Source organism: Panicum virgatum, chromosome 9N (assembly GCF_016808335.1).
Source record: "Panicum virgatum strain AP13 chromosome 9N, P.virgatum_v5, whole genome shotgun sequence".
In the NCBI taxonomy this organism is placed as follows: Eukaryota; Viridiplantae; Streptophyta; class Magnoliopsida; order Poales; family Poaceae; genus Panicum; species Panicum virgatum.
In genome coordinates this window covers 30678478-30750194 of record NC_053153.1, presented here as the reverse complement: position 1 = coordinate 30750194, position 71717 = coordinate 30678478, and the positions used below count along the sequence as shown (strand labels likewise).

Below are 71717 nucleotides of genomic sequence, written 5' to 3'. Positions count from 1 at the left end.
CCTCAACCGCGATGTCGTAAACCAGGACGGTTGTAGTAAGCCACAGGCTCGCATTCGCGGAGCAGTGCGAAGACAGGCCTGCTGGTGCATGGGTAGCCATAGCCTCTGGGCTGTAAGGCTCCCAGACAACATCCTCGGGCGTCAGCATGTCGAGCTCCGAAACAAACTCAGGATATGCGCGTCTAACCTGCGCATGCGCCCAGGACCTCTGCAATCCGAATAAGTAAAACAAAAGTGTGCTAATGCAACGTGTAACAATGAATAACAAAATTAGATTTGTTGCGAACGTACCTGAAGCCAGATCCAGAGAGTTCCCATAGCGGGCCTGTCGTCCTCCTCGTCGCCGTACATGGCCTCGTGGTAAGGCTCGTGGCTGACGATGGGCCGACCAACGGCTAGCCTCTCGTACGACCAAAGTTGCAGCAGTAGTGGGCACCCCGCCAGGATAGCGTTCCCATGTGTCTTCCTGCAGCCATCGCAGAGTCCACGGTAAGTGGTTGCAAGTACCGCCTCACCCCAGCTGTAGGGCGGTACGTCCTCGTCCCCATCCGCAATCTCCCGTGCATACGAAAGGAGAATCCTATCGACCGATTTGCCATGAGTGTTGTTGAACATGATGTAACCAAACAACCAAAGCATGTACGCCTCCAGCGATCTAGTCACACTGTACTCGTCGGCATCTGCAGGCAACAGGGTAGGCTGCATAAACAATTAAGATTAATGGTTTCAACTGATAATGCAACATGTGAATTGTAACAATTAAACTTAAATATGCAATGAATACGTACTGTAAACTGTAGGAACCAGGTCTTCGAAGGACCTGCTGCTCGCAGGTGCGGGTTGATCGGACCTGCTTCTTCCACGCGGTCAACCAAGGCAAAACGGGCCTCCAGGTCATCATTCCACGAGGCCGCCACCACACGCGGACCTACAGCCTCCCCGACGATAGGGAGGCCGAGGAGGTAGGCCACATCTTGCAGTGTAGGAGTCATCTCCCCAACGGGAGGTGGAACGTGTGTGTCTCCGGCCTCCATCTGTCAAGGAGCGCCGTCAGGAGGGATCGGTCGAGCTGAATTGTCCCACCCTCGACAAGACGGCCCAGAGTCAGTAGACCGGACTCACGTAACCTGCAATAAACAAAATTATCGAAACAAAGGAATACCGACGAATACATAAGTGATAAACAATAATATTTCATTACATACCTGTCAACCCAATCGTGGTGTATAGAGATCGCCTCCCCAGGTGGACGAGGACGTAGCACCTCTAGGGCTCGGTGCTCAACTGCTGCAAAGAAAGACCTGTGGCTCGAGTCGATAACTGGGTCTAGCAAGGAGTCCATCTCCATACATGCATTCAAAAATATATGAGAACACATAGGTACATATATGTTCCATACAAACTGGACGCATGATATTTATACATTACAGATAGGTTCGATACAAACTGGACGCACGATTACTACATATTACAGATAGGTTTGATACAAACTGGACGCACGATATTTATACATTATAGATATGTTCCATACAAACTGGACGCACGATTACTACATATTATAGATATGTTCGATACAAACTCCACGCATGATTAGTATATAGGTACAAACTGCACAATGGTGGATCATGACACCGAGTGCCTTCCACGAGCAATTCTCGCCGATAGTCGTTTGAACGTAGGAGGAGCTCCATCTCTGTGATTTCCGGAAGGACCGACGTCAGCAGCATCGTGAAGTGCATTCTGAGGACACTTCTTGTAGTTGTGACCCAATGCTCCACATTGGCTGCAATGCTTTTGTGCCTTGCTTGCTTCAGACTCGTCCATACCATTCCGAATACGACGTGTCTGACGGTGGCCTTTGCCTTTCTTAGTGGCTGGATCAGGAATAAATATCTTATCCTCATTATCCTGAATGAAAGGTCCCACTATTCCAATCTCGTATACCTCATGTCCCCAGGTGGATACAGCTGCTTCCTTGCTGAAGTATGGTGAAACGAATACTCCTGGCTGCAACCCAGACTCTGCACATGCCGCAATGAGATGCGAGCATGGCAAATGCAATAACTTAGGCTTCATGCACGAGCAGAAGGCTTTACCATCTACTGTAATCAAACTCTCCTGTACCACCCTATCTCTACGGATACCACGACCAGTTCTATTCTTGCATAGAACCTCAAATCTATGCTCCATTGTACTTGTGGATATGACGCGGTGCAGTTTGGCATTTTCAATCTTCCGTTGCATATATTGTGTCACTCTTGTGCAAAACTGGATTTGGGGGTTGCTGATGTTTATGCTTGCAGCCATGTAACGCTCTCTGAAATACTTTATGCACCCATACACGATGAACTCAACAATTCCCACAAGAGGAAAGGCACGACAAGAACGCATAACCATATTGAAACACTCTGCATGGTTCGTTGTCTGAATACCATACCGTATTCCGTTGGTATCATAAAGGAATGACCATTTCTCCTTAGGTACACCTCGAATCCTGTGTGAAAATGGCTTCTCAATTGAATCCCTAGCCTCTGCAGCCTGACTCGTGCTTGTTCCTGATGCCCTTACCTTCACTAGCTCTGTAGTCAACTGATCAAGCATCTGCCATAATGCATTGAATTTTCTCTGTTGATTTTGGGTGCACAGCCTCTTAAGCATGTTCTTAAGATCCATGTTCTTGAAGTGGTCATAGAAGTTTGCACCCATATGCCTAATGCACCACCCGTTTTGGACATCGGGCCACAATGGAGGCGTTGTCGCAGTTCCATGTTGCAATTTCAGTATTGATTGTAGCAGACCTGCATGCCTATCACTAATAAGGCACACATCTGGACGTGCAGCAACAACATGAACCTTCACTCGTTCAAGGAACCAATACCAACTGTCTAAGTTCTTATTCTCAACAAATGCAAATGCGAGCGGAACTATTTGGTTGTTGCAATCTACCCCGATTGCGGTGAGTATCTGACCTTTATACCTTCCAGTCAGAAATGTGCCATCAATGCAGATCACCAGAAGACAACACTGAAATGCCCTAACACAGGCACCTAGGCAAAAGAAGGATCATTGCAGAATGCTTTGCCCCCTAGTCACGGCTGGTACGAGGTATGTGTCATAAACGCTTCCAGGATTTCTAGCAGCAACCTAGGATAACATACGAGGTAGGTTATCATATGATGCCTCGTATGTGCTGAACCGCATCTCGAACACCATTTGTTTAGCCCGCCATGCCTTCAAATAACTAATGGTGTACTGGTAAGTCTGCTCAATGTGTCGAACAATCATTTTTGACTCATAATTTAGGTTGTCCATAATCAACCCATATATTTGCTTTGCAATAAAGTCGCATGATATATTGCGATGCGAGGAAAGAACTTCTGACAGCAAACAAGTGTGCTCTGTCACAATGGAACATTTCCAGTTCGACTTCCATTTTCCCTTGAATGCATGTACTCGCCATGGACATCCATCATTCACACACTTCACCTCATATTCTTTACTGCCAGACTTTACAACTCTAAATTCTCGTTTCAATGATATTGTCCATAGTCTCACAACATCTTTTATGGCTTCAATATTTGGATATGTTGCACCTTGCACTACCTCATTCCCTCTGTACTCCCACTCCTGATTTCGTATGTCTTCTATGACATGATTGCCAAAACCATGCTCCTTCCACTCTTTTGGCAATGAGTACTGCTCGTCATCAGATGAGCCCTCATATTCTTCCATCTCCATTGCGGTTTGGTCTTCTGCCTCCATCTCGTCCACAATGCTATGTATCCTCTCTCCCTCATCAGCAAGGCCCTGTGGTCTGATGTTTTGGTTCTCTATCTCTTCTGACTCATCTTGCTCAACATAGTTGGTCTCTCTTCGAATACTCGGAGTTGCTTGATTTGCACCATGTTGGATTTCATTTTGTGTCTTCTCCCGGGTTTGAACAAGAATGGCCAGAGGCCACCCACGCTCTAGAGCTGCTTGCATGTACTTCTGCCAGTCATCAGTGTTGTGTATCATCATCAATTCCCATAAATCACTTTCTACCTCCCAATTAACAAGAGACTGGACGGTCATCACATGTGTCTCTGGATCAACACGGAACCCACACTACAGCCACTTATATATGGAACCAAAACTCCTCTCCAGAGGTTTATCTATGGCACTAGATGTGCACTTAAAGGCAGAAAGGTCTACTCCATTTGGCCCATACAAAATATTGTAGTCACCAAAAAATACTTGAAACTGCATCTTGCACGACATATCTGTATATCACAGAATACTTATTGAGTTATACTCTTTACTTCACTACCTTATTCAATAATCTGTAAAAACTAAGTATGGATTTCAACTACAACATATAATTATTCATAACTACGTGATGACACTCAAATTCTATACTGCATATGCAAAATTCTATTCTAAATCGTAATTAATTTATAAACACGTCTCTAATAGTACTGCAATTGTAGTAATAAACGCGTAGTACTAATTTTCTAAACTAATTTATTACTACGTAACTAAAGTATCATTAAACTCCTAATTAAATGGATCTACTATAGCACTAATTAAATTAAATTACTCAACAATACCAATGGAAAAATACATAAGTTAAATGTACTTACCTGCAGATCACAAGTGTGCAATCCGGCAGGGCTTCGCCATTTCCCTTCTCTTCACCCCTCTCTTTTTTTCTGGATTTTTGGTGGAATTTTTGGGCTCAAATGAGAAGGGAATGGGAGTCAAGGGCTTATATAGGAGGGGAAGAGCCGGTCGCCCGAGGGGGGGGGCGACAGGCCCCCCGTGTCGCCTGTGGGCGGGGCCCCCCAGTCGCCCGAGGGGGGGCGACAGGCCCCCCTTGCCCCCACGCGCCCCCGGCCAGGGACCTCTTTGCAAATTAGAAGAAAAAAATTACAAACAGGTCCTGTCGCCCCCCCCCCCAACGGGCGACAGGGGTATATTTTCGAAATTTTTCGAAACGGACATATATTTTTGAAATTTTGATTTTTTTTTTAATATAAAAAAGAAAAAATCGCGAAATTGACGTACCAAAGGCAAAAAGTGACACCAGCTGGAGAAGGGCTGCACGCGGTGTCGTTGTGGGTCGAAGTGGGATGGAGCCATGCCGAAGCCTGGTGGCGTCGCCTGGGGCAGGCCGCACGCTGTGTCGTTGTGGGCCGAGGAGGGGGTCCCTGGCCGCGCATCGCACCATGGGCCGATGGGCGTTCAGCCAATGAAGTCGTCTGGCCGAAGGGGGGAGCATTTGCCACTGGACGAAGGTTGTCTTGGTCGCAGGCCGTGCCTTTGGATTGGGCCATAGCCTGCATCACCCCATGGGCTGAAAGGGCATTCAGCCGACGAAGTTGCTGGATCGAAGGGATTGCAGAGCTGAAGAGGAGCCGGTGGTCATTTCTGGGCCCAAGTAGCCGCTCGTCGTATCGAAGGGATGCGCGCGTAATGGGAGCCGATATCTTCGCCTTAGACGAAGATGGATGATGCCTGTCGTGCCATGGGCCGAAGGGGGCGCAATCTGGGATTGGGCCAATAAGGTGCGCATATGCCTCGGCCGAAGGGGCGTGGGGGCCTTCGCCTTGGGCCGAAGGTGAGAAACTCGACGAAGCTTGCTCCGTTTGCTGGGTCAAAGCTGGCAGGCTTCATGATGTGGTAATCGTGGGCTTTAATTTCGTGCCAAACACGCGGTGGGTGTCAAACTGTTGGGGAGGTGAATCCACCAAGACAGCCGAGAGAAGAGGAAACTAGAGAGGGAGTAAGAAATGCTCAAGAAGGAGAGAGAGAGAGAGAGTCCCCTTGACCCCTAGGGTCATCTATATATATAGGAGGGTGAAAGGATCACCGGGGTGTCCGACCCTAGAGGGGGAGGGGGTGAATAGGGTCGCTAATCGCTTTTTAACCTAGGGCTCAATATAATTGCATAAGATAAACCTAACACGTCCTACACATGCTAGTTATGACTGAGGTTTATCTATGCTACCCTCCACTTACCCCAAAAGACATGCAACCTATAGCCAATCATAATCAAACTAACTAGGAAAGAAAAGGTAAGCAAGAAAGAGTAAATGCGGAAACGTAATGCGGTAAGTAAAGCGGTAAGGGAGAGGATATGCAAACTCCCATGAAGACACCAAGACACACGATTTAACGTGGTTCGGTTATGACACCAAAGTCCCTCCCTACGTCCACGGCCACTTGTCCAGCACGAACAAGTGTGATGCCGAGTCTCTTCACTTGATCACCGTCTTGCCATGCCTCCAAGGCTCCCGACAAGCAAAGGCTAAGTGACGCCAAGTCACAAAGACGAGGTCACTGCCACCGTCTATCTCGAAGCGTCACCACGGCACCGTCTTCACTATCTTGGAGCTTTAACACCAAGTAGGGGCCTCCTTCCCCGCACAAAGTGTCGTTGCCACTCCACACCAAGTCGGAGGGTCACACGACGAGTACACAAGGTGCTTGCCGCAGCAAGGCTTTCTCTCAAGCTAGTTCTCTCAAGAACTAAGCCTAAACAAGCACTAAGCACTCTCACAAGTGTGCTTAAGCCTATATGATGTACAATGAAGCTCTATGGTGGTTGGAGATGATCTTTAGCTCTTGTATACTTCCTTGAACTCCAGCAACCTCAAATGACCCGGCCTTGGGGGTATATATAGGCAGCCCAAGCAAATATAGCCGTTGGAGAAAAGCTGCCAGAAAAACACTTAACGCCGGTTAATCTGACGTACCTCCAAAGCCATCGTCGGTTTAACCGGTGATACTAAAACTGCCTGCCTCAAAAACTAGCCGTTACATGTACAGGCAATCAACCGATGCTACGTCGGTTTAACCGGTGAATGTAGTTGCCATTTGAACTCTAAAAACCAACTCTCTAGACAACCGCACCGACGTTCACCAAGACCCAATCGTCGGTTCATCCGGTGTATAGAATTTCCTTTGTCTTCATCTGTCAATGCACCGACGTATACAAATTTCCTAACGTCGATTCAACCGGTGAAACCAAACTTCCAGACGTGCTCCAAGTCAATGCACCGACGGGTGTAAAATACCCAATGCCGGTTAATCCGGTGCCAAACCCTAGCTCGCTAGCGGAACCCCCGTAGGGGTGGCCCTTCGGGCCTAGCTACGCCTATCTTCTCTTTGTCATCACTTGAACCTAAAAGCCTGAGAATGGTTTTCTTAACAATCATATTAGTCCAAGTGTTGTGTTGTCTATATCAATCACCAAAACATTATATTGAAATATGGCATGAGAGGCCATTTTTGCTACAGAGGGGGAGGCGGTAATTTGCTCCTAGCCCCTTGTAAGTATAAGAGTTACAGATAGACCTTTGGGCCATCACATGAGGCCCATTTACAACATGGGCTGGGTCATTCCCCCACCAAGCGACATGAGCAGAAATCAGAGAAATCTTAGGCCAGCTGTTGACGGCTCCTAAATACCAATTTTAGGCCATCAAATCCTACATAAATGCTTAAAAGGTGAACATCAACCTAGTGGTAGGGGTTTATTACTGACCATTTCTAGAAGTGTTGGTAAATTGTGTATGCAGGTTAACTAAGGCAGAAAACACACCCAAAGGAGCAAGAAAACACGCACCTCAATCCAAGGAAAAGGGTGTCGACCAATCAGAGCGTGCCATTCAACCTCACATGGATTCATGGGCTCACCTGAGCAAGTTACTGACATAGGTTAGCGGGGACTCAGGAAAAACTGACCTTAGGGTCCACCTAGCAATCACCCAGCCGAGTATGAGCCCAATCGGGGCCAGAACTCGATCGGCCGACCGACTGTTTTGGCCACCGACCTTCCCCTTTGATGTGGAGCTTTCCTATTGGCTCCTAACATCGGTTCCAGGTGATAGAATTGCTTATCCTCAACTGAACACCCCATGGCTCCCTCTTATAAATAGTAGAGGGGGGCATCCTCAGGCTGTTCCGGCACCACGGACTCCCGGTCTACTCACACATTCAGACTAAGCATAAACTACCAAGGCGGTGTGAGGACTCCCACTCCTCGCACCTCAACTGCTATCCATGCAGGCAAATGGACTAGAGAGAGGTAGAAATCAAGTAACACTACTCTAGTTAGTGAAGCCGGATAAAGAGTTGTACATGACCGAGTACGCGGCTATATGTATAGTTTTACACCCTGCAGGGATTATACACCTGGACCCACACGCCCGAGGCCATCTGATCCATGGACCGACTGACTGACTCTGATGCACCGGTCTACTGCAACGAAACTAACGACTACGACCACCATTCTTCTTTCCTGGTTTAGGTACGATCTCCTGCGAGAGACCATCTCGGGACTGTGAAGCCTCTCCCTGTTGTATCGGGCCTCGTGAAGACCAATACCCCTTCATGCTAATACTAGACCTCCCCCTGCACTGATCTCTATCCTCCTGCAGGCTTGGTGACATGCTAGCTAGCTCGGACCGGATCCCTCCTCATAAAGGATAAGTGGTGTGCACACTGACATAGTTCCTTCACCAGGTTCAGCTAACTCGGTCCTTAATTGCCGAAACTAGCATCTTCGTCAAAAGTGTGTCTCTGCCGCAACGGTCCGTGAATGGCACCCATTATAGGTATCACCCCTCATACGCCTCATTGATACTACCATGGATCCCGAAGGATCAGTTCCCCACAGGGAACACTAGTACTCGCCACAGGTACTTGCAAGGCGTGCCCAACACATGCTCCAAGCTATCGATCAAATGACCAAGTTAACTCTCTCGCTCCCGCTGGATAATCCTAATCACCAACTCCTCATATGTGGATCTCCGCTCACGCCAAGACTATTATCACAAGATCCCACACATACACATATACACAACAAGGCAAGATCTCTCGACCATTCATAAATGGTAGAGTAGGTGATCAAGGGATAGGCAATCAAATAGGCTATGTAGTTTCAATATAATAGTAAGTAAAGCGATAGCGTAACTAGCATGTGATGCCTAATAGGTTTCCAAAATCAGAGATGGGCATGAACCTGGCAACTCTTCGTAGTCTTCCTGAGCTTCCGGCGCTTCTGGTCATCCAGGACGTCGTTCTAGATCTCCTTGGCGTCGGGGAAGTCCTCCTGAGTCCTCTGGGCGTCTAGGGCATCGATCAGTTCCTTCTCATAGGGGGGCTAATCGGAATTACGCATAAAGATATGGTCCAAAGTGCAAAAATGCACAAAACTGCTCAAATAAGATCCAACTCAAAACATAACCTACTCTAATGGGTGGATCATGAATTTATAAGAATTATTAAACTTGTTTCCAAATTTTTGAACGTTCGGTTAATTTATTATAGTTTACCCAATTTTTCTAAAATTGATAAGTGGTTATCGAAAAAAGAAAATAACACAGTTAGCCATGTGGCAGCCTCTGGGCTTGCCATGTGTCATGCTAACATTAGCATGATGTCAGCATTTTGTTGATGTCATCATGGTTGTTAATGGCGTCAGCGTTGAATTGGTCTAGAATGACCAAGTCAACGGTCAACAAGCTAACGTCCAGGTCTGCGGGGTCCATGGTTCAGTGGCCCCACCTGTCAGCCTCCGCCAGAGGCTGACGCGTGGGACCCATGGGTCAAATCTAGTTAAAGAAAAAGAAGAGAAACAACGGCTTGAGTTATTGGGCCGAAAGTAGATGGTCGGCTTGGTCAACCCGCATCTCTTCGACTCGGCTCAGCAGTACGGGCCGCCTCAGATTTCATCCCACCACATCTTCTTTCTCTTCCTCTTTTCTTCTCCTCCTTTTCCTCACTGACGGACTGGGTGTTGGAAATATGCCCAAGAGGCAATCATATATTTCCTTGTATTCATGATTAATAAAGTGTTTCTTGAATATCCATGGATGACAACTTGTATTGATTAATGCTTATGTGAAGTATTTGTGAAACTCTTTACTTGCATGGATATTCTGAAATGTTCCTAGTCGGAGTTCATGTGAGGACACACATGAATATTAGACAAGCACATGTGTTAGTTGATTGACTATGTTTCACAAGTCATGGACATGGGGATGTCAAACTAATAATGTGGGCTCATATGAGACATGAGACTGAACTGACCCAACACGAGATGATGACTTCTCATTACATAATATGTACGCTGTGTCCTAAGACCTGAGATCGTCATATGTACTCAAGATGTGAACCGACTTACTTAGGAGACATCAAATGCTACACCGTAACTGGGTAGTTATAAAGGTGGCTTTCGGGTCTGTCAAGAAGCATGCTGTGAGACATAGTCGGTCAAGATGGGATTTGCCCCTCTTTGCTAGAGAGAGATATCTCTGGGCCCCTCGAGTGATTCAGATCAGGAAATGCATGGCCATGCTGGGGTTAAGAGTTAACCAAGGATTCCGAATCACAGGATCGAGAAAGAGTGGTCGGCTTCAAGCTAGACCAAATATCATGAGGCAAAGGGAACATCATGTATAAGATTGTGACGGCTCGACAGATATGATTCGCACGCGCATAGGAGTTGACATGTCTTGCTAGAGACCACTACCAACTATTGGCGAGTAGGAGTACTCAGCCATGTCAATTCACGCGAGAGCCCATAGGGTCACACACTTAAGGGCCAGAAGCCTCATGAGGATGAGATCCTAATTAGACTGGGCTTTGATGCACTAATGGGCCTCGACAAGTCCATAGGGTTGGACCCTTGGTTGGGCCCAGGGTAGTCCACCTAGGGGGCGCCCAACGTGGGGGCCAAGGCAGCCCACCTAGGGCGCCCAAGGTGGGGCACACTAGGGCCCATCTAGGGGTGCCCACCAGGACTATAAAAGTTGGGGAGAAGGGGGCACCCAACCAGGTGAAACCCTAGCCGCCCCTCTGCAGTTGGCGCCCCCCTCTCCTTCCTGTACCTCCTCATCGTGCATCAAGCTCTAGTTGATCTTGCGGATCAAGTAGTCCAGAGTGCGACACTTCTTCCCATACGTGTACACTTCGTGGAGGTGCTGCGCTTGCTGCACAAGGACGAGCCGTTCGTGAGGTGGTTCACGCAACTGCACTGTCGGCTTCCATCTGCACTACAACGACGCGCTACAGAAGTTCCGCAACCGCGCGTCTAGTGGTAATCCCGTGATCTATAACTGCAGCAATCCTGGTTTATACGGTAGAAAATTTTGTTTTTGCTACCCCATATTCCTACACTAGGCCCGCGTGGCAGCGCCCTTCTCCTCCTCTCTCTAACATCCTGGTCACACTTATCATTCACAGAGTAGATCCGGTGTGGCCTGGGGGCAATCCCACATGGCTCGATGCGCGGGTGGGCGGTCATGTGTGCTAGCCAATCTGTGGGCATCTGCTGCGAGGTACTTGGCAAAATGCCGGCGAGGCGCCGGTGCGCGCCATGCCATGACGTTGCGCAGCGAGCAAGGCCGGGACCAAAGCGAGGCGGCGGCAGAGACGGGTCCAGGTGGCAACCAAAGGGCATGACTTGATGGCGACACTACAGAGTGGATGCGAGGTCGTGGTTATTACGCCCGCGGCGAGAAGGCAAGGCCGAAGCTTGGTCTTGCGGCCGGCCAAAAAGGTGGGCGCGTGTACGGCCCTCAGCATGACTGAGGCCGTGACATAGACACGGCACGCGCGATGCACCCCGGCGAGGTCAGACTGCGGCGATGCTGGGCCGTAGAGGCAAGGCACGTGTGGAGCCATGGCGAGGCAACAGCTCGGGAATGCACACACAACACGATGGCGGAGGAATGGCTATGCAACGGGGCTAGGCATGGATGAGGGGAGCGACACGACATGGTAACAAGGCCATCGCTGTGCAGCATCCATAGGTGCTAACGCTGAGGAACCTGGTTCAAGTTCATCACGTACTCAGCACTCGGAACACAAGCACACGTCTTGGCCTCAGGCTTACTAGCTTCTTGCATGGAATTGTACCAACGGGTTGTGAAGGTGGCGATCGAAATGAGCTCCATGATGTTCCAGTACTCCAGTGCTGTGTGCTTGCTGCATGGGCATGTGCAGGCTTGCGCTTGTGGTGTCCAGCATCAGCTGGTTCGCGGTGACTTGGATTCTGTTCGGGGTGTACGAGGATGGCAGCAAGCACGATGTCTTCCAGCAGCGTACATGTGCATGGTGTTGACGCAGAATTGGTCAACACACAAGCGCTAGAATGCGCGGATCGCAGACTATCGCTTCACCAGCGATGATCACCAGGGACCGATCAGACCGGTCACGCCAACCGGTCACGCCGTAGAGACGAGCAAAGAATTGCACGAGGTTGGAAAAGCTAGGGTTTGAAGAAAATAATAGACTGGTTGATTCGATTGGGCCGAAAAACCTCAATCGGCGGTGGTCTTTATATTTATAGGCTGGGGAGGACCTACCCCTTTCAAATTGGGTTACAAAAGGACTCTAAATCCGGTCGGCCTCGGCAGTTGCCAAATTTGGCTGCCAACATATGCCCCCTGTCTTTTTGGTGAGCTTTGCAAGCCAAAAAGCAAGTACCAGAAGCTAGCCTAAATACATGATCTACACAAAAAATACAAGGCTAAAAATAATGCTAAGGGCGATATTCTTATACCGGCCGTCTTCGTCATCAAGCATCTTGCCATACGTTGGGGTAGAATTTCTTCAAGTATCTTCCATTAAGAGCCCTTGGAAGACTTTCCCTTTTTTTGAACTGAAACTGTGGGGGAGTTCCTCACAGCATAGATATATTAAAAGAGAATTGTTACAAGAGATTTACAGGGATACTTACAAAGAAATAGAAGGTGGGGAAAGAGGGGGGGTGTATGGTTACAAGATTGTATTAAGCCATTGTACAACTGTTGATCTGTGATCCTCACTAACCCTATGAAGTTGGAGGATAACCTGTGCTTTGAACCTCACGGTCCATAGCTGGATGTTCACTGGGTTCCCTTCAAAGATCCTTCCATTCCTGATGTTCCATAGTTCCCAGGCTGCAATGATGAAAATTTCAATGTAATAGGGCAAATTCAAGATATTGTGTCCCTGTTCAAGTCGACTATGAATGTTCAGATTGGTGTCCCATTTGATCCCCAATTTCTGCTAGCATATTGTGGAGAAAGGACACTCAAAGAAGAGATGATTTACATCTTCCATCACTCGGTCATTGCAAAGCACACAGAAGTTGTTTGGTTGAACATGGAAATTTCTCCTTTGTAGCATGTCTCTAGTGTTTAATCGGTCCATCAGGACAAGCCAGGCAAAAAATTTCAGTCTTGGTGTGCACTTTGAATTCTAGACCCATTTGAAAGTCTTAGGTACCTGAAGATATTTGAAAGCTAGTTTATAGAATCGGCTTGATGTATATTGGTTGTTTCCCCAAAGGAAAGTCCAAACATCATTAGAGCCTACATCATAGTTTACTTGCTGGATGTCATGCTGCATTGACAATAGCTCTTCCATGGCCTGTTCAGAAAGTGGGAGAGTGAAAATTTCTGGAATGTCTTCTGTTTGCGTAATTTTCTGAACTGAGATTCTTTGCTCCTTAGCAAAAGAATATAGTCTTGGGTATTTGAAAGAGAGGATATCATTGGTCCAGAGGTCATCCCAAAATGTAACAGTGGAACCATCACCAATAGTGTATCGAGCAATGCCTCTATAGATGGTGCTAAGCCTCAGTATATCTTTCCACCAGAAGGATCCAACCTCTCTTATGTCATGTGGTACCTTGTGCTGGTAATACTTCCACCAAATCAGTTTGCACCATGGGATGTTTGAATTCATATAGAACTTGTGCAACTGTTTTAATAGAAGAGCATCATTCTGCAGTTTAAGGTTTACAATTCCTAAGCCACCTTTGGCCTTAGGTTTTTGAACTTTCTGCCATGCAACTAAATTCCCACCTCTGTTAGATTGATTATTGCCTCTCCACAGGCATTGCTTTCTTGCTCTATCAATGTTTTCTATAACCCCTGCTGGGAGCTTGATTGTGCACATAGCATAAGTAGTGACTGGTGTAATGACAGAGTTTATCATTTGTAATCTGCCTGTGTAAGACAAGAGGGAAGAGCAAGTGATAGTCTCATTTCTACTCTATCCATCATTGGTGTCAGATCTGTCATTCTTGACTTGGTCGTACCCGATGGAAGTCCAAGATATGTAAAAGGCAATGATCCAACTTGACATCCCAAGATAGCAGCAAGTTGTTCTATTCTAGCATCAGAAACGTTAAGGGGAATCATTGGTGATTTACTAAAGTTCACTTTCAGGCCAGTGGATAGAGCAAAATCATCAATAATTCCTTTTAAATGATACAATTGAGCTTCTTCAGCTTGCATTAACATCAAAGTGTCATCAGTGTATTGGATTATGGGGAAATCTGTAGAAGGTTGTGGGAGGGGTAGTTGCAGGTGTCCTTGTTGACAGGCATCATTGATCACATATTGTAGAAGCTCTGCCGCTAGTACAAAAAGCAAAGGGGATAAAGGGTCACCCTGTCTCACACCTATTTTGCAATGGAACTGTTTTCCTGGGACACCATTAAGTAGGATGGAAGAAAAGCCAGAGGAGAAGATCACTCTCATCCAATTCAACCATAAGTCTGGGAAGCCTAGCTGGGCCATCATGCTTAACATGGTAGAGTGTTCTACTGTATCAAAAGCTTTGGCAAAATCCAACTTTAGGATGATAATTTGTCTCTTGCTCTGATGGCACTGATGAATGAATTCAAAAATCCAAGCCAAACAGTCCTGTATGGTCCTACATTTAATGAAGCAATATTGGTTTGCATGTAAGAACTCCAATTGTTGATGCAAAATCTACACACCAAGCTTGAGAGCACCGTTTGCCAAGCCCAGACTGCAATTTCCTCGAACCAAGGCGTGCCAGTCAGTTTGACAATTCAACTGACAAGGTCAAAGGGGATGGGCCCATCAGGCCGATTTGATCCTGGCGCCAGCAGCGATAGCAGCACAGTAGAATAAAGCGAGATAAATAAATAACAGGCAATAAGGCCGATTCTAGCATCCTGATAAGCATAAGCGGCTCATCGACTATCTGAACTAGATCTATGCAATTAATGGCAGTACGGCTCGAAAGCTATCGGCTAGAAAGCCGATAGAAAACAGGACATCGTTGATCTCTTGATCCACCATGAATGGAACCAATAGCCAATGAAGCTTCAACTAACTTTACCATCAGTATTTTCTAGATGAAACGACAGTGATACGCCCGGAAGTTGCAATCTAGAAATACTGCCAGCAAAAGATTAATCTAAACTTCGTCAGCTGATAGATCTAATCACGGCAGAACTTGATTTCAATCGGCACTTGAGAGGTAGCCAAGATCAAGACACAACAAGCTTATTAAATAATCAATCGTCTATTCAACATGATAAAATCTAATTAAAGCAAATCAAATAGCAAAACGATGGATTATAGAAATATTATCCGATGCAAACTTAATCAAGGCAGGATAAATGTGATTCTACCACATCTAGCTGATCAGACGATGCAGCTTTGCAAGATATGATAAAAATTGATAACTGGTAGGTAAACTAGACAAAATTACATCGATGCGCCGGTAATTAAAGCCTAGCAGACATGATAACTTGTAGGTGAATCTAGACGAAACCACAGCGATGCGCCCGGTGGTTAAAGCCTAGAACTCCTGGTAGACGAAGACCGCGGCGAACTGGAGATAGAGGCGATGCAGTCCAGCTTGCTGAAGAACTCATCGAAAAAGCTACATTACTGCTACTCCTAGGGTAGAAAGGTAAAGGTACTTGAAAAGTTAGATGTGTTTGTTGATCATGTGATAAAAATTATAATGACCGTCATCCCTTCATATTTATAGGGGCGGCTTGGATCTCAAGCAGGAGACTTGCATAAACCAACTATGATTTGACTACCTTAATTAATACCTAAACAATAGAAATATTAAGATACATGGACTCCGAACCCCCATGTGCAGAGTCCTCATTGATGAAGCTTCTCTATCTGACTTGCCCGTGAAGAAGCAATCTTGCTTACGTAATCAATTTGGACTAGTCTTTCTCATGCGGCAACTCACCCTTATTTTATTTAATTATCTTGCCATGCACGTGCTACCCCTGGCCTTCTTACATGTGAACCCTCTTTTGCCGTGACTTACCTCCTTAATCAATAATCGAGATAAAACCACATACGTGCATGCAAGTACTATTAGCTTTCACATTTTCATATGTGAACTCCATATACTTTCACGCTCCAGGCTCTGTCGGCAACTTCAAAACCATATCGGCTTCCAAATTGGTACTCTGCCCAAGTACACCAACAACCAATTGCTTCACGATTCAGATTAACATCGGATTTACCAAAATCCGGTGTCAACACCAGTATTACAGTTTGCAGCTTTTAGCCAAGATTGTTATGAGGAGTTTGATGCTGCAATTCAGAAGAGAGATGGGCCTAAAATCATTAACTGTCTCAGGATTGTTGATTTTTGGTACCAAAGTGATGAAAGAACTGCTGATGCTTTCTAAAATCAGATTGCCATTGTAAAAGTCATTGCAGAGGTCATAGAATGTTTCCTTGATGATAAGCCAGCATTTTTTAAGAAAGCAACCACTGAAGCCATCAGGGCCAGGTGCCTTATCAGAAGGCATCAACTTAACAATTCTGTCAATCTCCTCATTGGAAATTGGCAAAATCAGGCTAGAAAAATCAAAGTTCACTTGAATCAGTCGCTCAAGATCAAATCTCATTTCTGGGCTTAGAGTAACTCCCATCCTGTTTCTATATGCTGTCCAAAGTAGTGCTGCTTTCCCCTCATGATTAGAGATCATTACACCATTCTCATTTTGTAGCTGTGAAATGGAGTTTTTTCTCCAAAACATATTCTGTTAACTGTATATCTTTTCTTCACATAAATATTCTTAGAATGAAGAAGCTTAGCAAGCTGGTCCTTGATCACATTTTCTGAAGCTGAATTCCATTGCAAAAAGTGATCTTATTTCTTCCAGAGTATCCAAGAACAGAATCACCTTGTTGCAGTTGGCTATTAAAATGTTTAGATTTGATATACCTCTACTCCAGACCTTAAGCTCATGTCTTACATTTTTCAATTTTCCAGTCAGCATTGTTGCTGAATCTCTTGAATTACGAACATGCATGTTCCAGCCTCTCTGCACTGCATCATAGAAACCTGGATGGTCAGGCCAATAATTTTCAAATCTGAAGATGCTTGCCTTTGGGATAGCAGTGCTAATTGTCACTTTGCAGGGGATATGATCTGATGTTATTTTTGCTAGAGGGATGACCATAGTGTTGGGGTAACACAGAGTTCAATTAATAGAAGTCAAGAACCAATCAAGTTGCTCGAGCAATGGCTCATTTTGCATGTTACTCCAAGTATATGCTCGGCCTTTAAGAGGGAGTTTAGCCAGACCTAAATGCCCAATTACATCGTTAAAGATGAGGGCATCTTGTAGGTTTCCACCAGGTCGGTTTCTATCATTCAAGGATTGATAGAAATTAAAATCTCCAAGGAATAACCAATTTTCATCATCCTGTATAATATGGTTTCTAAGCCAGATCGAGAATTGAGATCTTAAAGGTTGTTGGCAAGGCCCATAAACTGTGGTAAGCTTCCATTTTTGTAGATTTTGCATAGATATGAATTTCAAAGTAATACCAAACGTTTTAGAGTCAATAAGGTTGCCAGTGAAAAGACTGCCATTCCAAGCTACTAAAATGCCACCAGAGGCACCAATGAAGGGCACAAATTCATATTTGTCCAGGCGTTTAGATATAAGCTGACTTATGAAAGGGGTATCAAAATGTTCCCGTTTTGTTTCTTGTAAGCAGACAATTGAGCATCCACTTTCGTTGATCTTGTCTCTTATTGCATCCCATTTTTTGTGCCCATTAATCCCCCTAATGTTCCAACAAAGTATATTCCAACTGTGTGTACTCATTAAAAATACCAACGGGAAGCAAAGTACCAGGATGCCAGATGACTAGACCCAGCAGGGACACGAAGCAAGGCTTAAAACTTAGAACCCTCCAGAAAATATTCATCAGGAAAAGCCACAAGAAGGACCAAATGCTGGCAGGCCCACAGCTGGATATAACAGAATATAAAGGGGAGGAGAGATAGAGAGTGTAACATAACAACTGATAGTGTTTCATAACAAAGTCTGAGACTGGATCCAAACAGTTTTGGCACACATTGACAGAGATAAGAGAACCAGCAAAATATTTAGATTTCAACAAACTACAGAACCACCAATAACAGAAAGAAGGGTAGAGGTCTTGGAGGGGCTTGCTTCTGGAGAGATTAGTTTTCATCATTGTTTGGATCCTGGAGGAGAGCTTCTTTGGTGATCACCTCAGGTGTCACACCACATTCAATGCCCCAGCCCTGAAGGACCTGCAGAGGTATTGGTACTGGATCCTGGCCTTGGAGATCTGGCATATATTCAATGGAGTTTGACTGCTCGCTACTGGACACACCCAGGGACTTGTTTATTTTCCTTGGTGCATATTGGCAATGCTGGTAACCATCCAGTTTGTTTAGCCTTGGGCTCCTTCTGACTGAGCTTGTCACAAGAGGTGTGACACTATCCAGAGCCGGGGTGGAAGTAGGGAGGCTTACCACCCTTTTAGGAGGTCGTGGTGGGAGGTTGGACTTTCTGGTCTGGGAGGTCCCTACCACATCAAAGGCCGAGAGCAGGTTCTTTTTTGCAAGAGGCTCTGTGCTATCAACAGAGTCAACAAACAACTCTGAGACAGTTTCTCCTTCAGAATGATGAGCATTTTGATTCTGTACATCACATGTTCTCCAAGCTTGCTTATTCGAGTTCACAAAAACTGGTTGGCTAGAGTCATCAAACTAAGCTAGCATCTCAACATTAAAAGCCCAAACATACAGAATAATGGCATGAAAAATAGGCTTCACAGGGACAATGGCTTTGCTAGTATCCTCAACTACAGAACTTTGCACCTGGCCTTTTCCAAAAGAAAGAAAAGCCTTGTCCCATGACCCTTTTAGATTAGGTGCCAGAACTGACTGGATAGGCACTAAGAGGTAAAGATTTCCTTCTGTTAAATCAGGAATCCGCACTGGAATGAGATCCAATTGAAGATCTGTCGGCTGTGAATCAACTTCATCAGATGTACCTGAAGAGGAAGTAGTATTGTTCTGTAAAATTTGTTCCACTGAGAGACAAACTGCAAGACCAGAACCTCTGTAGAATGAAGCAGTGGATCCAGAAAGGTCAAAGCTGTTCTGAGGATGATTAGGGTGCTGCATTGGTCCATCCTGCTCAGCTTGTGGCATGTCAATGTCCATGTTAGCTACATTGTCTGTTGCTTCCTCCCAAGCATTCCACCCATTGATCTGAATGTCCTGCTGAATATTCTGCCGATCATTGGGATGGAGTTCTTGCATAGCCTCATTCACTTGTCCTTGACCAATTCCTGCATCACCAATTCGCATTTCACCACCACCAGCTAGGTCATGGACCTACTGCATAGGAACATTGGGGTTCGCATGTGCTGCATGTCCTTGTGGGGGATGTGGTATGCCATTAAGTGGAACCGGCTCCTCTTCAGGAGGGAAAGCATCGGGAAATTGTCCACCAATGATGAAAACGGGTGCAGTCCAAGAACGACCATTCCCACCAAGAACTGAGCCCTAAGAAACAACAAAGCTGTGTGGCACTCTTTCAAGGCTTAGGACTAGGCAATCTAAGAAAGTTTTTGTTTTGTTGGCCCCCTCATGCCAAACCAATAATCTACCAAAAGGTGCAATAGCAGCCTTGAGGAACTCCATTGTTTGGTAATCTAAAGGGAAGCAAAGCACCATCAGCCGACAGAATCTGATGTAGGGACATGCTCTGAGATTGGATGCTTCATCATATTTAACAACCCTAATAATAGACTGATCACCAAAAGCTATGGGGGACATGTCGATCAGCAGCTAACGCTGCGTAACAGATTGAAATTGCACTAGCCCAAGTCCAAGAGGATTGCGGAAAAAAGATTGAACCCTTACTGGATAATCTTGTTCAAAAAGGTCGACCACATCGCGCAGGAGGTCCATCACCTCATCTTCATTAGGCTGCGGCTCCAAGACTACAATAGCATACTCTTCATGCCGACGCGGAGGTTCACCACCCAATGTGATCCTGGAGCGAGCAGGGCGGTACCAACCGTGCTCGACGTGGGCTCCTTGAGGTAAGTACGGCTGAGGATTGCAGGCAAAGTTCACCATGGCCAGCGATGAGGTGGGGTTTTTGGTCGGTTCTGTAGCTTCGGCAGAGGAGGGACTATTCCCGAGAGGCGATGAATCCGGGGAATTGTTACTGTGTATGGAAGGCGAAGAGTCCGAGGAATGAGCACTGTTGTCAGGATTGATGGGCGGAGATCCAGCTTCCATTGTTGAGGTATTGGGCCGCCAAAACTTTTTGGGACTGGCCAAGCTATGGCATAGTTTTGCAATATGCCCAAAGACAAAACAATTTTTGCAACAAACCTCACCAGAGCAGGCCCAGGAAGAATGGCCAAGGCCCAGACAACGAGAACAGGCAAAGAAAGGAGCAACCAATTCTGGGCCTGAAGGATTTGAAACTTTTTGAACCCAGGTTTTTGAATGCGGCATCATCGGCGCCGCTTTTCCTGGCTCATGAACAACAACCGAAGAACAAGGACGCTGATCAAGACTCTGTTTGAGAGATCCAAAAACTCTTTTCAAAGGAATCTGCATAGAATCCACCGGGACATAGAAAGAGCAAAAAAGAATGCTGGAGACCTTGTTGTCTTGGACCAGGGGTTTAACAAAGCATACCTTTTTAATCGGTCTATTGGGAACACGTTGACGTTTGGCACGCTTTTCTCTTTTGGATAAGACTTTGATCCATTCTTGTTCTTGCTCTTGCTCCCAAAGACGTTTCTCGCGTTGCCGATGGGCAGTGCCATTGTTCCACAAATGGAAGTAGACATCAAAAGAGATCCCAATGAAACATCTAAGGGCATAGATATGAAATCCAACTTTCTTGCAAGAGACTGAGAAGCGAAAGTGCCTTACCTAAGAAACTGAACATGAAAACTAGTAGGAGATCCTCCAAGGCAGGAGGCCAAAGCATGGCTGACTAAAGATTCTGTCAACCGGAAGGTGTAACGACGGAAAGTCGCTAGAAGGAAGAAAGAACCAGAGGGAGAAGAGGAGGGATGGTTAACCAAGGTGCCAAAACGACATAGAACTTCATTTGGAAAGCGCGATCCATGGGAGAAATCCAACTTGCCAATCAAATCGTCAGGGAGATCCATCTGAACAGGGGAGTGGAGACAAACCTAAATCCTTGGTTGGAGATGGAGGCCATCTTCAGAGATCTCTCAAGATCGCCCATGCATCAACCAAGGAGAGAGACGAGAGAGGAGCCATCAGCCGTTTGACGATGATGAATCAACAATAGATGGTCCTTGGAAGACCTTCCCCTTGCAGCGTCTCCACCATATAAGAATTACTAAATATAACCTTGACAATCTTGTATGGTCCTTCCCAACTAGGAGACCACTTGCTGAACTTATTACTCTTCGTCCCAAGAGGTAATATTGTCTTCCAAACCAGCTCACCAACCTGAAAAGATTTTGCTCTCACCTTCTTGTTGTAAGCCTTAGCCACCCGAAGCTTGTCTCACTCAATTTCCTTCAAAGCTTGCAACCGCTTGTCACTTACTTCATCAATTTATGCATCATCAAATCATAATAGTCAACAGCGGTAAGATCATTTTGTTTAGCCAATCCATAAGCGTCCAGATTCACCTCAAAAGGCAAAACAGCCGCTTGACCATACACAAGCTCAAAAGGAGTAACTTTACCATGTCTTGATATACGATGAGCCCACAATGCTTCGGATAAAACCTCATGCCACCTTCTGGGATTTTCTTCTATCTTTTTCTTGATGAGCTTTATCAAGATCTTGTTACTAGACTCGGACTGACCATTGGCCTAAGCATAATATGGAGATAAATTGAGTATTTTAATGTTGTAAGATTCGGCAAATTCACACACCTCCTTTGAAATGAACGATAAACCTTGATCTGCTGTCAAAGTTTGTGGAATACCAAATCTATGAATAATATGCTCTGTAATGAACTCAACCACCTCTCTATGTGTCATATTCTTCAAAGGAACTGCTTCGGTCCATTTAATAAAGTAATCCGTAGCAACCAACACGAAGAGATGCCCCTTTGAAGAAGAATGATTAATTTTTCCAATAAAGTCCAACCCCTAACCTCTGAATGGCCATGGTTTGATAATAGGATGTAATAACACAGCGGACTCCAATTGTATATCACCAAACCACTGACATTCTTCATAACCTTTATAATATCTGAAACAATCTGCCATCATATTTGGCTAATAAAAACCGGCTCTCCTAAGTAACCACTTCATCTTGGGAGCCGTTTGATGTGTACCACAGATGCTATCATGAACTTCCCCCATAGCAACACGGGCCTGATCAGAATCTAAACACCTGAGAAGTACATCTTCGATGGTTCAACGATAAAGCTCACCGTCGATCAAAATATACTTAAATGCTAAACGCCGAATATTCCTCTCCGCTCCATGACTAGGGTCTGTTGGCATTTCTTAACGTCACCACCAGGAGGGGTTAGTTCCCGGTAATGGCGCCAGAAACGTGTGTTGACTTTCCTTGGCATAATCACTAAGAACGGGGGTGTTAAGCCCATCCCTAGGAATTGCACCAAGGACTGCCACTCTCGGTGGTATACTCTATACGATTACAGATGGGATCCGCAAGCGCACGGATATACCTCAGAGAAGCACTTTGATAAACTAATTTGATCTTTACCGACTCAATTAAGGTATTAGTGTTTGTTCTATTAGACAAAAAAAGATCGCATTTTTTGCACTTCGTTCAAATAAGAGTTGTACCTGTACGGAATTATCCTCTTTCTCAGTATGATCTCTATCAACATCTCTATTCCCTTTATCAATTTTCCTATCCTACCTAGGTCTATGAATTTCTCTATCAATTCCATTACCTTATCCTTACCCATGAGGTTCCTACATTTGATCCTTAATTGACCTAGGAGTTGTTCCCGGGCATACTCAAAAAATGGGTTATTATACACCCCAACCCCATCCCTTGAAAAAAAAAGTAGCACCGAAGAAAGGAAAGAGCGAGATGGTGGTTTTTGTTGTTCTCGCGAAGCGAAGATCATTCGCTTGGCGAATGAAGTGGATCAGCCTCTTTTTGGCTCAGGCCAAACACTTTTTCTCGCTGGTCGAGCTTTCTACAAAAAAAAGCAATGCGAGAACATATTCTCTTATCTAAGCTTCCTCCCTTCGCTCCCCCCATCATAGATGGTTCAGCCACACCCGGTGCCACGAAATGATTAAGAACTACGATGGGGTCGAAATGAATTTTGTTCTTTATATTAAAAAAGTATTGCATGACTGAATAATTCAAGGAGGGGCGCACAACGGGGAGGGTCCTTTTTAGTAGATGACTCGTCGGGCAGTCAGAGCGGGACTTCTTTGGTAAAAACCCGGAGAGTAAGGGTATCATTATTTATATTTTCCCAAAGGATGGCAGTGGCAAAGGTACTGTACTTAACATTAATCATGACATCATTCCTCAAGTAATAGGCAAGACTCTAGCAGGGGTAAGCCATGATAAAAGAGATAAAGCAGGGTAATGTCACACGATCACACATTCACCACCCAAGGAAGAAAGAGAGAAAAGAACAAAAGAACAAAAGAACAAAAGAACGAACTAAACTATCCTATGTTAAGTTAGCTGGAGCTTAGGCTAGGTTAGGTGTCCTATTGTATCTATTCAAAGCAAAGGTTATGTTAGAACATGGTTTAGATTGCAGACATCAGGAAAAAGATAAGGGGAGAAGGTCCCGCACTGGAGAACATCCAGTCCCGTTACCTCTTTATGTACCGCCTACACCGAACCCGAACGTCGGGGACTTCGCTAAACGCAACAATTGCTGTTACGCTGGACGGACATGGCTGTCACCTCATGCCGTCTACCCCTTTCACACCCTGGAGCACAGGAATATCCACTAGATCCAGCATACCCGAGCACCACGCTCGTGTATGAGGTCACTACTCTAATGCCCCTAGGGCTCCCACCCGTCGGATGGCCAAGCAAAGCACTAGAGCAAGCCCGAAAGCACAATGAACCATTATCCAACCCCCAAACATCTAGCCGAACCATACTCATCACACAACTCATGATAAACATAAACATGGATTGATAAACTATCAAGATAGCATAGCAACCATGAACGAACTCTATATTATGAATAGAGTACTGATAGAAAGAATACAAAGCCATACCGAGAGTCGAGGATCGCTCAACGACTCTGAGGACGACTTGATTCGCTAAAGAAAAACTAGCCTAGCTCCACTATCCTACACTAAGAGCAAGAGAGAGAGAGAGAGAGCCTTGAGAGAGAGAGGGTGTGAAATGGTGTGTGTGTTGAGGGTGGGAGAGAGGCCCTATTTATAGTCTTGGAGGTCGGTTCCCGCCATCTGCACGTATGGAAGGTGATAAGGAGGAGTAGGGGGACACACCACGTCGAAGTGCACCTGGACGGGATGCCGTCCAGGTGCGCCCGACCCTAGGGGTCGGCCGGCCCCACATGGCAGCCGGTCGTCCTCATCCTTCTCCGAGATAATGCACATGGCCCCTGATCTTATCCACAGGGTGCATATGCCTTGGCACGCCCATTTTCTCTAATTTGTGGGCCCTCCTTGTAAGTGAGTGACGCCGATTGCGATCTTCTATGTAGTTGTGATGGCGTCGTCGTCGTGTTTTCTTCTTATTTCACTCTTGCTCTTCTGAAATCATACAAACTCAAAATAACTATGGAACTATGTTAGTATAATATAAATGTGAGTAAGGTGTATAGTTTTTCCTTTATTATTGAGTCTAGTTAACGGTCAGAAATGGTACTAAACGACCATCAACAACTCCCCCAAGATAGCCCTTTGCTCGTCCCGAGCAAAGTTTTAGACTTAGGTTGTTGATCAGGAGTTGCTACAATGTCGCATTCCTGACGGATACCCAAGGCACAACCAAATGCTTCTTACCTTGATTTTGAATAAGTTGGCCTTGTTCTTACCCTTCACCTTACTCCTATGGGGCTTACAGCATCACCTAGCCTTTGGCGGTTGAGGGCTAGAACAGTCTTGTGGAGTGCTACTTTCTTACCCCTTTTGTTCAACCGTCAATCCGGACGTTTTATAAAAATTTTGAAAAGAAAATGTGTAGTTCCTCAATGATCTCTCGAATCACTCATTTATGCATCATTCCTCACCAAGACCTATTTTTGTGCCTTTCTTTTTCATCCTACTTTTTGGTGCAGCCGTAGGTATGGAGGGTAAAAAGGCAAACTTGCTTCTCATATTTTGCTAAGTCAAAAATCGGATCCAAAGGAGAAACAAGTCATAAACCTTGATCAAGATGTGCAAGTGTGTGGATATATGTATTTTTGGTGGATGGTGGATGGTGGATGAACTCCTTGTATGAATCATCTCTCTCTTTTTCTTTTTCTTTTTCTTTTTCTTTTTCTTTTTCTTTTTCTTTTTCTTTTTCTTTGGATAGGGGCTATCTCTCTCTCTCTTTGTGGGCATGTGGCATACCTTCTTTGGGTATGCATCTTTTTATTTTCTGACATGCCGAAGCATGTGGCATATCTTCTTTGGGTATGCATCTTTTATTTCTTTTTTGCATAGCCCCATATCCTTTTTCTAACTTTATGAGAGAGAGATGTCATTTGGTGACACGGAGTTCTTATTTGGTGGATGCATGAATGGATATGTTGCTAACTTCCAGTGTACAAGTATAGCATGTGGTAGTGGACGTGTACGTGATCTTGATCATGGGAGTATGAAATGAATCTCACTAAGGGTCACAACAATTTGACAAAGCTCAATGAGTGAACAAGTTGCATATCTGGAAAGGCTTTTCAAACTTGTAACTCATATGGCATTGGATGGGAATTTCATATCATTGAGGAACTTTATTTTATTTTTGTGTTTTTGAAAACAAATACCCCGGATATCAAGCATCACGTAGGAGAAAATCATAGCAACTCTACTTAACCATATCATAGCTCACAACAACCTAGACTTGGTTTTGCTTTTTGCTACCCACAAGTATCAAGCATAAGGTTTGAACATTAGCCACCAAACTCAAAAATAGGTAGAGCATAAGATTGTAACTAGACATACGAAAAGAATTGACAGAGCAACTATTCATCAACTCAACATGGAAAACTACACATGCTTACTACACATATTAAAAGCAAGTAAATATTTTTTTTGGGTTTTCTAAGTTTTGCAAATTTTTATTTGATTTTGGTTATGCAAATTTCCATGGATTTTCTAGGTTTTGCAAATTTTTATTTTGTTTCATGCAAGTTTATGAAAGCGGTAAAGATAGAGTTTGATACAAGTTACCTCTCGTGGGGGTCCTCCTCCAAGCTAGCTTCAGGCTCACTGCTGTTGGTTGGGATTAAACCTAACCCAACGGTAGTAAGCCCTCTGCTCCTCCTGTAGCCGCAACTGTCGCTGCTCCATGTTGTGGATCCTCTCGCCTGTGTGTTGCTGCCAGTCCTGAGTGGACTGGATGTGCTGGCCCAGCGACTCGTCGATGTTGTTGGTGCGGACGTTCAGCTCACCCAGCTGTCGAATAAGAGAGCTGAAACCTCTGGACGAAGCTGAACGTCGGGCGGTGGGTGGAATTGTAACACCCGGTTTATAAAAGGACATAAACCGAGCAATCATATACGTGCCAGGATCAAGTCACACGTATATACAACAGAATGAACAATATATCACAGCACATATCACGTAAAAAGATATAATAAGGTGAATACGAATGTTATTTATTACATAAATGACCAAATGTCTGATACAGCGGAAGCGTAGAATACATATACGAAGAACTCTCGGAAGTAGGGCGCCACAGGGACGTCGACTGGGAGACGAATGCCTAGAAGTCCTCGTACTCCTGGTAGCTCCGGGTGAACTCCCTCGCGTCGACAGGAACTGAGCAGCAGTAGAGTATCCCCAAGAGGAAAAAGAGTAGAGTAAGCAAGAGTGAGTACACAACTTGTACTCAACAAGTATAACACAAACTATGAGGCTCTAAGGTTGGCTGACTCAATTGCATTAGCTTTTAATCTTGGCAAAATTTTATTAAAGCTATTTACTACAAGTGGATGAATTACCATAAACCCAGTTCCATAATAATTAATCAAAATTAATCATGATACTACTGAGAACCAAACCACAACCATACCAAAACCCCGAGAGGCACCCCCCTCGTCGGAAGGAGATAACCCCACTAATCAAAAGGAGGATCTGGGCCGCTCATGACCGTGAGCACGGCTAGTATACCAGTTTTACACTCTGCAGAGGTTGCACATCTTTACCCATAAGTCGTGAGCTACGCTAGTTGTTCATCACACTTTCTTAGGTGAGATGACTAGCAAACTCACTACGAGGCCGTTACAAACGATACGTTGGTAAGGTGTAACCGCTAAGGATTCAGGCAATGCAACGATGGTACCCACCTCGAGGGGTACGCAGACCAAGCCTCGTAGCCTGGGGACCATTGAAGCTCGACCCCCCTCGTGCCCCGTCGGTAAGTTACTCCCGAACCAAAATGACCTAATTAGTAAGCCAAGACCGTCCCATTCCAGTCTTGTGGTAGCGCTGTTGTCCCAGGTTGTCGCTCTATGAACCGGTCCTTATGGAGAGTGGCCAACCAGGCAGTAAGCACCGTGCTGGCCCCCTAAACCATGTTTCTAACAAAACCAATTTTAACGAGACGTGAGCCACTCAAACGGGCCACTCCCAGAATTAAGTTGCATATACCATTAATCAAATTAATTAAAAAGGACCATGTGTGTTATAGCGCGGCACCTAGCACAACTAACCAAAATGCAACCCATGGGATATATATATATATATATATATATATATATATATATAAAGGATATAAAGTGGCTAGGAAAGTCCTTATAGGCATACAGTATTAAAATGCAGTATGAAATTGTATTTAAAAGTGATAGGTTGTTCATGTTATACTTGCCTTCCTCAAACTGTTCCTGCTGCTCAAACTGCTCAGAAGATGGATCCTGGTACTGGTACCGAGGCTCCTCCGGTAGCTCAACGTCTACTCACGATCGCAACGCCAAAACAAGTCCAGCACATACACATACATGCAAATAAAGGCAAACACTAAGAAACAGTACAACAATACATGAAAACAGCAAACAAAACCAAGCTAGAACTATTCTACGCGTTACAACGATCGCGTGGACATAAAGAACGCCTAAAACAGAGCTAAAACGCAAAATCTAGGCCAAAAACAAGTTCTAGGGACCTATTTGTACGAAAATTGGAGTTCCAGGGGGTTTTTGGGCAAAACCGAGGACTAAAACGTAATTAAGGATTAGATCTGGGGTCTAACGCGCGAAAGAACAGGGGCTGGATGGCGGGTTCGAAATCTAAAAAGCTCAGTGTTCAAAACGATAAATTCTGGGCTTATCTGGAAATACTTTTACACTATTGTGGACTGCGGGTTGATATTGACAAAACCGGGGTCTCTTTAGAAAAAGAGCCAGGCCGAACCGGTATCCTTGGATCCAGGCCGTTGGATCTCGATCTGGTGGCCCAGATTTGTTCAGCTCGGGTTCTAATCGTGGGCGTCCATGCGGGATCTGACGGCTCAGGAGAGATGGGCCGCTGGGCGGCGGCGCTGGGTCACCATAGGTGGCTTCCTGCGGCGGCGTCGCACTGGAGCTCGCCAGAGTTGGCAAAATCCGGCACTCCGGGGGTGCTTTCGGGCGGAGCTTGGCCTGGGAGGGAGTACGCGGCATGCGTAATCCACCTGGGCCTCGTGCGCGGGGCGGGGACGCTCGGGGCGACGTGTGCCAAGGCGGTGGTGGGCCTACACAGCGGAGCTCGCCGGCGTGGTGAGTTCGGGCGGTTCTGGTGTGGAAACCTAGGCGCAAAAGCCTCGTGGAGCACCTGCGAAGTGAAGGCAAGCCGGTGCGGGTCTTGCGCGGGGCTGCGAAGCGCTGCAGCGAGTTCGCCACGGCGAACTGCGGCGCCAGCGGCGGCGGAGTGGCGGCGTGCGCCGTTCCGGCCTCTGCGGTGGTCTACTAGCCCTAGGATCTAGCGCAACAGGGAGAGAAAGCCGGGCTGGTGCTCACCGTGCAAGGAATTGGACGGAGAGGTGTCGCAGGGAGGCCGGCGACGAGGTTGCGCGGCGGCGTTTGGGGCAGAGCTCGGGGACAAGTCGGAGCAGGGCTTCTCTGGGCCTGCTGGTGCATCGAGGATGTCCGTGCGGGCACTGCAAAGGCATTTCGGGGTTCAGATCGGCTCAAGGCCCAACGGCGGCGGGAGAATCGCGGAGGCGGGCCGACTTACTCGCGGCGGCGTCAGGCGCAAATCCGGCCGCTGCAGGTGATGTAGCCGATGTTGGTGGCCGCGGTGTCGCTCCTGGCGCTCAGGCGGAGCTCCTGCGGGGGTTTTCCGGGGCTGTGGCGTGGCCGGGCTGCTAGACCGCGGCGGCGCAGAGCTCTGCTCCGGGCGGAGCAATGGAGGGCAGCGGCTAGGGTTTGTTGGGGGGGCGCTAGCGCGTAGGATAGGGAGCAGGGGGTCCGTGGGGGCTAATTAAAGGCCGGAACCGGGGTCTGGGCGTGCGTGCCCGAGATGGAAGGGCGCGGAGATCTCGGCGAGGTCAGCGGCTTCTGTTAGCGCGCGGAGGAAGGAGGAAGGGGATGACCGGTGGGCCAGGCTGGTCAGTGAGCGACGGGCTGTCAGCGTAACGGGCATGCGGCGCTGGCTGGGCTGCGGAACGGGTGCTGGGCCGCGCGTGGAGAGCGGGGGCGTGTGCTGGGCCGCGCGCGGGAGAGTGGGCCCAGGGAAATGAGGCCGAGCGCTGGACCGTGGCTAGGTGAGGGAGCGGGCCGGCTAAAGGTGGACTGGGCCGGACGCTGGAAGAAAGAAAGGGAGCTGGGCTCGGGCTGGTTTGTTGGGTTTTGGGCTGGGTTCCTTTCTATTTCTTTCCCTTTCTATTTCTATTTTCCTATTTCAAACACTACTCAAACTAAAGCCCTTTGAATTCAAATTCAAATTTGAATTCAGCTCTAGCACTCAAACAAATAAAACAATGCACCAACATGAATGCAACAACAAATTTTAAACTTAGACAATATTTTAATTACTTGTAGAACAAAAATTAGAATAAATGCGAGCCTAAACACAATAAACCTTAGAAATTTAAATAAAGCCAATTAAAACTATTATTAAATGCTGAAATTTAAATTAGGGTGTTACAGGAATCTCACTGGAGCTGGAACTGGTGGACCGGCGCCCTGGGGCCTGCCGTGCCCACTCACTGTTGCTCGCACTTTGCCACGTCGAACCACCAGCCTCATGTTGATGTGAAGGTTGTGGTTGTGGCTGCTGCATTTCTTCCCTTCTGGCCCAGCTTCTCGTAATCCTGCCAGGTAAACTAGAAACACTATGCCAACAGGCTACCTCTTGTGGAATAAGAGGTGTGGTTAGCGAACGGCAGTTATACAAATGATACTTCGTGTTTGGCAACGGAATTTCATTTGAATAACCTAAGGAAAATAAAATCAAGGAATCATTCGGGCATTTCTTGAGTATGTGGCCTTGAACCAAATAAAACTCATCGATCAAGACACGGTCATCCTCAATGAAAGGAACAGGGTTCCCCTCTAAAATGACCATGTTTGATACGATGCGTGTAACCAAAGAAGTGCACTCAATAGGACCCATCATCCTGAAATTTGTAAGCCATTGCTTAACCATTGCTCTTGCGGGGGAGACTCGGATCTTGTTGACCATGGCATATAATATTTTTCAACTCATCATTCCACACTGGTCGTGGATCATCTCTTGGAAAGAGAGTGATGGCCACCCACTTGTACATTAAATGAAGAGTTGGATTTTGAATGTCATTGCACCGAGGTGCAAATTTTCCATGAACAACTTGACCCGAAATCAATCCCCAAAACTAGTATCGATCAAAACTGCGGCAAGATTTGTCAAGGGAAACTGGCAAACGGTCACTAAAACCAAGGAGGTGGCTGAAATCTCGCCAAGTATAATAGTATTCTTTCCAAAAGAATCGGAAACGAACACCATTAGCCTCCTCCCATACTGTGCAAAGAAACTGAATGGTGAGGAGACGAGAACCATTCTCCTCAACGGGCAAAAAGTCATCCCATCCAACCGCATGCCAAACATTAGCGAATTCAATGTCCACTTGTTTTCTCGAGGAGGTCCGGGTCGAAGGCTCTGGTATGACCAAAGCTCCGACACTTGATCATGGTGTAGGTTTGACATTTGCGATCATTTCGCAAGTCGAGGTACGGCACATCTTCATCATCAATCTCCATGTCCTCGGCTTGCGGTTCTGCAGCTTGCTCCTCCATTGATTCGTCTTGTTCATCTTGCTCATAGTCCATTGTTGTCGGTGTTGGTGTAGGTTCGAGAGAATGACAGGAGCTCGACCCACCCCATGAACGGGATGAGCTTGACCCCGTCATCTTCTTGAAAGTTCCGGAAATCTTCCGTACTACACCCTTCATGTTTGCAACAAGAACGAACGAGAATGAACCAAGAACAACTCGGTTCGGGTTACGTTAGCAAAACAAAAATGAAGCTCTTACCCGAAAGTTGTGCCTCCAAGTGTGTGGTTGTTCTTGCAGCAAAGAAATGAGAAAGGGAGACTTCTTGAAATCAAACTTGAGCCAAAATCCAATGAAAACCCAAGCAAGAATTTGTGAGAGGGAGTGAGAGTGAGAGAATGAGCATGAGAGCTTCACACGTCCATCTCGGCCTCTATTTAAAGGAAATCTGCAGCATGCACCCATGGGAGACAAAGCCTCAATGGCTAAGTAGTCGTTGGAGAAAGTGGGTCCCAGGGACCGTTACCCCTGGGTCGACCGACCTGTGGGGCCAGCCAGCCCCAGGGCGGGCCCACTGACTCCCCTCTTTGACCAGGTGCTCCTCCAACGGTCATAGGATTTGAAATTTTGATGCATGTCCAAAACTTTGCTCGAAAAGATGTTCAAATTAATTTTTCAATGGATTTTGAAACTCGAAAATATTTTTGGTATTTTTTTGTAAAAGGGGAAAAGTGCAAGAAAAATTCCAGCATGCATAAAAATATTTTTGTGCTTTTTTTAAATCATGCAATGGAGAAAATTCAAAAAGGTGGAAAAACCAAATGGTGGAAAAAGTTAAATATGAGATAAGTACCATTTACCTGTGGCGAGGACGCGTCGTTTAGAGTCCGACGTGCAAGACTCTTCTCCGGCGTTGTTTACCAACGTTCGGCTTGTCCTGGAGAATTGGACGAAGCCGTACATTAAACCCTCCGCCACACCTTCTTCTTTGATCTTCTTCTTCTTCTGGATGTGGTCGGTTGTGGTTCCGGCTGGGGGAGTGGTTCACCCCAGAGTGCTTGCCCTTCGCTGTCCTGGTGGATCAGGAAACGCTGCTCTTCCCTATGTTTGAACTTGAAGAACATGTCCTCCTTACCAACACGGAATCAGATTTCTCCTTTTCCGACATCAATCTTTGCCTTGGCGGCCCTTAGGAATGGTCGCTCAAGTATGAGGTCGACTCTAAGGTCGCCCTCTATATCCATAACCACGAAGTTGGTAAGGACGAAGAAGTCTCATACTCGCACCAAGATGTTTTCAACTATCCCTTCGGGATATCGAATCGTAGAATCTGCGAGATGCATAGCCATGTATGTTGGGGAAAGAGCAGGGTATTGAAGTTCTTCGTAAATTACCGTGGGCATGATGTTTACAGTCGCCCCCAGATCACAAAGACACTGCTCGTAGTATTTGTCGTAGATCGAGCAGCTGATCATGAGGACCTCTGGATCCTCTTGCACTGTTGCCACCAGGCCATCCCAGGAACCGTTCTTTGGGGGATTGCGCCTACCTGCATGGTTAGTTTGTGATGATCGCCGAGACATGTTACCCCATCCGGTGAACACCATGTTGACGTTTTCAACGGGAGCCTCGGGTTGCCCTAGGATCTTCCCATTTTCAATGGCAGGTAAAGATGCAGCAATTTGTGCAAGCTGAGTTTCTATCATTTTATTGAAACTTAATTGATTTTTAGGAGTTGAAAACAAAGTTTTAATTTTAACATTTAAACTTTCAAGGGTTTTATCATTGGCCAAGAGCTTTTTATTTATATTTTCATTAATTTTAGCCTGTCCTAAAACTAATTCTCTTAGGGGAGGTTGGTTCGAATTGAAATTCAAATTAAAAGAAGAGTTGTAATTGTTACCTCCCTGGAATGGTGGACGCGGCTGGTTCCACCCCTGGCCTCCTTGTGGTGGACGATACCCGCTGTTGTTGTTGAGATACGCACAATATTCACGGGTCTCGAGGCAGTCGTTCCCCGAGTGTCCATCATTGCCACAGACTTCGCACGTCAAGTGCGAACCCATGGCGTAAACGGGAGCCTAGATCTGTTGTTGGCTCCCTTCTCCTAATTTCTTGATCAGGAGGTCCAACTTTGCGGCAATCATATCCATTTCTTTGACGGTATGCATGCCTTTTGTCCGGGGTTGGAGTCGTTCTTCGCTCCACCCCTGGTTGGAGACCATTTTCTCGACCAAAGCTTTCGCTTTTGTGATGGTCATGTCGAGAAAAGCCCCTCCAGCAGCAGCATCAATATGGGCTCGAGATGTCGTTGTTAGCCCATTGTAGAAGCTTTCGAGGACGAGCCATTCATCCATCCCATAATGAGGACTGGTTGTGATGTATTCTTGCAGCCTTTCCCAAGCTTCCGGGATGGATTCCATCACTGTCTGCTGGAAACTTGATATCTTCCCGCGCATGGCATTCGTCTTGCCCAGCGGGAAGAACTTCGCGAGAAAGGCCTTGGAGCATTTGTCCCAGGTGTCGATGTATTTTTCCTTGTAAAACCACTGTTTCGCCTTTCCCAGTAGAGAAAAGGGAAACAGCCTCAGCTTGATAACATCGGCGGCGACACCCCGTATAACCATGGTGTCGCAGAGCTCCAGAAAATTCTGCAAGTGTGCATTGGCGTCCTCATTCGGCTTGCCACAGAATGGGCTAGCCTGCACCATGTTGATGAGGCTGGATTTGAGCTCAAAGTTGACGTCCCCAACATTGACACTGGCTCCAGTAGCCACATTGGTAGTGGAGGGGACGGAGAACTCACGGAGATTCTTCTCAGCCATAGCCTCAGGAATAATTGGTTCTTCCGAATTGGTTTTCTGTATCGGGAGAGTAGCGGGAGGAGGAACGACGCGAGGTCGTGACCTTCTCACAAGCTTCTCTAGATTTTCTGTGTAGTTTTCCGGCAGGGAGAAACTGGTCATACACTACCCCTGTCTTCTTTTCAAATCAAAAATAAAAGAAGACATAAAGTGACATTATCCTAAAAGAGTAATGACTATATCTTGAGTACGAAGCCTAGATTAATATCAGTACAATAACTTTGTTCACATGCCATTCCCTGGCAACGGCGCCAGAAATGCTTGATGGCATTTCTTAACATCTCCACCAGGAGGGGTTAGTTCCCGGTAACAGTGCCAGAAACGTGTGTTGACTTTCCTTGGCATAATCACTCCACCAGGAGGGGTTAGTTCCCGGTAACAGTGCCAGAAACGCGTGTTGACTTTCCTTGGCATAATCACTAAGAACGGGGGTGTTAAGCCCATCCCTAGCAACTGCACCAAGAACTGCCACTCTCTGTGGTATAGTCTATACGATTACAGATGGGATCTGCAAGCACACGGATATACCATTGTAGCATTTCACCCGGAGAGTAAGGGTATCGTTATTTATATTTTTCCAAAGGATGGCAACGGCAGAGGTATTGTACTTAACATTAATCATGACATCGTTCCTCAAGTAATAGGCAAGACTCTAGTAGGGGTAAGCCATGATAAAAGAGATAAAGTAGGGTAATGTGACACGATCACACATTCACCACCCAAGGAAGAAAGAGAGAAAAGAATAAAATAACAAAAGAATGAACTAAACTATCCTATGTTAAGTTAGCTGGAGCTTAGGCTTGGGTAGGTGTCCTATTGTATCTATTCAAAGCAAAGGTTATGTTAGAACATGGTTTAGGGTGTTGACATCAGGAAAAAGATAACTTCGGCCTTCCCCTTCAATTCAGAATTAATGGCCGAGTCACCATTTTCCTCTATTTGAGCGGTCAGACCGGTCAGACAAGTCTGGGCGGTCAGACCGGTCGGCACGACTGATTGGACCGGTTGGTCCAGACCTAGTAGCTCAGCTGTTGCTCGCATCGGCTTTCTCATGTTAAAATATTTTTAGTAACATTGTAACAAGATGCTTGTTGAGCCAGAGCATTTCCCTTTCTATTAGAGGAAGTCTGGAAGATCTCATAACCTTCAGGCTCTTCCTTCGGGGGACCTCCAAGTCCCGAGGTAGCGATCCCCAACATCTGCATCGCAGCAGTTAAAGTTTTAATACTATTTTGGGGTACAGGGTCTAGCCCCTTTGTGGCGGATCCTGTATCCCACCTGGGTGCGATGGTGGCTTAGGCTATCTGTACTCGTCATACTCTAAATTCATCCTCTAAAAGAAATATTCTTACCTGGTCATCGAGATTCTCTACTCTATTCTCAGTTTCTCTGCACTCGTGATACTCTATATGTCATCCTCTATCCCAACTACCTATCCATGGGGCCCATATGTCAGCCACACCCTCTCTTTTTTTACTCTCCTCTCTCCCATCCGCTACCTCTGTCCGCCTCCCTCTTTTTCTGACCGGCACCGCCCACTTCTCTCCCCGCGCCGCCCCCTCCGGTGAGCAGGGGCCCGGCCCTCCCTCCCTCCCCTCTCACTCTCCCCTCCATCTCCGGTGCGTGCTCGGTTGCCGCCTCTGTCGCCAGCCGTCACGCCCTCCGCCCAGCTCTCCCTCCCCCACCGGCAAGCTTCTCCCCGCGAGCAGGGGCCGCGGGAAGAGCCGCCGTTCGCAGGCATGCTGCGCTGCCGCGAGCAACCCCCCCCCCACGCCGGTGATCCTCCATGGCACGCGTGGCAGGCCTCCTCCCCCCTCCCCTGTGGCGCGGCAGGCGACGCCGTGCCTCCTCCTCCACCTATCCCTGTAGGCTGCCGCGGCCATGGACCTCGGCGGCCCCTCCTCACCTGTGGCCGGCGCGGACGGCGGCACCCTTCCTCCCCGGCGCCTGGCCGTCGGACCTCCTACTCCTCCCTGGCTCCATCCTACGGCGTCATCCTCCCTCGCCGGATCCACATGGCCGGTGGTGGCCAGTGGCGGGCCATGGCACGGAGGAGCACGCGCGCCTTTGCTCCCTTCGCAGCGAGCAGCCAGCGCGCGCCCCCCCTCTGCCGTGCACAGCGCACGGTGATGCAGGATGGCGCGGCCGCGGGCCGGCGCGCCCCTCTGCCCTAGCCGGCGTGCCCCTCCTGCGCGGCGCAAGCAGCAATGGCGGGCGGCCTAGGGGCTCCGGCCGCGAGGGCCTCCTCCGCGACCCACCCTCTCCACCGCTGAAAGCATCTAGGCCTCTAGTGGGTTTTGGAGCATTGATTGACAACACGATTAAAGGACTAACTTGTTTGCATAATATTATGAGTAGGAATTTAATTAAGAAATTGGTATTAAATAAGATGGCTCATGTGTTGCAAGTAAGTGTGTTTATCCCATTGGCATAATGTATATGTTACAAGCAAAACAAGAAAAGGAAAAATAGAGCAAGGTATTCATGGTTGATATAAAGGCTCTAATATTTGTGAAGACTTGTTAGACTTATGATGGGATTCAAAAAGACAAGTAAAGGATTTGTGAATGAGATGTGATATGCTTATGCATAGTCTCAAATATGGAAGAACTTGTCACTTGTGATAAATGGTTGCTAACAAAAGAAGCAAGCAAGGCAAAAGTGAATGAGACATGAGTTTATGCATATATGATGTCTCAAATTCAAAAGCTTGCATAAGAGATTGAATTGAGAATTCAAATCGATAAAGAAGATTTCATGCATGACATAAATCAACATGAGTTCAAGATGGACGGCTAGGATAAAGGTAGAGGACCGAGAGGCGTGTTTCAAGAGGCTACGCAAGCGACGGCTTGGGGGAGCAAAGAAACCGATATGGGTCAAAGGCCGGAGATCATAGAGTCATGGAGAGTTCTATGTTTAAGAGTGTCATTATTCAAGTGAAGAAGGTGACTTGTGAATCAAAGTTGGATTTCATTCCTATGCAAATCGAAGATTAAAAGTCACTAGCTTAAAGCGGGCATGCTCAAAGAATGAAGATGTTGATGCTCTCACGGTATTGATAGAAGAATGGACGGCATGATCATAATGCGAAACTCAAGTGTTGACTATGAAAATTTGTATATTTTATTTATGCACTTGAGTATAGGTATGCCGTACTATCAAGAGGGATGCAATATCAGTAGGTTTAGACAATATCAAAAGTGCTCAAAATAGTCCCTAGAAAGAATAGCCAAAGAGAGAGAGAGCGCTAACTGCAAAACCAGTGAGGGACCGGTCTGACTGGTCTGAGCTAGCAGAGCCTCCAACGGCTAGTATTTCAAACCGACCGGTCTAACAGGTCTAAGGGACCAGTCTGACCGGTCTAACACAGATAGGGGCAACGGCTAGTTTTTGTGAGATGAGTATTTATACCCCATGACTTCATCCATTCGTGGGTGCTGATGATAACTTCCATAACACATTTGAGAGCCTTGTGAGCACTTGGAGAGTCCTCCCCAACCTCTCTTTGTGAGAGTTGCTTGATTCAAGTTGAATCCTTGAGTTGGGTTGAGTGAATCCAATCCTTGAGAGTCATTTGAGCAAGAGAGATTGAGCCCTAGCTTTTGAGCACTTGAGGTTGCTTCGGCCAACTCGATTGAAGCATTTGTTACTCTTGGAGTGTCGGCTCCTAGACGGCTAGGCATCGCCGGCTAGCTCCCAAGGTTGTGGTGAGCAGCGGCAAGTTTGTTGCAGCAGCGATCGTGTGCCAAGAGGGCGCATGGTCATATAGTGGAGAGAGGAGATAGCTTGACCTTGCGATTGCCACGAGCTTCCTCAACAAAGAGTAGGATTCACACACGTGGGTGCACGGGGTGAATCCGAACTTCGGTAAAACAAATTACTATGTCTCCTTTGCATCATCTTCATTTCGGTTTGTTTTACTTATCTTGTATTTATAGTTTTGATTTTGAATTGTGCTTCCACTCGATCTACTTGGGTGTGCTCTACTTGTGTGTAGGGACCTATTTATATTGATAGAAATACTCTGCAAAATATATCTCTCAAGTTTCATATAGGTTCAAGCTCGAGAGGGGATTTAATCCCTGCTGTGGACTGTCTGCCTGTTTAGACCGGTCTGACCAGTCTGGTGGACCGGTCTGACCGGTCCAGGTAGAGTCAGCAGGGGTTAAGTGCTGAAATTTATAGAAAAGCCTATTCACCCCCCCCCCTCTAGGCTACGACATCGTGTGATCAAGGTCCTTTCAATTGGTATCACAGCTTTGGTCTCCGGATTGAAGCCTCACCGCTTGGAGAATCACAAATGTCGACATTTTGTGAGGTATCGTTTGAGCCCCTTGGTATGAATGTCTCAAACTACATTTCTTGGTCCACTCATATTCATAATGTCTTAAGGACCATGGGTCCTTCCTTTGAGCAAGCTATTAAAACTAGCATTCTACCTAGAGATCTCACTAATTTGTCAAATAAAGAAAAACAATGTTTGTTGTGTAATCGTCGTGTCATTGACCTCTTGTTTGAAAGCATGGACAAAAATTTTGCAGATTCTATACAAGAGGAGAAGAAATTTTCCAAAATACGTCTTGGTGCATATCGCCTTTGGCAACTCCTCGAGGCAATATGCAAAGAGGATAGTGACGATGAGGATCAAGAAGAAGATGAAGAGTCACTAGAGGAGTATACAACTTCAGAAAATTATACACATCCTCTTGTGACTTTTTCGATGATCAAGGAAGAAAAGAAAAGAAGTCTGCTGGTTCCCTATTGGAACCGGTCAGACCGGTCTGACCAGGGGATGGCGCAAGGAGAGCAAGAAGTGCTCCCAACAGCGATCAAGACAAGCACAAGCTTCATATGAGTCAACATCTTCAAGTGATGTTGATCACAAGTGCTTGACCGCCGAAATCAAGAAAGAAGATAGCCAAGGATTTAATCAAGCAATGAAATTCAAAGAAGAGCTTGATAAGCTCAAGATCATCTATCCCTCCTTGGTGAGAAAATCAGAGAATTTATCTACTAACTCCTTATCTCGTATAGATTCTTTAGAGAAGGAGAATCAAGTGCTCAAAGCCAAATTGGAGAAGCTCACTAGAGAGTATGTGGCTTTGTAAGGAACTCATACGGAACTTGAAAAATCCTATGAGATGCTTGTGGACTCACATGTCTCACTTGAAGTGACTCATGAGGTTATGGCTACAACGGTAAAATCTTATGAACCTCTAACTCACACTTGCACATGCTCACAAGTTCAAATTGATTTGACTTGCACTAAGCCATGTTGTTCTCAAGCAAGCCAATCTAGCATTGAGCAAGTGTTTGTAGAATCTTGTGATGACTTCATTGCGTAAGAAAATGAAGAACTTATGCATGAAGTAAAAAGGCTCAAAGAAGAAGTGATCAAGTTGAAGGGCAAGGAGCAAGTGAGACCTTCTCAAGATAACCGCGACTCCATGGTGAAGAAGCTTGAGAAGGGTTCAAACATCACTAGCTCAACTCTTCAACAAGATCAAAAGAGCATCAAGCACAAGATTCCAAGAAAGAAGTCTCTAGGACACATCAATTGCTATAGATGCCAAGAGAAAGGGTATTATGCAAGAAATTGTCAAATCAAGCCCGATGAGGAAGACCGACTTTCAAGAAGTCAAAGAAAACTTCCATAAAACATATTGTGCTTTGGATGCAGGAAAAAAAGGGCATATGATTCACTGCTATCCTCAGCAGTTCAAGTCTGACCAGACCGGTCAGACCGGTCACTCTCGACCGGTCAGACCGGTCAAGGCCAGAGTTGCTGCTGGATCTGTAAAGAAGCCCACAAAGCCCACTCTTCCACTCAAGAAGTCCATTGATGCTCAGAAGCACAAGAAGCAAGTCAAGAGCACATTTGTTAAGATTAAAAATTGTATTTGCTATAGCTGTCGAGCAAAAGGTCATATGAGCAAGGATTGCCCGAACGGTAATTTGCTTAACTCAAAACTTGTTCAATATGACTTTGCTGAGCTTGGGAAGGACAAGATGAGTACTTATGCTACTAAGGTGATCAAGTCACCCAATGTTAGCATAAGGGCTATTTGGGTTCCCAAGTCAATTGTGGCTAACATTGTAGGGCCCAATAACATTTGGGCACCAAAGAAAGCTTAAAAGGTTGCAAGTACATGGAGATGCATTGGAAAGCTTGGTTTATTGAAGATTATTGTGCATTAAAGCTATTGACCAAGTTCAAGGAATAATCTTCCATATCTTCATCCAATGTCATCTCAGTAACTCGGTTCTAATTTTGAATTGCATTAGTCACTTGAGTGCAAGTGTGTCACTTGCATTGAGCTAGTAACAATCTAAATAGTGACTAAGGCATTTTCTTTTGAGTTACTCCCCATATGCCGTGAGATGCGTTTAGTGGCTCTTGTATAGAGCAATGTCTTGTTCTAGTGCAGATAAGCAAATCTATCTAGTAAATCATTCAAGGGTACAAGACATGGACAAATTGAGGTCTATAGCAGTTCTGCCTGGTGTGACCGGTCTGAACCAGAAAACTGCAACAGACAGAAGAAACGAGAAAGAAACTATCCACAAAAGGTTCTTTCTCAGTACATATGTTTAAGAAGCATCTCATGGGGTCATGTACTACAGGCAGTAAGAAATTCTAGCACAATTTCATCTAAATATCTCTTTATGTGCTTTGTGACCAAATTGTCCAAGTAATCTCTCATAGTCCCTTAACATGGATGAAGTGCATCTAAAAGAAATTCAAAACTCTTATGCACCTATTCAGGGGGAGATCACTTTACAATTTGTGTCTTTGGGACTAACATTTTCTTTAAGTGAATATGAAGTCTCTCATAGTTTTGATTATGCTCTTTATGGATCCAATGTGAGTTAATGTGAGATTATTCATCAAATGGATCAAATATTGATTGACTAAGCATAATTATGAGTACTTGTGCTATATTACACACTATGTCTCATCGTTGAGAGCTAGTGTTGACTTTAAAAGTTCTTATGCACAAGTTTAAGTGGCTAAGAGGCAAAGGTATGTTTTCTACTCACTTATGTTTTACCCTTGAGCATCTAGGTCACATGTTCATGCTAGTGTGTGCATTTGTGTGCATCAAGCTCAAGAAATCTTGGCACCTAGATATTTAGCTAAAAACCTTCCTATTTGTGACTAAGTGTCAACCTTGTGTAAAACTGTGTAAGGTTTGTGCTAAATCTTCTAGTGTGGTGATAACTTGACATGTTGCATGCTTTGAGTGTCATAGGATAGATGTTTTGAAAAACTCAACTAGCATGATAGGTTGTGTGTCAAATTTGAAAATATTTAGATCTTGATCTTTGTGACCGTATCAAGCTACTTGTGACTATTGTTCTCATTGATTGCTTGATGGCTAGTCACAAGTAGTGAGATTCTCTCAAGTCCATAGATCTTTATCCATATTACTTCTCTCATCCAAGGACTGACTACATTGGAAAATCATATCTTTTTTGGAAGTATCAAGGAGCTTGTAGTGGGAAATCGTTCATTCTCAAAATGCTCCTCACTTAGTACTCCACTTATCTATTCCATGGTTAACACATAAGGTCAGAAATATATGAAATGTTGGAAGTGCTTAGCCATTTGATTCAAGGAATTATCTCTTAGAAAGCTTTTCACTCACAAAACACTCTTGCACAATCTTTCTGCACAGTGTCAGATCATCCTGAGTTACCCCGGATGATCCGGCTAAATAGTGATTTTTGGCACGAGTAAGTCTGGATGATCCGGCCTTGGCCCAGATGATCCGAGGTTCCTCCCTCCGGATGATCCGGGATCCACCAGAAACTTTTTTCCAGCTGCATGGGGCCGACCGGTCTGACCGGTCTGCCCGACCGGTCTGACCGGTCCAACCCGGTAACTTCCCATTTTACCCCTTCCTCGGGTTAAACTGTCAAAACACTTCACATTTTACCATCCTGCCACCGACAGCCACTCCTTTCACCCGTGCGCTGCCCCCTTCTCCATCTCTCACTCCATTGGAGATTTGGAGTTCTAGCCCTCAAATTGATCGATTCTTCACGTGCTTTGGGGCTAGAGAGGGCTGATCGACCGGTGGTGCGGCCGGTTTTGAAGATCTCCACGAGTTCCCCACTCTCCCAAGGTATCAAATGTTCCTAACGCCCGATCTCTTAGCTCCGCGCATATTCTTTTGATTCCTTTGGTCAAGTAGTTCCTGCTAGGTCTCGGAAACATCCTCTAAGAGATCAAGAAGTTTCCTGGACTGCATTGCTCGGAATCAAATTTTAGGGCTCGTGCGCCGCCCGAGCGGTCTGACCGGTCCGCCCGAGCGGTCAGACCAGTCGGTCTGACCAGAGCCCAAATTCCCTATTTTTAGCAATTTCTAGTTTGTAAAACATTTATATCATGCTGTTCTAGCAATCATTCTGCTGAAATTGATCATCAAATTTGAGCTCTTGTTCAGTTTCTGTCAGGGACCGGTCTGACCGGTCCATCCGACCGGTCTGTGACTAACAGAACACAGTTTTCCAAATTCAAGTGCATTTCAACCTATTTCTATCGAGATCTTGTGGTTTGCTTCTGCATAGTCTCAAATAATGTATATCCCATTGGCATAATGTATATGTTACAAGAAAAATAAGAAAAGAAAAAATATAGCAAGGTATTCATGGTTGATATAAATGCTTTAATATTTGTGAAGGCTTATTAGACTTATGATGGGATTCAAAATGACAAGTAAAAATTTTGTGAATGAGATGTGATATGCTTATGCATAGTTTCAAATATGGAAGAACTTGTCACTTGTGATAAATGGTTGCTAACAAAAGAAACAAGCAAGGCAAAAGTGAATGAGACATGAGTTTATGCATATATGATGTCTCAAATTCAAAAGCTTGCATAAGAGATTGAATTGAGAATTCAAATCGATAAAGAAGATTTCATGCATGACATAAACCAACATTAGTTCAAGATGGACGGCTAGGATAAAGGTAGAGGGCCGAGAGGCGTGTTTCAAGAGGCTACGCAAGCGACGGCTTGGGGGAGCAAAGAAAGTGATATGGGTCAAAGGCCGGAGATTCTAGAGTCATGGAGAGCTCTGTGTTGAAGAGTGTCATTATCCAAGTGAAGAAGGTGACTTGTGAATCAAAGTTGGATTTCATTCATATGCAAATCGAAGATTCAAAGTCACTAGCTCAAAGCGTGAATGCTCAAAGAATGAAGATGTTGATGCCCTCACGGTATTGATCGAAGAAAGGACGGCATGATCATAATGCGAAGCTCAAGTGGTGACTGTGATAATTTGTATATTTCATTTATGCACTTGAGTATAGGTATGCCATACTATCAAGAGGGATGCAACATCAGTAGGTTTAGACAATACTAAAAGTGTTCAAAATAGTACCTAGAAAGAATAGCCAAAGAGAGAGAGCTAGCTGCAAAACCAGTGAGGGACCGGTCTGACCGGTCCAGGGGACCGGTCTGAGCTGGCAGAGCCTCCAACGGCTAGTATTTCAAACCGACCGGTCTGAGGGACCAGTCTGACCGGTCTGAGCTAGCAGAGCCTCCAACGGCTAGTATTTCAAACCGACCGGTTTGACAGGTCTGAAGGACCAGTCTGACCGGTCTAACACAGACAGGGGCAACGGCTAGTTTTTGTGAGAGGGGTATTTATACCCCATGACTTCACCCATTCGTGGGTGCTGATGCCATAACTTCCAGAACACATTTGAGAGCCTTGTGAGCACTTGGAGAGTCCTCCCCAACCTCTCTTTGTGAGAGTTGCTTGATTCAAGTTGAATCCTTGAGTTGGGTTGAGTGAATTCAATCCTTGAGAGTCATTTGAGCAAGAGAGATTGAGCCCTAGCTTTTGAGCACTTGAGGTTGCGTCGGCCAACTCGATTGAAGCATGTGTTACTCTTGGAGCGTTGGCTCCTAGATGGTGAGGCGTCGCCGGCTAGCTCCCATGGTTGTGGTGAGCAGAGGCAAGTTTGTTGCAGCAGCGATCGTGTGCCAAGAGGGCGCATGGTCATATAGTGGAGAGAGGAGATAGCTTGACCTTGCGGTCGCCACGAGCTTCCTCAACGGAGAGTAGGATTCACACATGGGTGCACGGGGTGAATCCGAACTTTAGTAAAACAAATCACTGTGTCTCCTTTGCATCATCTTCATTTCGGTTTGTTTTACTTACCTTGCATTTATAGTTTTGAGTTTGAATTGTGCTTCCGCTCGATCTACTTGGATGTGCTCTACTTGTGTGTAGGGACCTATTTATATTGATAGAAATATTTTGCAAAATATATCTCCCAAGTTTCATATAGGTACAAGCTCGAGAGGGGATTTAATCCCTGCTGTGGACTGTTTGCCTGTTTAGACCGGTCTGACCGGTCTGGTGGACCGGTCTGACCGGTCCAGGCAGAGTCAGCAGGGGTTAAGTGCTGAAATTTGAAGAAAAGCCTATTCACCCCCTCTAGGCTACGACATCGTGTGATCAAGGTCCTTTCAGCCGCCCCTTTCCCAAGCTCCCCTGCTCCCATCCTCGAGCTCCACCGCGCCGCCGTGGTGGGGCGCGCGGGCCGTGGGTGCGCACTGCAGTCGCAGCTCCGGGCGGCGCCGTCCTCCTCCCTCCCTCCTCGCCCGGCGGGCCGGCTCTCTGCTCCTCGGTGGTGCGAGGGAGACCCGCGCGCGGCTCGGCCCCGGAGGCGAGGTGGGCCGCGGAGGCGAGGCGGCGGGCGGCGCGGACGTGGGCAGCGCGCGGGCGTGGGCGATGCGCGGTCCGGCGCAGACGGCCACGCGCTGTCCGGTGCAGGCGGCCACGCACGGGCGGCGGAGCGCGACGTGGCCCTCCCATGCTCCGCCGGCGTCGATCTGCGCGAGCTCGAGCTCGGCCTGCGGCAGACGGCCTCGATGGAACAGCGGGCAGCGGCGGGCTTCGCTGCAGCTCCATCGGGCGGCCTCGACGGCGGACCTGCGCGGCGGCGGCGGCAGAGGCTCGGCAGTTGCTGCGAGCGCGGGCGGAGGCGAGGTGGGGCCGGCGTGAGAGGTAGCGGACCTTCCGTACCACTCTGGGAATGGCGGACGGCGGCTCGTCTGCAACGGTAGCGGACAGGCTTACCGTACCCGCTGCGGGGTTTTTTTCGTTAAAGTGAAACGCTAAGATAGCGTAGCATTTCATTTACAGTACGCGGTGCGCACAGCCTTATTCTTAAGCTAGTCTGAATGTTATTACTCTGAACATCTTTAATTTGGTTACGATCAGTAATGAAGGCCGATTTGGAACGAGGGAATTTTGTTGGAAGTTTGCAGGAACTAGTTCCGGAGGAAAGGGACGGAGGTGGGCACATTTGAAGAAAGGAACGATGCCTTCCATTCCCGAAGAAATGCATCAACCTCCACACAAAACGTAGGGGAAACATATTAGGTACAAACCAATTCTTTCCTGTAAACTTCAATCTGGACCACCGAATCAACATCCAAGGGGCACTGGGGGATTGGGTAATTTTACAATTAATCGCCTGCCTCTAATCACAATTTTGCAAATCCCCCCTCCCACTCTTGTGCACACCCCCTTGATATTGAGCTGGTGGTCCAGATTGAAATTACACGATTTGTAGAAAAAATATTGGTTTGCACTTGATATGTTCCCAAATGTAGAAATAAAAAAATCCACACTGACCCAAGGGAAATCTCATGCGCTCTCTCTGCTTCTCCTCCCTCATCCTCAAATTATTTTCTACAATCCAAACAGCTCAAATCTTGCATTCCTATATTTTGTATTTTGTATCATGTAGTTTTCCACTTTCTAATCCCTTCCATTCCTATGTTTTTTTTTCTCGATCTTGTGTTTTGGCGTTTTGCATTAGTACTTTGTTCCAAACAGAGCTGAAATTGGAAAAAAAAAACCCTTGGTGGAAAAATCGCACTACCAAGATGACGCCCCTGCACTCCTGCAGGCTTGCGGATCCAAGCAACCCGCCCAACCTTCCGCGCGGGCCCCGCGAGTGTCACTGTTCTGTCCCCACGTGCCAGCGAGAATTTCCCAACTGCGGCGCGGCCAGTGCGCGTGCAAAATTCTTTTCTGCCCGAACCCCAAAAATTTCAAATCCAGCGCCTCTCTCTCTCTCTCTCTCTCTCTCTCTCAACCTTTTCGTTTCCCGGCTTCACCACAGGCCCCTTTCCGTTCGGAGAGAGGCGTGGCGAGGGAGGAGCGCGAAATCAACGCCAGCTGCGGCGCAGGTGAGGTCAGCCGCCGCCGCCGCCGCCGCAAATTGCTCCCCGTTCGCTGCCGCTTCCTCCCCGCCTCCCTGTTTTTCCACAGCTCACCGTTCTCTCCGCCCATTTCGATCAGCTTGGCTGGGTTGGCTTCGACGGCGCGGCCGAGGAGCTGCCGCACGGATTCGCCGCCGCGATTCGGCTTCTTCACGCGGCCAGCACCGCGCGGAGCCCTCGCGAATCGGAGCGTCGGGGTGCGGCGCGTTGCTTCCACGTGCTTACGAGGCGTCACCGGTGATCCCAACGCCAAGGTACCCCCACCCCCACTTTACCCCGTCGATTGGCCGGTCCCGTTCGATTTTAGGTGAGTGCGCGGGATTAGGGTTTGGTTGCTGTTTGGAGTGGGTTCGATTTCGTTTGGGGAGGGTTCGATTGGGAGCATTATCCTGTGCATTCCGGATTGACGCTTTCTAATTTTTGCTGCGATTGCGCTCTTAATGGGGAAAATTTCTGCGCGCGTTGCCCAATTTCTTTTCAATTTACGCCTCTGCTGCTGTGGAATCGTGCACCTCCCGTATTGCAGTTGGTTCGTACTGCAACCCTTGCTCTCCTCCATGGATGTACGCTTCACAGTGTTGTTGTCTTTCTAATTTGTGATTACAACTTGCCAGCGCGCTGTGCCTTCAGTATCTTCGTGGTAGAGTGTTCACCCTCGATTGTGCTTGAGGAAGATGATCACTTAAAGTTGCGTGCAGTGTGCTGCTACATGAGCAACTCCAACCAGTCTCCTATTTGGCTCTACTTTTGAGGGCTTAGGGGGTGAAATCTGGAATGGGTCTCATATTTGGAGTAGGGGCTCAAATATAGGAGTTCAGTTGGAGTTGCTCGTATTGCGGTATGCAAATGTAATATACTTATTTCACCAAGTAGGTGAGAGCTTTTGTGCTACCGTGCTCGTGGATAATGTGATGTGTCGAAATGGTCCTAGGAAGAATCCTTGGTCTCTTACTGCAGAGATCAATGCCTAATCTACTTGTGGTATGTGATTTGCGTAATTTTAAGCAAAAGAAGTTTGAAGTCGAATTGTACAATTCATTGGTCCTTGTTCCTATGTTCACGCTGCTGTGAAGGAAGCATGCTTATTTTCTTGCAGAATGTTTTCACTGTTGTTCATATTGCTGCACTTATGTGCAGCTGAATCTCTTCCTGTGTCCATGCTCTCTAAATGATGCTTCCTTAGCTGTGACCGTGAAGCTTAATTTAGTTGTGCAAGATGCTTCTTATTTCATGAAGTAATTTTCCAATTTTTCAGGATCATCTATTGTTAGTTTTGTATATTATTATCTCTGAACTCTGAAGCTGCTCCAATGGAAGTTGAGCTGCCACACATCCATAAAGTGAGTAGAAACTGCCTCTTCTAAGTTTGTCCCCTTGTAGGGTGTGCCCCCCTATTCATTTCATCTTTTCAGTTATTCCTAAATTGTATTATTTTAACATAACATTTTATGACATGTGTAGGCTACTTCAAGTGATCATTTGAGTTTAGCCAGCAGCCAATATCCGTCTGGTAAATTCCGTAAGGTCTCAGTTGGTATCACAATCCCAAGGGCAGGTTCTATATCAAGAGGCAAAGATGCTACCCCTGCATTTGATAGGAACTTGTCTCAGGTTACTGATGGAATATCAAGACCACCTAAGGATGATAATGCTTCAATTCGGGTCTCACAAGAAGCTGCAAAGAAGGATGGATCTGCTAAAGGGGTGTCTGAAGCTGGCTCTGTTAGTGTTATGAAGGTTTCTGTATCACAACCTGATGATAATACATGTGAGCAAACAGGGACCTTTTCTTTTGGAACAAGAAGAGAACAAGGCAGCAGCCTCGATAAATTGGAGACACCAGAATTTATAAGTTCCCAACGGAAGCGGAACTTGGAATCTGCAGATAAAATCAAGACCAATAGTGAGATGCTCAGGATGAAGCTGTGGGAGATCCTTGGTGGCACTTCACAAAACAAGCAGGCTGTTGGTTCACCAAACCCTGATGACTTCAAGACACCTGATCAACCTAAAAGTCAAACCGTCAAAGCACCATCTTCAGGGAACAAGGAAGTTTTCACTTCTCCTTTTCCTGATAACATCAAGACACCAGATCCACTGAATCGTCAAACAGTGAACTTTACAAAGTGTAAACCGTCCCTTGATCCAATTGAGTCAGATTCTGATAGTCCAAAAGTTGTTGAAATAAAACCTGTTACTCGCTCCTTGGGACGCAAGAAAGAACCAGCAGCCTCCAAACAGCAGAGTCTAAGTGCAAAGAAACCATTATCTACTTTCCGCTCTACACCAAAGAAGAAAATGCTGGACAATGTGTTTACCTTCAATGAGAAATGCACTCCTAAAACAGTGGTAAAACATGCAATTGGTGGCTCTAGCAGTGTAAGAAATCTCAGAAGCTCAAATAGGAAAGCTAAAGTTGAGGCTCCGAAGATACATTATCCAGATAGAATCTCTGATAAGACCACGCAGGATGACAAGGAAGGAAAGCTATCTTCTAGAAACACACCATCTGATAACAAGATAGAGAAGGCTACCTCCTTTTCTTCTTTGTCCCGAGCTGGAAAGACTGCTGAGAGCTGTTCTCGAAGCCCTAAAAGGGGGAGGAAAGTGAATGTGATGGCTAAGGTTGGGCCCCGGAAGACACAGTTTTTAGAAAATTTATTAGCCAAGACACGGAGTGATGAACAAACTAAGTTCTATTCTCCTCACAACATATCATTGAAGAGCAAGGAAAATGGTTCTTCTACATCGCCACCGGAAAATTCAGACAGAAGCCCTCATGGATATACAGCAGCAGAAAATAAGTTCAATTCTCCACCATCTGAGGCTGCTAACCCATCTCCTGAACCTAATATATACCCATGGGATCATGATGTGAGTCCTGAGATAACTGGTAAATTTGGGCAGAAGGTTGCTAGTCCATGGACAGACAGATTCAGAGACATGCCAGATGATTATCCAAGCCCTACTCTTGCACCTAATGTAAACACATCCCCGCAAATAAATAAAGGGCTAGATGGCGACCTATACACTTCCAAGTACCCCAAAAGTGTGGACAGGTCCAGATCAAGTTCCCTTGCCTTGGATCCAGAATCTGAGCCACCGGTATTACTCTGTAACTCATATCTACAATCTTAGTAAACTGATGTTGTTTGTACTCTCTAACATAACCATTTCATCTTTTCACTGTTGATTAATATATTGTGATGTTTAGGGTGAAATGGATAAAACCACCGAGTTACCTGGTAGTGAATCTCCTGCTTCTTCAGAAGAAAGAGAAAATAGTAAACAACCATCTCTTTCGCCACCTTCTCCAACTGAATATGAAGGGACTAAAAGTTCCAAGCAAAGCTTTGCAAAAGGTTAGGATATCACATTGCCGTTCTTTCATAAATGTCATACATGACAAATTGTCAGTTTGGACTGATCATGTTATATTCCCTTTTGTGTTCAGTGTTATACATATTGACAAAAAGGCAAATGCACCATTGCTGTCCTATCCCCCTATTAACGCATCATGGAAAATGTACATGCTTTTAGGGTTAATTCTTGGCTTCTTAGTATTCCTGGCATGTTAAACTTTCTAATAGCTTTCGAGTTCTTATCCATATGGATGGAAGTGTTAATGTGATCATTTCTCAATCATTAGTTTTGAATTAGCTGTCCCCACATGTAGTCATTTCTTCATGAATTTCTTGTTCGCCAAGTGTCAACAAGCTAAAATTATTTCTAATCTTTCTTTCAAAAAAAAATATTTTAATAATAGAATACTCCCTCCGTCGTGAAATGTAAGGCATTCTGGGTTTTGTAGACATATTATGGAGGAAGTCAAAAGATGCATATATCCCTCATTAGTGAATTGTTCAATTAATCAATCGCTTGATTTTCAGTGCCCGCACCAAAACCAAGAAGATTAGCATGTCTTTTTTACTCCTCCTGCCCACCGCAATTGATTTTTTACAAAACTAGCACCAAAACCAAGGAGACTAGCAGAGATGCGGATGTTGCGGTGGTTTTGCGGGCACACAAGGAGGGATAGAGTCCGGAACGAAGTTATTCGGGATAGGGTCGGGGTGGCACCAATTGAGGAGAAACTTACTCAGCATCGGCTGAGATGGTTTGGACATGTCCAACGAAGGCCTCCTGAGGCGCCGGTGCGTAATGGGATCCTCGAGCTAGTCGATAATGTAAAGAGGGGTAGAGGTAGACCTAAACTGACGTGGGATGAGTCGGTTAAGAGAGACCTTAAGGATTGGAACATCTCTAAAGAGATAGCTTTGGATAGGAGCGCTTGGAGACTAGCTATCAATGTGCCTGAACCTTGAACTTATTTCTTTCGGGTTTCATCTCTAGCCTACCCCAACTTGCTTGGGAAAAAAGACTATGTTGTTGTTGTAATGAACTCTAGGATGCCTTACATTTGGGGTACAAATTTTAAATCCTCCAATGCCTTACATTTCAGGATGGAGGGAGTATATTCAAACTGATCATATAATTTTTATGTGATTAATTGAATAACAGAAATATTTTTCATATCCTGCATGTTAGTTTACATATATTTGTTTGCTATTATTTGCTATATTTAAATTTTCTTTTCATTGGATTTTGACTACATAACATTCGTCGAGTATATCAATATAACTAAATCAATGCCTTGAGGCAGCTCAAGGTCTCTCTTATGGATGTTTGTGGAATGCTACAATGAACTCTAGGATGCCTTACATTTGGGGTACAAATTTTAAATCCTCCAATGCCTTACATTTCAGGATGGAGGGAGTATATTCAAACTGATCATATAATTTTTATGTGATTAATTGAATAACAGAAATATTTTTCATATCCTGCATGTTAGTTTACATATATTTGTTTGCTATTATTTGCTATATTTAAATTTTCTTTTCATTGGATTTTGACTACATAACATTCGTCGAGTATATCAATATAACTAAATCAATGCCTTGAGGCAGCTCAAGGTCTCTCTTATGGATGATTGTGGAATGCTACGTGTAACTAATATGTGGTTCTTCAAATGCAGGATATAAATCTCACAAATGGCTTTCAGATATTGATGTCTCGGATAAATCTCCCCTTGAGCATGTGGGTAGGAAATCAAATCCAAATGAGGACAGAATAAACAAAAGGCGTTTATCTTCTGGTAATACTGCTTACTTTCCTTCTTTGACTTTAACTGCATTGCTAGCAGTTCATAACGCTTTTTCCCAGGACTGCAAGAAACTATAATATCAGAGAATGAACAAGAACAATGCCCAGAGAACTACCTTACAAGGTTCCATCTTACACTGTGTTAATTATATATATCCTAATTTGTTGGTTTGTTTGATTGCATCCATGATTTCCACCAGGGCTTTTGATCAATTGATAGTGGTGCTGGGAAGGTTCCAAACTAAGATCAAGTCCGAAACAAACAAGAAAAGTTCTGAGATACTTGCAGCTACTAGAGAGATAATAAGGCAGCACCTTGAGGGGGTTGAGGTGCAGATGCAGGCTGATGTGTAAGATCTTTTTTCGTGCTGCCATGAAACACACCCTGTTATCTGCATGTGCACATATATACTTGTTTTACATATAAATATAAGTATCACATAAACTAGAGTACAGCTATTTTGATACATGGCAGTTTAACTGTTATTTCAGGGACAAGCTGGTCAATGTAGGCAAATCTAAAAGGAAACGCCTAGAGTCAACATTTGAAGGTACAATTTTCTTCATGGTAATGCTTTCATCAATTTTGTAACTGAACTCTAATTGAGAATTATCATGGTGGAATCCGTCGGCTGTAAGCTTGTAATTCATTCAGAAAGCAGTTAATCACTGAAGATGTGCCTTTTCATCCAATATTCTTGATTTCTTGTCCTCTACCTATTTGGATTATTCAACCTCAAACAGTGTACAAACTCTTTATTTTGGAATCCTCAGCATTCAGCAACTACGTGAAGTACATTTTGAATCCAAACAGTGAGAACCCATATCCTGTTATTTACAACTTATCATATACTCAATAGAACGTAACAATAGTTATAGCCAATCAGGCAATAATAAATATTTGACGCAAATAGAACCTACAATCCAACTTGAATAGTGTTACATTGGTAGATTTGCTGCTTATAATCTCATTAATCATTTCCACGCTAAAGTGTAACGTCAATGTCATGAAAGATTGCTTGTGAAATCCTAAAGTAGCATGTCCTAATCTGTGTCCCACATTACAACATGGATGTTTTTTTTAATCTTTGTCATTTGAATTTTCTTTCAAAAGAGAGAGTCCCACTTAGTGACCTTCAGTAGTGGCCAACACACTAGTCAGATCGACTTTATCCTTACAAGAAGAGAGGATAAACGAGCATGCTTCGATTGTAAGGTGATACCCGGAGAGTGTGTAGTTTCCCAACATAAGCTGCTGGTGGCCGACTTTCGTTTTCAGATGCGTGCCCGTAGGTCTAAACAAGCCAAGATCGCAAGAACGAAGTGGTGGAAGCTAAAAGGGAGAGATGGTCGAGGTATTCAAGGGAAGAGTTATTGTGGAGGGCTCTTGAAATGAAGAGGGCAACGCAAACTACATGTGGGAGAAGATGGCGACCTGCATTCGGAAGGTAGCTTTGGAAGTTTTTGGGATGACCAGAGGGGGTGGGTGCAAAACTAAAGACACGTGGTGGTGGAATGAGGACGTCCAGAGGGCTATTAAGGAGAAGAAAGAGTGTTATAAGCGTTTGTTTCTTGATAGGAGTGCAGATAATATAGAGAAATACAAGGTGGCAAAGAAGATCACAAAGCGAGCTGTGAGTGAGGCGAAGGGTCGGGCTTATGAGGATATGTACCAACGACTGAATACAAAGGAAGGAGAGAAGGACATCTATAAGATGGCGAGGGTGCGTGAGAGAAAGACGAGGGACTTCAGCCAGGTTAAGTGCATTAAGGACGATATGGATCAGCTCTTGGTGAAGGAGGATGAAATCAGACTTAGATGGCAAGAGTATTTTTACAGACTGTATAATGGGGATAATGAGAATATAACTTTTCAGCTGGACGACTCTTTTGATGACACCAACAGGCGCTTTGTGAGGAGGATTCAAGAATCTGAGGTCAAAGAGGCGTTGAAAAGGATGAAAGGAGGTAAGGCGACAGGCCCTGATGGTATTCCAGTCGAGGTGTGGAGGTGTCTAGGTGATATAGCTATAGTTTGGCTAACAAAACTTTTCAACCGTATTTTTCGGTTGACCAAGATGCCTGAAGAGTGGAGGAGTATATTGGTGCCGATCTACAAGAACAAAGGGGATATTCAAAGCTGCACCAACTACCGGGGAATTAAGTTGATGAGCCATACTATGAAGCTATGGGAGAGAGTTATTGAGCATCGTTTGAGAGGGATGACGCAGGTCACTATGAACCAGTTTGGTTTCATGCCTGTAAGGTCAACCATAGAAGCAATTTTCCTAATAAGACATGTCATGGAGCGTTATAGAGAGCAGAAGAAGGACCTACACATGGTTTTCATTGACTTGGAGAAGGCTTATGACAAGATATCACGGAATGTGATGTGGTGGGCTTTGGATAGGCATAAAGTCCCAACAAAATATGTGGCCCTCATTAAGGACATGTACAATAATGTAATGACTAGGGTCCGAACAAATGATGGTGACACAGATGACTTTCCGATTAAGATAGGACTACATCAAGGATCAGCTTTGAGCCTGTATCTTTTTGTCCTAGTGATGGATGAGGTTACAAGAGACATACAAGATGATATTTCTTGGTGTATGTTTTTCGCTGATGATGTCGTGTTAGTTGATGAAAGCCGTGCGGGAGTGAATAGGAAGCTGGAGTTGTGGCGGCAAACGCTAGAGTCCAAAGGTTTTAGACTTAGCAGGACTAAAACTGAGTATATGAGGTGTGACTTCGGCGTCACTCATGAGGGAGATGTTAGTTTGGAAGGCCAAGTAGTGCCCAAGAAAGATACCTTTCGATATTTGGGATCGATGCTACAGAGAGATGGAGATATTGATGAGGATGTTAGTCATAGAATCAAAGCGGGATGGATGAAGTGGCGTCAAGCATCTGGCGTCCTTTGTGACAAGAAGGTACCTCAGAAGTTAAAAGGCAAGTTTTATAGAACGGCGATTAGACCGGCAATGTTGTATGGTGCGGAATGTTGGCCTACAAAAAGGCGGCACGTCCAACAATTAAGTATTGCAGAAATGCGCATGTTGCGTTGAATTTGTGGGCATAAAAGGATGGATCGAGTTCGAAATGATGATATACGGGATAGGCTAGGGATAGCACAAATTAAAGAAAAGCTTATCCAACACCGGCTGAGATGGTTTGGACATGTCCAACAGAGACCGCTAGAGGCACCAGTGAATAGTGGTATCCTAAAGCACGACGGTAATATGAGGAGAGGCAGGGGCTGGCCGAAGTTGACATGGGAAGAAATAATTAGAAGAGACTTAAAGGACTGGAGTATACCTAGAGATTTGTCCTTGGATAGGAGTGCTTGGAAAGCCGCGATTCTCGTGCCAGAACCATGGATAATGGTCTTTGTTGATGTTGATGTTTGTCATTTGAATCTTTTTGGACCTTGTCTTTTGTATCTAGGTGTGTATCAAAGTTTCTAGTCATGTTAAAATTACCTTGTTTTCCTGAATTTTTTTCTTTTCTTTTTTCTTTTCATGCATGCTATTAGTTACGCAAATTATGCCTTTTTGGTACACAGAGCAACAAGAAAAATTAAGGATTCTTCATGAGAAGTTCAAGGAGGAGGTCAACAAGCAGCTGCTGGATTGCAGGAATTCTCTTGAGAATTTTGAATCCTACCATGCAGAACTTAAGGGAGTAGCTGACAAGCAAAGTAAGTTTAACACTACACCTAACATCTAGAGAAATACAAGTGAAGCATTTATGTAGTTCACTATTTCTTATCATTTTCCAAATCTAAAACTGTGAGACTATGTTAATCTTTGTGAACCAAAGCCTTGTGAAGTAGTTAGCTGTGAAGTCTTTTATTCAACATTTCAATTGCATTCTTCCATGCTGTTTCTCTATTTGGAAATATGTTAGCCAGTTTGGATGAACAATTCAACGTGCGTTTAGTCAATGCTTCATCCGTGGATACAGTCAGCATCTGTAACCATAGCTGTGTTCATTTGTATCACAGACCTTCTACATTCTCAATTTTTCTGACCACTGACCATTGGAATTATCATTTAATTTATTTCTATCTATTCATGATTCCTTCAACAGAATTGTCCCACAAGAAGCTCATAGTAAATGTTGAGAAAACAGTAGGCGCTCAGCTCAATGATGCAGAAGCCAAAATTGCCGAGGTCCAGAAGGTAGGTTGAAAGTGATTTTCAAAGATCACAAGTGTTTCATCGATCAAATGCTCATCTCTTTTGTGACACATTGTTTTCAGAGAGCACGGAAGAGAATGAAGGGCCTGAAATACGTGCTCAAGGAGCTGATTGCAGAAACTGCAGATTGACTGATCGACCATGTTCACTCATTCTATTCTGGTACATATCACAGGTGCAAAGATTAGGATACACAGGATGCACATTGCAAACATGTCTATGGTTCCATTTACAAGGGGTGCAGGAGAATCCTGATCCACATAGTTTTTGTTAGAAACAGAACTTTGCAGACCTGAGACATTTTTACTTCCAGGTATCCATAATGTCATTTTCTAGGTCCTACCTTCGTTTAGGGTTTTTCGCTACCTGGTCGATGTGCACTGCTGTGTATTGGTTGCAGTATTTGTCTATTTGACGGGAGTTGCTAACTTACTATCCGGAAAACCACAACACCTAGCGTCTCTAGTGTCCTGTTGCACGTGAACTAGGTTGCAGTTCCGTGGACTGTCGTCTTTCATTCTTCCCAAATATGCTGCGTGTTGGAAACTTGGAATAATGATGCTGTAATGCAGATATGCAGTGAATTTATTCCGGACTTGATGTGGTGTGTTGGAATATTGATGCTATAATGCATGCACAGTAAATTTTTTGTTGGATTCGATCGTTGGTGACGACTGACGACACTGGCTGTGATGCTGTGTACTGAAAAAAAAATCAAATGGAGTTGTTTGGTAGTACCAACCATTGATTTATCTCTTCTGGTGCTGTTCGTAAACATATATGCAATGTTGTTGATTCATCTTTTATTCTTTCTCTGATGCTATTTCGGGGGGGGGGGGGGGGGGGGGGAGGGGGGGGTCTGTTCCTCGCTCATCGCAGAGGGCGCTTGCCTCCTCTCGTGTTCCCAGTCTTTGGAGGCTCCTGCAGCCGGATGACACCGCAACCCCTCTCGTGTTCCCAATCTCTGGAGGCTCCTGCTGCCGGATGACACCGCAACCCTCCACCGACCGTCTTCCCTACCATCCCTCCCCCCTCTTCTAAGTCCGACATACACCACAATCCCCCGCAATCCAAATCCCTAACCCTAATCTGGCGGTGGTGCGCACGACTGCGATAATGTGTATGCGATGAAGAGAAATTCTGGTTGCTGGCTTGCTGCGGTGATTATGGGATGGACACCCAGCTGGTAGCTGATGTATCAATGGGAGCCTTGCAAATCAGATATAATATTACAGTGCAGTTGATTACATTATGTTGTGGACGCCTTTGTTGGGCGCACATACCAGCGGCGCAAGAAGGAGGCCACGGCTGCAGATGTGTGATTTTTATTTAATTTGTAATCTATTCGGTTTGGATTTGTGTTAGTTAGAGTTAAATAAGGACTTGTACTCTGTACTCTTCCGGTTCTATATAAAGGAGTCCGGCCTTATCAATAAAGCAAGCAACAGATTAGGATCAAAACAATCCCAGAGCCTCCTCGGAGGGCGGGTATTGCCTAACCTACGCTTACCAATCCATCCACCACATCATCTGTTATCAGGTTTCATCTATGATCCTGTGCCCTCGACCTCGCTCGTTCGCTCGCGCCACCCTTGCTCCTCGTTGCCGCAGCCGCCCCTCCAGTCACCATGGGCGACGGCACCGCGGACGCCGATCTCTCCACCAAACTCGACAACTTGCTGAAGCTGGCGGAAGATCATGCCTCCGCCATCCAACAGATCAAGGGCCAGTACTCCACCCTTAACGTGGCCGTCAATCGGCTACAGACCAAGGCCCTGGATCTCCAGCAGCAGGACGCCTCCTCGTCCTCCCGTCCACCACCGGCGTCGCAACCCTTGGCGCCAATCACGCACAAGCTGTGTTTTCCGGAGTACAATGGCAAGGAGGACCCGGCGCCATGGCTCCACAAGTGCGAGCAGTTCTTCCATGCATATCGCACGCCGGAAACGGACAAGGTGTGGACGGCATCCTTCTACATGTCCGACACTACACAGCGCTGGTACTTCCGCCTAAAGCGCAATCGCGGCATCCCAACATGGCCGGATTTCGTCGACCTGGTCAGCTGTCGTTTCGCCCCCCCCCCCCAATCCGCAGCAATCCTCTAGGTGAACTGGCGCAACTCCATCGCACTGGCACCGTCGAGGACTTCCAGGACCAGTTCCTGACTCTCTTGGCGCGTTGCGACGACGTCATCGAGGCGCAGCAGGTGGCCCTCTTCACCGCTGGACTCGGCGGCACCCTCGGCATCGACGTCGAGATGCAGCGCCCGACTGCCCTGGAAGACGCCATGAACCTCGCACGGGCCTATGAGCGGCGCGCCGCGACACTTGGGAGCGACTCCAAGCCGACCTCCTCCCGTGCCCCTCCATGCGTCCCTACAGCACCGCGACAACCCCCTCAGGCGCCCAAGCCGGCGCCCCCATCTCCGGCAGCCGCGGCTGACGGCGGCGTCGCCCCTCCTAATGGCCGTTTTCGCAGACTGTCGCCGGAGGAGATGGATGATCGACACTCCAAGGGCCTCTGCTTCAATTGCCCTAAGAAGTACTCCAGGGAGCACAACAAGGTGTGCAAGGGGCGCGGTGTCTACATGATCGAGCTCACGGATGACGAGCCTCCCGTGGATGGTTTCGTGGAGAACGCCTCCGACGACGAGATCGACGCCACGATCTCCATGAACGCGCTGACCGGCATCGGCGACGCGGACATGATGCAGCTCGCCACCACCATCGCCGGCGAGGATGTCACGGCCCTAGTCGACTCTGGGTCGACTCACTCGTTCATGGCCACAGCTAAGGCCGTGCGACTGGGTCTCTCTCCGCAGCCAACGCCCGGCATCCGCGTCAAGGTGGCCAATGGCGACGCTCTCGCCTCCTCGGGCATCTGCAAGGCCGTCCCGGTGACGATCGGCCAGGAGACGTTCCACATCGACATCTACATCATTCCGCTGGAGGGCTACGAGCTGGTACTCGGTTACCACTGGCTGCGCACCCTTGGCCTCATCACATGGGACCTGGGACGACTCGACATGGCGTTCTGACGTGGCCGGCGCCGGGTCCGTTGGGTCGGTCTGGGCGCACCATCCGTCAGGCGCCTTGCGGCAGCCGGCGTTCAGGATCTCCTTCAGCTGCTGCTCAACTCCTTCAGCGACCTGTTCGAGCCACCTACAACATTGCCACCAAGCCGCAGCTTCGACCACCGCATCCATCTGCTGCCCGGGACATCGCCAGTTGCCGTGCGGTCGTATCGTTACCCGCAGCTCCTCAAAGATGAGATCGAACACCAATGCGCCGACATGCTTCGACAAGGCATTTTCCGGCCAAGTACATCTGCGTTCTCTTCCCCGGTGTTGCTGGTTCGGAAGAAGGACAACACGTGGCGCTTTTGCGTTGACTACCGTGCCCTCAACGGCGCCACAGTTCGGGACATGTTCCCGATCCCAGTCGTCGACGAGCTGCTCGACGAACTCCATGGCGCCGCTTTCTTCACGAAGCTCGACCTCCGCAGCGGGTACCACCAGGTTCGCATGCACGCCGACGACATCGCAAAGACGGCGTTCCGTACCCACCACGGCCACTTCGAGTTCTTGGTGATGCCGTTCGGCCTCACCAATGCGCCATCAACGTTCCAAGCGCTGATGAACGAGGTACTTCGTCCCTACCTGCGCCGGTTCATTCTTGTCTTCTTCGACGACATTTTGATCTATAGCAAGACATGGAGCGAACATCTTCAGCACATCCGCGCCGTTTTCTCGACGCTGCGTGAGCACGGCCTGGTGCTCAAACGGTCCAAGTGCTCCTTCGCCGAACAAAGCATGGCCTATCTGGGCCATATCGTGACGGGCTCCGACGTCGCCATGGATCAGTCAAAGGTGGCAGCCGTTCAGGCGTGGCCGCTGCCCACGTCCCTGAAGGCATTGCGGGGCTTCCTCGGCCTCACGGGATACTACCGCAAGTTCATCCACAACTACGGCGTCATCGTGGCTCCGCTCACCGCCTTGCTCAAGAGGGATGCGTTCCTGTGGACCCAGGCGGCCACTGACACCTTCTCAGATTTGAAGAGGGTGCTCACCACGGGGCCAGTCTTCCAGCTGCCCGATTTCACCAAAGAATTTGTGGTGGATTGCAACGCCTCTGGTACCGGCTTTGTGGCCGTCCTTAACCAGCTTAACGGCCCCATTGCATTCTTCAGCAAGGCCGTCGCTGCGCGCCACACTAAGCTTGCTGCCTATGAACGTGAATTGATTGGTCTTGTGCAGGCCGTGAGGCATTGGCGTCCATATCTGTGGACACGACCGTTCGTCGTTCGAACTGACCATTGCAGCCTCAAGTATCTCCTTGACCAGCGCCTCTCCACAATTCCCCAGCATACATGGGTGAGCAAGCTGTTCGGCTACACGTTCAAGGTGCAGTTCCGGCCGGGTCGCCAGAATGCAGTGGCTGACGCCCTGTCTAGGAGGGATGAGGGCGACGAGTTTGCCATCCACGCCATCGCCACGTCTCGGCCGGAGTTCGCCCTCTTCGACGACTTCCGCCATGAGTCCGAGCAGCTCCTCAGCATCATCGCCAAGCGCCAAGAAATCCAGGATGGTACAGTGGGCGCTGCATGGTCGATAGCTGATGGTTTCGTCATGCACCGCGGCCGCATCTTCGTTCCAGACGAGTCAGCCTTGTGGCCGGCGCTCCTTCACCAGGCGCATGGCACCGGCCATGAGGGCGCACAGAAGACTCGTCCACTTGCGGGCGTTGTTCTACAACCCACACGCGTCGCGCAAGGTACGGGAGTTCGTCAAGAGCTGCACTACTTGTCAGCGCAACAAGACGGAGCACTTGCACCCTGTGGGGCTCCTCCAGCCGCTCGACGTTCCGCACTCGGTGTGGGCCGACATTGCTATGGATTTCGTCGAGGGCTTTCCGAGGATCAGCGGCAAGTCCGTCGTCCTCACCGTCGTCGATCGCTTCTCCAAGTACGCCCACTTCATCGCGCTTGGACATCCCTACACCGCCATCTCTGTCGCCTAGGCGTTCTTCGACAACATTGTCCGGTTGCATGGATTCCCATGTTCCATCGTGAGCGATCGGGATCCGGTGTTCACAAGCTCGTTCTGGAGTGAGCTCTTCAAGCTTGCCGGCGTCAAGTTAAGGCTGAGTTCGGCATTCCATCCACAGACGGATGGTCAATCGGAGGTCACCAATAGAGTGCTGGGCGTCTACCTTCGGTGTTTAGCAGGAGATCGCCCCAAACAATGGCTCAGGTGGCTGCCATGGGCGGAGTATTGCTACAATTCATCCTACTAGACGGCTCTACAGACAACGCCGTTTGACGTCGTGTACGGCCGCTCGCCACCCACGTTGGCGTCCTACAGGCCGGGTCTTGCTCGAGTGGTGGCTCTGGACCGCCAGTTGCAGGAGCGAGACATCTTCCTCGCTGATGTTCGTGACCGTCTCCTCCAAACCCAGGATTACATGAAGGTTGGGGCTGATCGTTCTCGCCGCGACATGGAGCTCACAGTCGGCGATTGGGCTTGGCTTCGCCTCCACCACCATTCGGCCGCTGGTATCACTGACAACACCAACAGCAAGCTGGCTCCAAGGTTTTATGGTCCGTTCCAAGTACTGGAACGCATTGGTGATGTCGCTTATCGTCTACGTCTCCCAGCCAAGACTCGTATTCATGATGTCTTTCATGTGGTGTTCCTCAAGAAGCATCAGGGTGATCCTCCAACGGAGACAGTGCCACTACCTCCTATCGTGCATGGCCGTGCAGTTCCTACACCGGCCAAGGTCATTCGTGCACGCCTTAACCGTGGTGATTGGGAGCTTTCTGTTCAATGGGTTGGTCGTGCTGTTTCTGAAGCGACTTGGGAGCCATTGGAGCAATTCAAAGAGCGCTACCCGACATTCCAGCTCGAGGACGAGCTGTTTCGAAAGGAGGGCGGAAGTGTTGTGGACGCCTTTGTTGGGCGCACATACCAACGGCGCAAGAAGGAGGCCACGGCTGCAGATGTGTGATTTTTATTTAATTTGTAATCTATTCGGTTTGGATTTGTGTTAGAGTTAAACAAGGACTTATACTCTGTACTCTTCCGGCTCTATATAAAGGAGTCCGGCCTTATCAATAAAGCAAGCAACAGATTAGGATCAAAACAATCCCATAGCCTCCTCGGAGGGCGGGTATTGCCTAACCTACGCTTACCAATCCATCCACCACATCACATTAACCATCCCTATTATCAGTAGTATGCATGCTTAGCAGCATAAACGTAGTTCTGCTTTTGCACGCTTAACAAATGGCTGAGCATCCCTTGCAAATTCCATGACAATAAGACCTCCACTAAATTTGTATGTTTCTACGTGCATTGCATATTGCTAAACTACCAAAATATGAATGTGGTTGGAGAGATGCTTACTCTATCCATTGCATCTCAAGGGCCCGTGGAGGGTTTCCAGATGGAAGACCAAAAATCCATCTGATGATTATTTTGCCATACTGACAATGGAAGTAAATCCCTTTGGCTATACACCACCTACTCCTTGTACCATCAGTCATCAGATGCTACTACCAGCTTCAATGCTTCATTGTTAACAACTTATCAGTGGAAGTCTGGTTGCCCGGTTGACGTCAGGCACCGATGCCACATCCGGCTGTTTGGATCAACAAATCTTGTGGACTTGATGACTTCTGGTATCGGTAAGTACACGTTGTGTGTGTTGCACACCCCTGTTGTGATGCCACTGAAACCTGCAAAGGCGCCATGTACCTGCAAGGTTTATAGGACAATAGATGGTCAGGCGTGAAAATACAGTATTTTTATCATGAGCCAGAGAGGCAACAAGGAGAAATGATGTCTTACAGCATTCTGACCCAGTACGGTGCACAGGATGGCATCAGATGCATTGGCACGCACTGCACGGAGCATGTACGTGGGATCAATATACTTGACATCAGAATGAACTCCTATGTCCTTGAAATGAGATTTGATCTGTGGCATGGCATGGTTAGTTATTTATGGTTCATCCACAGTACATTCATCACGGTTAAAGCCATTACCCCAGTGTTTCACACCCAAAACAATGGCTGAAGATTACAATAGACTAACCTTCTGCTGAAGGTGGACACCGATGTCACCAAGAACCATATTGCCTGATGCATCAGTTGCATTTGACTTCTGCAGATATTCCTGAAAATTCATTACAGCATTAGTTCCTGCACAATTTTTACAGAGCAAGCACAAGTCTATTGTAAAGGCAACTAAAAAATTACTTGTATGAGAAGTGCATAAAAAATGAGGTTTTTAGTTCCTTGGTCCTAACAAAAGTTCAGCTTGTTTCTTGGCCCCCTTTTAGATTGAACTTGCTTATTTGGCCTAAAAACGAATTTCATTTTTGGTTCTCGGCACCAAGAACCAAAACGAAATTCATTTTGGGCCAAATAAGCAAGTTCAATCGAAAAGAGGCCAAGAAACTAAGCTGAACTTTTGTTAGGGCCAAGAAACTAATTTCCTCTAAAAAAAATCAAGAGCAACCACAGTTGAAACATCCAGACTCTGGAGTCACACATACTGGCAGTAAAGGTAACAAAATTTTTTGAATTCTGAAGAGATCTAACCTGTCCTGCTCCTTCAGCAACACAAACAAGAGCAAATCCCTTGGTCTCTATCAAGTGCTCAAGATGTCGAAGAACTCCATTCGGGCCATCAAGAATGAATGGTACCTTCATTTGGGTTATTGACGATTTAGATTGACTAGTGTGGTAAATTGGGGGGGGGGGGGTCATAAACAGCAAAAGACTTCATACTTCATACCTCAGGTATCAGGCAGATATCTACTTGTCCACTGGAGAGAGAGGCATGCATTGTGATGAAGCCACTGCTTCTCCCCATCAGCTTGACTAGTCCGATGCCATGAAATGCAGAATGTGCCTAGAGTCCAATGAAATGTTAACCACGCATATCTTCACAGATGGCAGCTAATATATGCATACATTTCATAGTTTTGCTGTCAGATTTATCCTTGATTGCTCGAGATGTTGCTGAAAGAATCACCTCTATATATGCAGAGTTGATAGCTCTTTGTGCTGCTTCCACTGCAGTATCGAATCCAAAGGTCTTGTCCATCAGTAATATGTCATTGTCAATCGTTTTGGGGACACAAACAATCGACACTTGCAATTTTCTCTTGCGGCACTGCAATAAGAATTTTGCCAAAATACAATGTCAGATGGATTCGCAGCCCTCCACTTTTCCTATATTTATACAGAACTACAAATCCATGCTGCATGAGTCAAATTCTGGTATCAATTTATTACAATGAACGGTGATTAAACAATACCTCTTCATGTATAGCATTAGCTCCAGCATGAGTTCCATTTCCACCTAGTACAAAGAGCATGTCAAGCCTCCTCGCCTGTATGTGGCATGTAGAAATTAAGGTGATAACTCTTTCAATTAGTAATTATTGCAGACATTTTGTGATATGCAAAGTAATAGAATGTATACATACCTGAATACTGTCAACAATGTCTGAAATGTTTGCACCACCACGAGAAACTCCTAAGAAGCTACCACCAGCAAGATTGATATTTTGGACTACGTGCCTAGAAAGCTGAATGAAAGAAAAGAGCCAAGTTCCCTTAAACATTTTTATAAATGTTTCCAAAAAAATGTATACAGATATTAATGAAGTAGAAAAGACTTACTGGCACTTCTGATAAGTGATGCTCAAAAAATCCACGGAAACCATGCTGTATCCCAACAATGTTTTTCACTCCATATTTTTCAAGTGTAACCACAATCTACAAGTGTACAAAAAAGATACAATTAAAGAATTAGAATATTGTTCTCTAAATAAAATTTCAGAAATTTTGGTTCTAAGCAAAACAAGATCGACTCCAGCTCTAACCTACCTGCCGGATGACATCATTGAGACCAGGGCAGAGCCCACCACATGTTACAATCCCAGCCTTTACGTATTGAGGCTCGAAATATATTTGTTTACGTGGACCAGCACGGTGCACCCTGGAAAAGATAAACCTGGTCGGTTAGGGAAAGACAAATGATTTTTACACCATAAAATTTGAATTCATTTGTGTCACCACCATTGTTCAACCCAACTACAATCAGGGTCAATGCAATCAGCTCCAGCAGATGTTGGTGACGCAAACTTAATAACCTGAAGAAGCAATAAGTCTGTAAGGGGAACGTCTACTCCATCTGATATTTACCTTGCAAACTAATGGATGTAATCAAATAGTAGCTAAGAAAAACAGTCCTGCACAGTGCACACTTTACTATTTATAGAAACAGCAAAGACACCTTTTCTATTACGAAACAGTTCACATTAAGCAGATCTACAGGCATGTACTTGAATAGCAAGAATTATGCTTGAGAAGAGATTCCTAAAGCAATAAATAGAACTTTATTTTTCAAGACACTTAAAAGTTCAAGTCATATCCCCAAGTGAAACAGTGAAGCAATTATATATTACAGAATGGCATGGTAAATAATTAGGTTAATGGTTCACACCGTCTTCAAATTACCAAATAACCCATTTAGTAATTATCATGGAGGCAATCCATGCCAAGGTAAATATAATAGTTCAGTGTTAAGTACATACCTTCAAAAGTACTCTGTCATCATCGTTCACATAGCCATTCCATGATTCTTGCACAGAACCATTCAAATTCTCGAGAGGAGTCCTGTTATAGACAGAGTAACCAAAAGAAGTTTTAATCACCAATGATTTGTACTAGGATTAGTCTGGGACAAATCAATTATAAAGAAATGAGGAAAATATGTCACCTGCTCTTCAGAGAAAAAGTTGTTGGCCTCGGTTCCACATCAATCACATCTCTCAAATGTGGCAAGCTAAAGCGCTTACCAAAGTCCTCCTGAAACTGCTTCTTCCAGTTTGGATTCGAGAAATCTAGTTGGGGATGATCCACAGATATGGCTCTAACAACCAACTGATTTGTTCTTGATTTCTTGTCATATCCCGTACATTGCAACCTACTGCTGGTGTGCACTCGAAAACAGCCCAGGTGCTTCTGGCCTGAACTAACTGAACCAGCATAGTCCATTGACGGTGCTTGAGCCATTATTCAGATACCTCAGCATGCAAATATGCTGTGGGACAAGTTCCAGCTTGCTATCAGCATCAGATTATGGTAAAGCAAAAGAGTTACAATGCTCTCTAAAGTTCCACCGCTAAAGGACATGTATATGGATCGGAAAAATAAATCAAAAAATAAAAGGAAGAGGAGGCAGGAATATTCCTATATTACATGGAACAAAGTTATTACTTATTAGATAAAAAATGTTAAAAAAGCGGATTATACGTGCATATGATCCAACAATGTTGGAGTCCCAACGAGTAAAAATTATACAATTTTCAACGTGCATACTGGATTGCTGTACCGAGGTGACTATAAACCGAAGCAACTTATCTTTGCATGAAGGGAGAAAAAAAAGGAAAGAATCCACCCCCTTTCCACTTAAGAACCAACCAATAGTATTTTTTTTTGAAAGATTGAAACCAACCAATAGTATAGAACTAAATTCTGGAACCATTCCCACTGCCTGCCACAGGGCAATCACAACAATCGCATCTAGAAACGACGAAACCTGCAGGCGGCAGCAGTAAATCGAACCAAACAGAATTGGGGGAGATCATCACCGGTCAAGAAACGCACCTCTCTCCTTGCCTCGAACCAGATTCGGCAGCGAAGCCCGGCAGCGGCACACGCGAAGCGATCGATGGACAGAGGAGACGCGGCCGGACGATTTTCTTGTTATACTGCTCAGGGGAGACCGCCGTGGTGGCGGCGCCACTTCCTCGACGCCTCCGTCCTGGTTTCTTGGAAACCTGGAAATTTTGTCTGTTCCTCGAACGACGAGGGGGAAAACGCCGGACTTTTTTTTCTTTCTTACTTCTGCTAAGCGGAAGAACAACGAGGAGGAGGGACGGATCGACGGGGTGGTGGAGGAATTGTTTGTCAAAATTTGACGGGGTGGAGCAAGGGAGAGAAGCGGAAAAGTCGGGGCTTGAGGGGTGTGCGCTGACTGTCTGATGAGGCAAGCCGCCACGCGCGGGATCCTTTTTCGTCTCATATACTCCCTCGGTTCTCAAATGGCAGGATCATTTTAAATTAAAATAGTGTAAATTTGATTAAATTTATAAAAAAATATTAACATGATAACATCGAACACATCAAATAATAAATTATAAAAATATATTTCAAATAGATCTAGTTTTTTATTTAATATTTAAAATATTATTAGTCTTTTCTATAAATATAATCAATATTAAACAATTTGATTTAGAATAAATTAAAATATTTTACATTTCAGGATAGAGGGAATATACAGTTGTTGGATGTAGATTCAGTGTCTCTTGAAGGCACAATGCAACTTAAGCGTCGGATCGAAAACGACAGAGAATTCACCGTAGCACCAGCAGTGTACATGATACTGCACCACAGGAATAGTAGCACTGCTGTTCGGATTCACATAGATCTAACCATTAACTCCTGATCGGATAGTTAGAACAGGATCAGTTAGAACAGGATTAAAAGTTACAACGAGCTTTCAAGAAGCAAAGTCACTGAATGTTATTCTGTAGTTGTCGTGTTGCCTCGGTGGCTGCGTGGATAGATGTTTGGATGAGGTAAGGATAAAAACGTTATTATGATAAATGTTTTTTCTTTTGATAGAGGGAGTATTTCAAATATGCCCTATTTTAATTTCATTTCCATCCGTAGGTACGGGCCTCTCAAATAATATGAGATGACATTTTTACACTTGCTTTATCCAAACATTTCATCTTCTATCAAAGGCATCCCCTAATCCCTCCCTCTTGTACTCTCACGGCCGTGTTCGGTTGATTCCATATCTTTTACTTTAGCTATCATAAACCTATTTTATTACAATTAATTTTCAACCTGAAATAAGTTCTACTCTTTTATTATATTTTTATTGTTTCTATTATTTTTTGGTTCGAAATAAATTCATATCTAACCGAACCAATCCTGAGACGGTCCGCGGAGGCAGACAGATGGAGCAGCGGCCGATGGGAAAGCGTGGCGCATGGTATCTGCTAGCCCTGGCCGTTCGGGTAATTTGAGTAATTCGGGTCGGGTAATTTGGGTAATAAAAAATTCGGGTATCTAAAAATGCTACCCGAAATCGACCCGAAAAAAGCAATACCCGAAATTTCGGGTACCCGAAATATCGGGTTCGGGTTTTTCCGAAATACCCGATCAATTGATAAATCATTGTCTCTTCCATTAGGCAACAAGTAAAAAAGATGATGAAATACAAAAATTAGATCAATATATCGCTATTATTGCACAAATCAAACAAACAAGCAATCAATAAATAAAACAATTAAATTTCTTATTGGGTTGTTTGGGTCAAGTGAGTGGATTAAGCCATAATCTATTGGGTTTTAAAAGAGTTCGGGTAATTCGGATACCGGGAGTCAAAATCCGAATTAAATTCGGGTTTCTCAACTTCCTACCCGAAATAGTAATCGGGTAATTCGGGATCAGATTCGGGTAATTCGGGTTTGGAGTTCGGATTCGGGAAATTGTGCCCACCCCTAGTATCTGCTCCCTCGTAGATGGTTGGCGGCGCAGGGCCAGGCAGCTGGCGGCCGCGGCTTCAGCGGCGCTCAGGGCGCGGCCGTGGCAAGTGGCCGGGCAACAGGCAGTATGCATCGCAGGCCCTCGGGGGGTTTTGCTATCCTTGCGGCCGAGTATCGCACGAGGAGGCTAATATCAATTTTATCATTTAATTGAAGTATATATTACCATTTCTTTGATATATTTGGGGTCATTCGTGCAATGGGCGTATATGTTTTTTCACACTTCCGTTAACCTTGTTAACTTACGTTCCTAGAATAAGGGTAGACTAATGAGTCAGATAAAAAAACGGGACAACTATGCAAAGTCTAAAAAAGGAGGACAAATGTGCAGTTAGAGGTTAAAATGAGGGTAGTTATGCAATTGGCTCAAATATATAATTCCATATTAGTTCAATGTTAATGTGATAGCATGCGTAAGTAAAGACATACATGTTTGGGTTTATTTTATCAAATACTTCTATAGAAGGTTGATTTGATCCTATTATAATTAGCTTAATCCACCGAACTTGTGCACAAAAATTATATAAGTAACTCTATTGTTTTTTTAAAAGAATAGCAAACGTTGATATACACACAATCACCTCTATCAATATATGTACACAACTTTACCCCTATAAGTACCTCCGAGAGACTTAACTAATAGATCTTAATATTGATAAAGTCACTATAGACATCTCACTGTCAACAGTTGTATCACCTACCACTAAAAGAATAGCCCGGTTCAATTCTGAAATAAACTTGATAATAAATACGAGCACCCATGCCGAGTTAAGGACTCGAACTCGGAAAGACAGGTTCCAACACAAGAAATCTTATTAGCTGAGGTATGCTCATTTCATAACTCTATATTAATTGTCTATCATTCGATCGATGTGAGTGGTCTGATCCATTCTTTGATTAGGGTGCACTTAAGCAGAGCTGAGGCATGAAAAGAGAGCGAAAAATGTGCTTTAATTTGAAGTCCTCGGTGAACTATCTACACAAGTGCATCGAGACTAGTTAAATTTAAGTTAAAAGTAAACAGCTTGAATATTTCATTTGTGAACGTTGTCTTCCAAAGTTTAATTTGGTCACTATCACATTCGCATTAAATTTATTTTTGTAAAGAACTTTGTTTTAAGCTACTCCCATAAGGTTGGTTGATTAGGCGTCACAATATATTGTTATAATATTATGATGCCATCTTAAGTCTTGCGGGGTAGATAGTCTTATCACAAGAACGACCGAAGTGCCAATCATCTTTTCTGTTTGCATATAATTTCTCTGTGCGAGCGCACATGATTACGACTAAAGACTACACGCTATGCACATGATTACGACTTTGTTAAAAAAAAAGCACATGATTACGACTTTACGAGGCCCTGGATGTAGTTGGGGTTTTGTGCGACGACCCTGCTCGGTGGGGTGGGAGTTCCAGCCCGACCATCGAAATGACAATATTTGCACAATGATCCTACTTGGGCTAGATTGTCACACCCCAAAATTTCCATTTTAGGTTGTAAATATCTTTTTGAATAAATTTACCTATCTTTCAAAATTTCTGAGAATATTTTCAGATTTTGTTGGTATTTATTCTCAATTCCTTAGAGGAAATCCAATATTTTCATAAGCTTTTATAATCTTTTCATGAGATTCAAAAGCTTTTATAATCTTTTTCATGAGATTCAAGTATTTTTATTTGAAATTCTCGTGTCCCAAAATTGTCCCTAGGATTTTTCTTTGGAATTTTTGGGATTCCGAATATATTTTTCATAAATTAAAATATTTATCTAGATTTTTCTAGATTTATTTTAAGCCTAAAAATATATTCTGAGAGATTGAAAAATTTTCCCCTTTTCTTCCCGGGCTTGATTCAACTTTTTTTTTTACTAAAGGAGCTCGCCACTGCTCCCAACCTCATCGAGTTTCATGTTCTCCAATCTTTCATTTTGATCAAATCACGCCCGAAACAGAGTCGTAACTCGATTTCAGCATTTTTTTTATGAAGCTCCGCTGTCATCACCATCATCTCTAATGACTATCACCGTCACTTTAAAATAGACACAACTGGACTCCCTCGGTCGCTCAGCCTTTTGCCTCTCCTTTTATTCTTCTCTCCGTGTCTAGAATTATTTCCATCAGCCTAAGTCAATTTATCGCTGCTCTCGCTTCTCTCTGTTTCTCTTCTCTTAATCTCAATCCAAAGCCACGCAAGCATAGAAGGACCGGCCTGCCAGCGAGTACGAGCTTGCAAAGGACCAACTAAATCTGCTCTAGCTTACCTGCCGTCTCTCTCCCTCTACGTGTGTAGCTGGGACCCGTTTTTTTGGGCCAAGCCCAAGAAACCGTCTCGGTCCCGTCCACCCGCGCCTCCCTATACCGTGCGCAAGCGCCGCCGTCGCCATCGACTTGGCTCGCCGCCCTTGCCCCGGCGTGCTCTGCCCTGCTGCCGCGCCTCCCCTGTTCGCCTCCACGCACGCCTAGAGTAGTAAAGAGCTTTAATTTTTTGCCTAGATAATCTAAGAGTCGGATCTTATAAAAAAATCGGGCTCTAATATTATTTAATTTTAAGTTAAAAAAATTAAGTTTCAAATAGAATTATGAAGAAAATATTAGGACTATAATCCATTACTACCCCTACCGCCACGCCCGAGCCCCTGAAGCAGCGCCCTTCTCATCATCCACGCTTCTCATCATCCACGTGATGCCCAGCGATGCCCAGTTCTTCACCGCACCCCTGCTGGCTTATTTGGGTGGGTTCCAGCAACCTGAACAGGGTAGACATCTGACACCCGTGTGTGAAGAGTATGCAGCTCCCCACGACCCTCCCGGCGCCGCACGTTCTACTGGCCATGGTGCCCCTGCAGGTGCCCTCGAGCCCTCGCTCTCTCCTGCATCATCCCCGTGGCACCCTCACCACCAGCGAGGAACAGAACCGTCGGCGCCTCCTCGGCGAGTTTCCGGCCACCTTAGTGACCCCTATCGCAAGTAAGTCCCTGCAGTCTTATTTCTTCCATAGTTTTCACATCTTAGCTTCGTTTCAATTTACAGTTGTTATGTCAGTTTTGTTGTAGTGCAAGCTATAGTTTATCAGCGTAGTTTTATCGTAGTTTCTGTTTTCTAATTAAATTTAGAATTAATTTGACTAATGGCTACTTTAAACTAGTTTTTCTAATTAAAAGCAGATTAGAG

The 71717-nt window shown here is 45.7% G+C and overlaps 2 protein-coding genes across 7 annotated transcripts; one reads left to right on the top strand and one right to left on the bottom strand.

The window, feature by feature from the left end:
- Positions 1-46386: 46386 nt before the first annotated feature.
- LOC120690829 (meiosis-specific protein PAIR3-like) lies at positions 46387-56567 on the top strand. 3 transcript variants are annotated; one of them, XM_039973665.1, is made up of 12 exons: positions 46387-46510; positions 46623-46797; positions 47799-47883; positions 48005-49648; positions 49758-49905; positions 51579-51698; positions 51767-51830; positions 51907-52056; positions 52199-52257; positions 55272-55406; positions 55799-55890; positions 55971-56567. In XM_039973665.1, the coding sequence occupies exons 3-12, from the start codon at positions 47854-47856 to the stop codon at positions 56037-56039; spliced, it is 2511 nt and encodes an 836-aa protein (XP_039829599.1). In that variant the 5' UTR covers positions 46387-46510; positions 46623-46797; positions 47799-47853; the 3' UTR covers positions 56040-56567. The 3 variants fall into 3 exon arrangements, with proteins under 3 accessions (XP_039829599.1, XP_039829601.1, XP_039829600.1); XM_039973666.1 differs by having other exon boundaries at positions 46467-46797; XM_039973667.1 differs by lacking the exons at positions 52199-52257; positions 55272-55406; positions 55799-55890; positions 55971-56567 and having other exon boundaries at positions 51927-52057.
- On the bottom strand, positions 51962-66972 carry LOC120690830 (ATP-dependent 6-phosphofructokinase 5, chloroplastic-like). 4 transcript variants are annotated; one of them, XR_005681966.1, is made up of 15 exons: positions 66595-66972; positions 65705-66028; positions 65520-65601; positions 65002-65075; positions 64810-64921; positions 64603-64698; positions 64407-64508; positions 64236-64310; positions 63950-64090; positions 63710-63826; positions 63514-63618; positions 63005-63085; positions 62759-62887; positions 62315-62665; positions 51962-52098 (listed from the first exon to the last, which is right to left on the bottom strand). XR_005681966.1 is itself a non-coding variant. In XM_039973668.1 (14 exons), exons 2-14 carry the CDS (start codon positions 65998-66000, stop codon positions 62498-62500), a joined length of 1578 nt encoding a protein of 525 aa, XP_039829602.1. In that variant the 5' UTR covers positions 66001-66028; positions 66595-66972; the 3' UTR covers positions 62040-62497. The 4 variants fall into 4 exon arrangements, 2 of the variants coding, with proteins under 2 accessions (XP_039829602.1, XP_039829603.1); XR_005681967.1 differs by having other exon boundaries at positions 62759-62811; XM_039973668.1 differs by lacking the exon at positions 51962-52098 and having other exon boundaries at positions 62040-62665.
- Positions 66973-71717: the final 4745 nt, after the last annotated feature.

What these genes read in the sequence shown, in the direction of transcription:
- LOC120690829 (XM_039973665.1), top strand. Translation starts at nt 47,854, where the DNA reads ATGGAAGTTGAGCTGCCACACATCCATAAA. An exon ending in AGCTGCCACACATCCATAAA is followed by an intron (nt 47,884 to 48,004) that starts GTGAGTAGAAAC and finishes TGACATGTGTAG; the next exon opens with GCTACTTCAAGTGATCATTT. An exon ending in CAAGCAAAGCTTTGCAAAAG is followed by an intron (nt 49,906 to 51,578) that starts GTTAGGATATCA and finishes CTTCAAATGCAG; the next exon opens with GATATAAATCTCACAAATGG.
- LOC120690830 (XM_039973668.1), bottom strand. Translation starts at nt 66,000, where the DNA reads ATGGCTCAAGCACCGTCAATGGACTATGCTGGTTCAGTTAGTTCAGGC. An exon ending in ACATTGTTGACAGTATTCAG is followed by an intron (nt 64,311 to 64,406) that starts GTATGTATACAT and finishes TGCCACATACAG; the next exon opens with GCGAGGAGGCTTGACATGCT. An exon ending in TTGCTGAAGGAGCAGGACAG is followed by an intron (nt 63,086 to 63,513) that starts GTTAGATCTCTT and finishes ATGAATTTTCAG; the next exon opens with GAATATCTGCAGAAGTCAAA.